The sequence below is a fragment of the Neoarius graeffei genome, chromosome 2 (genome assembly GCF_027579695.1).
Source record: "Neoarius graeffei isolate fNeoGra1 chromosome 2, fNeoGra1.pri, whole genome shotgun sequence".
Taxonomy (NCBI): Eukaryota; Metazoa; Chordata; class Actinopteri; order Siluriformes; family Ariidae; genus Neoarius; species Neoarius graeffei.
In genome coordinates this window covers 39,142,395-39,207,561 of record NC_083570.1, presented here as the reverse complement: position 1 = coordinate 39,207,561, position 65,167 = coordinate 39,142,395, and the positions used below count along the sequence as shown (strand labels likewise).

At 39.7% G+C, this 65,167-nt stretch overlaps 1 protein-coding gene across 5 annotated transcripts; it reads left to right on the top strand.

The window, feature by feature from the left end:
- Positions 1–4,556: 4,556 nt before the first annotated feature.
- Positions 4,557–59,010, top strand: itpkb (inositol-trisphosphate 3-kinase B). Of its 5 annotated transcripts, none has more exons than XM_060914190.1 (9): positions 4,557–4,856; positions 6,287–6,340; positions 6,594–7,803; positions 24,148–24,247; positions 29,433–29,646; positions 39,784–39,988; positions 51,723–51,824; positions 52,830–52,901; positions 53,480–59,010. In XM_060914190.1, the coding sequence occupies exons 3-9, from the start codon at positions 6,784–6,786 to the stop codon at positions 53,687–53,689; spliced, it is 1,923 nt and encodes a 640-aa protein (XP_060770173.1). In that variant the 5' UTR covers positions 4,557–4,856; positions 6,287–6,340; positions 6,594–6,783; the 3' UTR covers positions 53,690–59,010. The 5 variants fall into 5 exon arrangements, with proteins under 5 accessions (XP_060770173.1, XP_060770171.1, XP_060770174.1 ...); XM_060914188.1 differs by having other exon boundaries at positions 6,591–7,803; XM_060914192.1 differs by lacking the exon at positions 4,557–4,856 and adding an exon at positions 4,862–4,943.
- The last annotated feature ends 6,157 nt before the right edge of the window (positions 59,011–65,167 follow it).

Sequence of the window (65,167 nt, the reverse complement as noted above, 5' to 3'; positions counted from 1 at the left end):
ATCATGTAAAACTGAAAAAATTAAGTTAAGTTATCTGAGACCAAAAGTATAAGTTGGCACAACTTTCTTCAAAACTTAAAAATCTTAGTCATCACATAAACTCAAAAATCCTGTGCAGTAAGTTGGTTTGAATTTTTAAGTTGGCGTAACTTTTTTTATGCCTCCGCCACCGTAAGGTGCAGGAGGCATTATGTTTTCGGGTTGTCCGTCTGTCCGTGCGTGCGTCCGTCCCGAAACCTTGTGAATGCGATATCTCAAAGGCTAATGAAAGGAATTTCACCAAACTTTCACCATTTGTGCGCTTTGGGACAAACATGAACTGATTAGATTTTGAGATCAAAAGGTCTAAGGTCAAGGTCACTGTGAGGTCAAATGTCTGTCTGAAAACCTTGTGAACACAATATCTCCAAGGCTAATACAAGTAATTTCACCAGGTCAAGATTACTGTGAGGTCAAATGTCTATCCCCAAATCACAACTTAATAAGGCGTGTAGTCTACCAGGCAGAGGCATCCCCATCGACGCCGTTGGCTTCGAGTCCTATCTAGTTTTTAAAGTGTTGGTTTGAGCTTCCAGGAATGATATAGTAACTCATAGTAACTCTTTACAACCGTGGTGAGCAGAAAAGCATTTTATGTAAACAATGACAGTAAGATTTGGACCACACTGATGAGATGTTGTTGTTATTATTAGTTTGATCACTGTGCTGTAATGAACAAAAGGTATGGATCCTGTGCATAAAAAGGGCCCCAGGAACATACAGTATGTACAGTAAGATTACATTTTGAGCCTCCTCCTATTTATTTTACAATCAGGGTACAAAGTTTGTGTCACAGGGGTCCAAAATTCAAATTGATTCAAACTGGTTCTTGTACCAGTTTTTAAGTGAAGGACAAGTTAAACAACAGATTTCAGGTAATTTTTTGACATAATGTGTATGGTAGCTTTGTGTAATCTGCTATAAGATGGGAGAAACAAATGAAGTGATTCTCGGAGAGGACTTTTTTTTTTTGACAATTCAGAATCCACTACTTTTATAGTGCTTTAAAATATAAGGCTGTAAGATTTGTGTTAGTTGTCTCTAATATTTATGTTCCAATAGCTTGACCACATTTTAGGATGAAAATAATCATTTTAGATATGTTATTTTATATTGAAGGGCGGCACGGTGGTGTAGTGGTTAGCGCTGTCGCCTCACAGCAAGAAGGTCTGGGTTCGAGCCCCGTGGCTGGCGAGGGCCTTTCTGTGTGGAGTTTGCATGTTCTCCCCATGTCCGCGTGGGTTTCCTCCGGGTGCTCCGGTTTCCCCCACAGTCCAAAGACATGCAGGTTAGGTTAACTGGTGACTCTAAATTGACCGTAGGTGTGAATGTGAGTGTGAATGGTTGTCTGTGTCTATGTGTCAGCCCTGTGATGACCTGGCGACTTGTCCAGGGTGTACCCCGCCTTTCGCCCGTAGTCAGCTGGGATAGGCTCCAGCTTGCCTGCGACCCTGTATAACAGGATAAAGCGGCTAGAGATAATGAGATGAATGAGATGAGATTTTATATTGAAAAATGGGGCGGCACGGTGGTATAGTGGTTAGCGCTGTCGCCTCACAGCAAGAAGGTCCGGGTTTGAGCCCCGTGGCCGGTGAGGGCCTTTCTGTGCAGTGTTTGCATGTTCTCTCCGTGTCCGTGTGGGTTTCCCCCAGGTGCTCCGGTTTCCCCCACAGTCCAAAGACTAACTGGTGACTCTAAATTGACTGTAGGTGTGAATGTGAGTGTGAGTGGTTGTCTGTGTCTATGTGTCAGCCCTGTGATGACCTGGCGACTTGTCCAGGGTGTACCCTGCCTTTCGCCCGTAGTCAGCTGGGATAGGCTCCAGCTTGCCTGCGACCCTGTAGAACAGGATAAAGCAGCTAGAGATAATGAGATGAGATATTGAAAAATTAGCTGTCTCGGAGAGGACATTTTTTTGACACAGTTACATACTAATTTGATCAAAATAGTCTGAAAACTTACTGGCATTCAACATTAAAACTTAACTATGTTTCCAATGATATGGAACCAAATATTTGTTTTATGGTATAAAGAATGATTTAAGTGCATCCCTTTTGGAGCTACCTGCGGTCAAAAAAGCACTTTTTCTAAATGACACGAGTAATTTTGCTAAATACACTACCGTTCAAAAGTTTGGGGTCACTTTGAAATGTCCTTATTTTTGAAAGAAAAGCACTGTTCTTTTCAATGAAGATCACTTTAAACTAATCAGAAATCCACTCTATACATTGCTAATGTGGTAAATGACTATTCTAGCTGCAAATGTGTGGTTTTTGGTGCAATATCTCCATAGGTGTATAGAGGCCCATTTCCAGCAACTCTCACTCCAGTGTTCTAATGGTACAATGTGTTTGCTCATTGCCTCAGAAGGCTAATGGATGATTAGAAAACCCTTGTACAATCATGTTAGCACAGCTGAAAACAGTTGAGCTCTTTAGAGAAGCTATAAAACTGACCTTCCTTTGAGCAGATTGAGTTTCTGGAGCATCACATTTGTGGGGTCGATTAAATGCTCAAAATGGCCAGAAAAACGTCTTGACTATATTTTCTATTCATTTTACAACTTATGGTGGTAAATAAAAGTGTGACTTTTCATGGAAAACACAAAATTGTCTGTGTGACCCCAAACTTTTGAATGGTAGTGTAAGGGTTGTTTTACAATCAGGGTACGCAAGCTAAAAATCACATTTAACACTTATTATCTTCAATATCAAAAGGCTTGACTAAATAAACTTGGTTGTTTATTGTAGCCCTGTGATAGCTCTGTTTACCATGCAAAAAAAAAATTTGGTGATAACGTTATTTTTGGTGAATGTCTGGCAATATATGTCATATTTAGCAAAATTACTCGTGTCATTTAGAAAAAGTGCTTTTTTGGCCACAGGTAGCTCCAAAAGGGATGCACTTAAATCATTCTTTATACCATAAAACACATATTTGGTTCCATATCATTGGAAACATAGTTAAGTTTTAATGTTGAATGCCAGTAAGTTTTCAGACTATTTTGATCAAATTAGTATGGAATTGTGTAAAAAAAAAAAAAATGTCCTCTCCGAGACAGCTACCACATTAGCAATGTATAGAGTGTATTTCTGATTAGTTTAAAGTGATCTTCATTGATAAGAACAGTGCTTTTGTTTCAAAAATAAGGAAATTTCAAAGTGACCCCAAACTTTTGAACGGTAGTGTATTTAGCAAAATTACTCATGTAATTTAGAAAAAGTGCTTTTTTGACCACAGGTAGCTCCAAAAGGGATGCACTTAAATCATTCTTTATACCATAAAACAAATATTTGGTTCCATATCATTGGAAACATAGTTAAGTTTTAATGTTGAATGCCAGTAAGTTTTCAGACTATTTTGATCAAGTGTATCCCTTTAATTGTGTCAAAAAAATGTCCTCTCCGAGACAGCTAATTTTTCAATATCTCATCTCATTATCTCTAGCCGCTTTATCCTGTTCTCCAGGGTCGCAGGCAAGCTGGAGCCTATCCCAGCTGACTACGGGCGAAAGGCGGGGTACACCCTGGACAAGTCGCCAGGTCATCACAGGGCTGACACATAGACACAGACAACCATTCACACTCACATTCACACCTACGGTCAATTTAGAGTCACCAGTTAACCTAACCTGCATGTCTTTGGACTGTGGGGGAAACCGGAGCACCCGGAGGAAACCCACACGAACACGGGGAGAACATGCAAACTCCACGCAAAAAGGCCCTCGCCGGCCACGGGGCTCGAACCCGGACCTTCTTGCTGTGAGGCGACAGCGCTAACCACTACACCACCGTGCCGCCCCGTTTTTCAATATAAAATACCATATCTAAAATGATTATTTTCATCCTAAAATGTGGTCAAGCTATTGGAACATAAATATTAGCGACAACTAAGACAAAGCTTACAGCCTTATATTTAAAAGCACTATGGAATGTCCTCTCCGAGAATCACTTCATTTGTTTCTCCCATCTTATAGCAGATTACACAAAACTACCATACACATATGTCAAAAAATGACCTGAAATCTGTTCTTTAACTTGTCCTTCACTTAAAAACTGGTACAAGAACCAGTTTGAATGAATCAATTTGAATTTTGTGACACAAACTTTGTACCCTGATTGTAAAATAAATAGGAGGAGGCTCAAAATGTAATCTTACTGTACATACAAAGATAAAGTAATTTTGCTAAATATGACATATATTGCCATACATTCACCAAAAATAACGTTATCACCTTTTTTTTTGCATGGTAAATAGAGCTATGACAGGGCTACAATAAACAACCAAGTTTATTTAGTCAAGCCTTTTGATATTGAAGATAATAAGTGTTAAAATGTTTCTTTAAAGTGTGTCTGAAAGCCTCACAGTGTGTGTGTGTGTGTGAGAGAGAGAGACTTTGGGATGGTAGGTTAGTGTAGGCTCTTCCCATAATGCCCAGTGAAGTTCCGTTCAGTTCAACGCTGCTGTCAGTTTGAACTTCCTTCCTGTCTTTTGTACATTAAACACACCGAGGCGAGTTACTCGACTACTCGAGGCGAAGCACAGCAGCACAACAACTCGATTTACAACTCACACTGCACTCACACACTCTGCATTACAACCCTCTTTTCTTTTCTTTTGTTTCGTCCAGCTGTGGTGTTTAACCCTATATCCAGCTGCTGCCTCGGAGAGAACAGAAGCTGATTATTTATTTTGAACTTTGCCGACGGTTTTTGATTGGACAGAGACCGGCGAGAGAAAGAGAGAGAGAGAGAGAGAGAGAGAGAGAGACTGCGACTAACAACAAAACGAGCTCCACTTTTACCAACTCGACCGAGGTAAGCATATTGGACTTGTGCTCATCTTTCCACAAACAGCACTTTCCTCCAGAAGAGTCAGAAAAGGGGCTGATTGGTTGCTGAAGGGTGCGTTTATTTTTTCTCATGTCATGGTCTAGCTATCATCAAGAGTTTGGAGTTATTCTATAAAGCAACTTTATGACCCTGTAACACTCTAATCATTACACTGTAGCCTATATTAATGCAATTGGTTATTTATTTACTTTTTTTTTTTTAAATTCCAGAACATCTGTAATAACCACATCAGGATTTACTAGGGCATTTATACACATACATGTACAGTAGCCTACGGTATAAATCCTCTCATATAGGAGACATTCTTGAATAGTCCTGCTGGAGATTTAACTACACTAATCATCTGAATCATTTTAAGTCTAAAAAAAAAAAAGATGATGATGATGTAAAGGTTTAAAGGACAGCCACTTTGCAGTTCATTCATGAGGATGTTTTCACTCATCTGATAGTCACCACGTGTTTATCGACTCTCTTCAGATTATCCGATAGACTCGACTGGATACCATCAGGAGACTAAACCAAACCTGATCTGTATTTATTCGAACAGAATGCTGGTAGACACTTATATATTTTCCCCCAGCAGCGTTTATACGGTAATGACCGAGTGACAAGAGCCAAGAGTAAATAAACTACAAACAAACTAAACAAACTGCACACTTTTTTATGGCTGTTTCGAGAGACAGAACAGAACTGGCGGTTAGGGGTTGTGAAAATAAAGGGGTAATAAGGTGATGAATTAATGCATGGATGGTCCAGCAGGAGAGCACTTTGTCCCCTGACTTAGACTATCTATCTATCTATCTATCTATCTATCTATCTATCTATCTATCTATCTATCTATCTATCTATCTATCTATCTAACCAATAAAGTTTTATGTTTATTTGCAGTAAAATGTTCTGTAGAAGAAGGATATTTTCATGACCGATGGCTCATGCCGCCTTTTATTGGAAAGTGAGGAATGGATTGGAGGAAAACATTTGTAGAGACGCCATAATACAAGCAGCTGACAGTTCATCATTTTCTGCTTAAGTGTGTTGGACTGCCACATGCTTGGAACGACAGTAATGCCGTAAATGGTCATCGCTAATGGGTTATGGTCAGGCCATTTCTTTTTAACGCAAATCTTCCAATGTTTAGCATCAGTGAAGCCCAAGCCTCACATTTTCCTTTAGTGGTTTAGGACATTTCCACTGATGTGGTTATAAGGATAGGGAGTGTAATATATTATCCTCAAACAAGACTATAGCCAAATTTGTACCTTTTAGTTTCATAAAGTAAGCTTGGTAATGTGTTTGGGAGGTTATTTGAAATGCTTCACCTCCCTGCAACGTCAAATTTCTACTCTTTAGCTGATTTTATACTCACCGTTTAAGAGATTTGTTTTGCTTCCAAGGTGTTTCGAGGTGGATCTACCAAAGTGTTACACGGTTCTTGAGTTGATCCACAGGTATGTTGTATGTTGTTTTATTCAAGCCTTGAAAAGTTAGCAACTGTAATAACTCTGTCGTTTGCCAGAATAAAATGTAAACATAATAATAACATCCTGTTGTTGTTTCCCCAATGTTTTATTGTGTTTACTGTGTAAGGAAAAGGAAACACTTGGTTAGCTTCCTGTCCACGGGCCATATGGTCTCTGCTGCCAATTTCTGGTGTTACATTATACTGCAAATCTATAACAGCTTTGTTTTTCTTTTCAGAAGCGTGCACAAATACATGTATCAACAGTGTGTAGAAAAAGTGAATGAAGCACGAGGGCAGGGATTATCTCGTGTTGCACAACGAGTCTGCCTTCTTTAACCTTGACTGCATGATGGTTGGCTCCAGAGGCCAGTGGGGTATCGATGACTAGGCCTAAATGGGAGGGCTTTTGGACAAAGCCAGCCTTCTATTATGGCTGCTTATGCCCTAAACTGCCTACTCATGATGAACCCTAATAACCTGACTGATAAGAGCAGCCCTCGGACTGCAAGGCCTGTGCTTCCAGTGCCGGACCGATCCACCTACAGCCCACTGCTGGGAAGGAATAGTGGTTCATACAGCCCGGGTAGCTTGAGTCCTAGCTCTTCTAGCACAGCTTTTGTCTTTGCCTCTGGCGTGACCAGTACCAACAACTCCAAGACACGCTCACCATGTCGCTCACCAGACCTGCTGGGGGTGAACGTGGGCACCCGAGTGCGCAGGCTGAGTGAGACCGACCCAGAGGAGGAGCAGGAGGAGGAAGAGCGGCGTGCTGCACAGCAGCTCCAGCGCAGCAAGGAGCTCCAGAATGTAGAGGTGAACAAGAAGGTGGACCTGTTCGAGGCACATATTTTTGCTCAGGCTCAGAACAGGGAGCTTCAGCGCAGCCCTCGGCTTTCCAGGAGACAGGGCCCCAATTCTGCCCCTGTACCTCAGACAGACAAGCCAAACTCCGTCTCTGAATTAAACTTTACAGGTGTCTCGATCATCCTCCAGGAGCTGCAGAATGGGAAGAACTCCCGAGGGCTGGAGAGACGCGGAGAAAAAAACAATACCGTTAATACAAATAAGGAAGAGGGGAGCCTGCTGGGAAACAAATCCGTTGACAAGGTGATAAACACTGTCTCCACATCACAAGAGGTTGGCAATGACTTGACTGCCAACAAGCAATCAGAGACAACTGAGGACAGAGCTCAGCCTACAGAAGCTCAGGTTCAGGTGAACGCCGAGGAAAGGGGTTCCATCCCTGCCGTCATAGTGACAGACCATGGAATAGAGGCTGGTGGAGAGGGCCAGGAACCACAGGCCAGCCCACAGCCCTCTCAAACACTCCGAAAGCTCTCCTCCTCGTCTGCCTCTTCCACTGGCTTCTCCTCCTGGGAAGAATCAGAAGAAGACCTCTCCAGTGACCCAGAACGCACACCAGCCTTCCTCCAGACGCAGCAGAAAGCAGTGAGTCCAAATTCTGCACCTTGTCCTTTCTCAACCTGTTTCTTTCTTCTTCTTTTTTTCTTCAGGGTCTTTGTTTAATTTAATATCTATTGGTCTACTGTATGCCACATAAAATAACATTATTGCGACTTTGTCAGCAGTTTAAAAAGAAACTTGATCTATTGCAGCCAGTAGGGCTCGGTCTGTAAAACGCTGTTATCATTCGCCAAATACTGCACAGGTTAGCAGTTTCATAATCGTTATTGTGTCCGTCAACCCCATGAAATGTGATTTATTCAAGAGAAGTCGAAGTGTAAGCTCACACGCTCTGGTGCATGTCTTGGCTTGGTTACTGAGAGAATCAGGGGCTCACACATTGCTGCTGTTTTATAGAGCTTTTTATTGTTTGGCAATCAACAGTGTGCAGTTTCGCAGGCAATCCGGCAGCAGAACTATCTTTCAGAGTCTTGTTTGATTCTTGTTAACAGTGAAACCAGACAGATAAAAAGTATGATTTAAAACACAAGAAAGGGTCATCGTGGGGCAAAATCGATAGCGTTGAAATGTAAACGCGTATGCTGTTTACGTTCCCCATATTCAAGCGATTTACAGTCATCATTTCACTTTGGATAGAAATATTCCATCCTACTCGAAACGCACAGAACCATGTTATTTCAATGTTTATACCTTTACATAGGACTACCTGTGTGCTCACCGTGCCCTGAGTAATCATTTTAGTCACTGTAAGTATTTTTTTTATCAATGGTTGTGAAATGCAAGAGTAGAAAGCTTTTTTTTTTTGAAGAAAAAAAATGAATTGTCACATTTCCACAGACACAATTTTCAATAACAACACTATTAAAACGAGTTTCCGTAATAAGAGGTTCCGAACTAGCGATTTTTCTCATGTGGATTGCGCTTCTGCTGAAAATGATAGTAATTTTGCAAAATAGCACTTGTGTTCATTTTTCTCTAGTTATATGACCAGTAGCGGTGAGGTTTTGTCGCTTCTGTGGGGCTTTGGAAACTTAACCGATGTTATCAGCAGTTTTGGTCGAATAAGTTCACCCCAAAAAAAAAAAAAAATTCCATTGGGTTTGGCTTGACATTAGTAAGTAGGGTTATGTTCTGGATTGCCTACATGTAGTACATCCTCGGACTGACACTTGTTAAGTAAGTTTTCGTGGTTTTTTTTTTCTTTGTAGAGCCTTTTATCAGTCAAAATAATGCCTTAGATAAGAAAAAAATGTTCAAAGTCTGCTCTGCTCATCTTATCCTTTCCTATCTACAGCGTACACAGTGAAGCAGATCGAGTTAATATTAAGTTCTTGAACCCCCAGGGGCCAATGCTGGATATAGACTTACATCACTCCCAAAACCGCATACCTAGAAGTCGTACTTTCACTGTATGTAGTGACTTATTGATAGTAGTTACTGGATAAAACGCTTTTACGGATGAATAAATGAAAACCCGGAACTTAAACTGGAACTCGAAGGGCTTGTCCATTAAACGTTCAAAACATTGTGCAATAATTTTGAATTATTTTGATCAGACGTTGGATAATCTGTAGAAGAATTTGGCTTAAGCGCCATAGAAAGCGTAATGAGTCAGCCTGTGCCTTCAGGGAGGAGTTGTGTGATTTAAATGCACCCTTTACTTCCTCTTTTGAAGCTGGTCATATCGTAGGTATTCTGTGTATGGAATGTGATATACATTTCCTCATCACTGTGACAATTAGAGACAGTGCGAGAGTGTGTGTGTGTGTGTGTGTGTGTGTGTGCGTGTGTGTGCCAGAGAGTGAGAGAGACTCCTGTTGACATTGCAATTCCTCTAAAGATATTTGGTTTGCTTTTCTTTTGATGGAATCCACAGAGACAGGTTTTCTCAAACAGCTACCCAATAGGGTGCATCAGTTGCCCTCACTTTCATAAAATCTGATGCATTTTTGTTTGGGTGTTCCTTTTCACCAATAAAGACATCCTGTAAAATTTTTTGACCATATTCAAAAGTCTAATGGTGGCACCATGAGGTTCATTTTTTGCCAAAAAACGCTTATTTTATGTTTTGAATCACAATGTTGGACTCCATTTATTGATTTCTTGTGAGCCAGAGATCATGTTAAGAACCTTTGCAAGGGATTGAGAAGCATTAATGTGATTCATAATACATTTGTATTGTTTAAAAGTAGTTGAACAATGATTCAATGAACAGCTAAAACTCAAACTGTGCTTGATAATATATTTAGAATATGTGTATCTAAGATATTTGGTATACTCTATAAGGTGCCATAATGTTTCATGAAAAGTGATCGAAATTTTGTCATAAAAGTCATAAAATAGCAGCTTTTTCCATAACTTTGAGCTCCTGGTGCCACCATTAAACTTTAGAATTTTGTCAAATTATTTCACCCAGTGTGTTTTCTTACCAAAAGGAACATAAAAACAAAAATGCATCATGATCGGAGGAACTTTTCATTTTTAGGGGGCAACTGATGCACCCTACTACCCAATTTCCATCTTACATGAAATCCGAACATGGAAAAAAAAAATAAACGGGGCAGAGAGGATTCATGAGAGCAGGTATTTTCTGGATTCATTCCAGACATCATTCTGGATAGGTGACTCTGCTTGCTGTCGGTGTTTTTCTCTGAAGGATGAACTTTCCGCAGCCTGCGCATTGAACCAAGACAGAGCGCCGCTCCAGGGTTTAACCCAGATGCATCGACTAATTGTGTCTGCTTGTCCTGTGGCAAAGCGATGAGAAAAGTGATGTCTCTGTTACCGTAGAAGTAGTAGTGCGGAGAATTTGTGACTACTTGTTATAATCAGGCTCAACTGTAACCCAAGTAAATATACCGAGGGCCACTCAGTCAGCACATCCGTCTTTTTTTTTTTTTTAACTTGCTTGTATGTTCTGAGACTTCATATCATCTTATAAAGGCTGTCCGATTCTTACTGTATCAGACATGCTATAGTGCATATTGTACAATCCTAAATATTACATGAGCGTTATAATGAAAAACAATGAAACGTGCTTCATTAAATACTGTCTGTTGGTCTTATGCATGAGTTGGAGCAATTTTTGGTTGAAGGTCTTATCATTGTTTTTATCTAAACATGAGTAGATGCAGTGACTAAGCTTTAAAGCTGTACTGGTTGTTTTCTGTGTTTTTTGGTTTTGTTTGGTTTTTTTTTTTCATAGTGCAAGTCTCTTTCCTGTCCTAGTCTCTGTGCAAGTTTGCACACTGTAAGCGCATGCCTAGGCCTGTCTGCTTCAGTGAGATGGAGCCCACGATGAGTGGGAGGTTACAGGCGTTGTGTGTACTCTGAATATTTCCTCGCTGTGAGTGCATAGATTGAGTGTGCACGCTGCCAGTGAGAAAAGCAGATAAATAAGCCTACTATGTGCACACACACACAAAAAAAAGACCAACCCCGAATGAGGATGACCGATTGTTTTCTCCTCCCAGCTAGACAAGGTCCAAGCTCAAGAATAGTATAGGGCTTTAACATGTTTTGCAAAGGTTGTTGTAAGTCCAACATATATTTTTTTTTTCTCCAACATTGTGCGTTTTACTAAGCACTGCTGATTTGTGCAGGTTGGATCCGTCAGCTCCTTTTGCTGAGACATTTCTAATCGCTTGAACTTTTGTTCATGAGTTTCTGAAAAGTTCAGGAAAAGTAAGAGTGCTTATCAAGTCAGTATCGTCACTCACGCCGCACAAATGGCTACGGCTTGTTTTTGTTGGAGGATCTGAAAACTATGAGCAATGGAAAATGTAACACCCCTGTGGTTGACGGTTGCCTGGCGACCAGCTGACGTCAAGGCATGCCTGCTTCAAACAGCTGGCCTTCTTTGCTACAGCAGCTCTGCTGGAGTGAGCTGTTTCATATGCAACAGACAGGAAGTTCATCTGCCGTTTTTTTTTCTCAAGCTCTTTTTTTTTTTTTTTTAGTGAGCGGTGCACCCCATTGCACTACAGAGGATATCCACAGAGGGAAATTACCCATACACTGCTAATGAGGCGTTGTTTACTCACGAGAAGACGACGCCATGTGCATTGCTCAGACCATTGGGGATTTTCTTCTCACTAGGAAGCCACATGCGGTGCATATATTTATACCCTTTTCTTTGTTTGCGTCTAGGACATTTGGGTTTCCCTCAGTCCTTAAAAAAGCCTTTCACTTAAAAAGGTTTCTGTTGTAGCTATGCAATGCACAACCATGATCGAAACACGACTATTACTAGCTAGAGTAAGAGTAAACACAATGATCTCGGGAAGATTATCTGGGACAGAAGAAGTTGGTTTGGTCTGAGAAATGGGTCGCGAGATGCTGCTTTTGATGACCCTGAGCTTTACATCACAGCTTTTATTGAAGTGGTATATTTCATATCCAGACTGTAATGCTCAGCCTGCCATTCCCCCAGCCACAAAGCTTTCCTGTACCACTCAACATCTCAGAACAGCTCATACACGAACAGGTTGTGTGGCACAAGGAGGTAGAGTGGTGCTTGAAATTTTGTGAACCCTTTAGAATTTTCCATATTAATGCATAAATATGACCTAAAACATCATCAGATTTTCGCACAAGTCCTAAAAGTAGATAAAGAGAACCCAGTTAAACAAATGAGACGAAAATATTATACTTGGTCATTTATTTATTTGATCCAAGATTACATATCTGTAAGTGGCAAAAGTATGTAAGCCTCTGCTTTCAGTATCTGGTGTGACCCCCTTGTGCAGCAATAACTGCAACTAAACGTTTCCGGTAACTGTTGATCAGTCCTGCACACCGGCTTGGAGGAATTTTAGCCCGTTCCTCCGTACAGAACAGCTTCAACTCTGGGATGTTGGTGGATTTCCTCACATGAACTGCTCGCTTCAGGTCCTTCCACAACATTTCGATTGGATTAAGGTCAGGACTTTGACTTGGCCATTCCAAAACATTAACTTTATTCTTCTTTAACCATTCTTTGGTCGGACAACTTGTGTGCTTAGGGTCGTTGTCTTGCTGCATGACCCACCTTCTCTTGAGATTCAGCTCATGGACAGATGTCCTGACATTTTCCTTTAGAATTTGCTGCTATAATTCAGAATTCATTGTTCCATCAATGATGGCAAGCCGTCCTGGCCCAGATGCAGCAAAACAGGCCCAAACCATGATACTACCAACACCATGTTTCACAGATGGGATAAGGTTCTTATGCTGGAATGCAGTGTTTTCCTTTCTCCAAACATAATGCCTCTCATTTAAACCAAAAAGTTCTATTTTGGTCTCATGCGTCCACAAAACATTTTTCCAATAGCCTTCTGGCTTGTCCACGTGATCTTTAGCAAACTGCAAACAAGCAGCAATGTTCTTTTTGGAGAGCAGTGGCTTTCTGCTTGCAGCCCTGCCATGCACATCATTGTTGTTCAGTGTTCTCCTGATGGTGGACTCATGAACATTAACATTAGCCAATGTGAGAGAGGCCTTCAGTTGCTTAGAAGTTACCCTGGGGTCCTTTGTGACCTTGCTGACTATTACACGCCTTGTTCTTGGAGTGATCTTTGTTGGTCGACCACTCCTGGGGAGGGTAACATCTCATCTCATCTCATTATCTCTAGCCGCTTTATCCTTCTACAGGGTCGCAGGCAAGCTGGAGCCTATCCCAGCTGACTACGGGCGAAAGGCGGGGTACACCCTGGACAAGTCGCCAGGTCATCACAGGGCTGACACATAGACACAGACAACCATTCACACTCACATTCACACCTACGGTCAATTTAGAGTCACCAGTTAACCTAACCTGCATGTCTTTGGACTGTGGGGGAAACCGGAGCACCCGGAGGAAACCCACGCAGACACAGGGAGAACATACAAACTCCACACAGAAAGACCCTCGCCAGCCCCAGGGCTCGAACCCAGGACCTTCTTGCTGTGAGGCGACAGCGCTAACCACTACACCACCGTGCCGCCCGGGAGGGTAACAATGGTCTTGAATTTCCTCCATTTGTTCACAATCTGTCTGACTGTGGATTGGTGGAGTCCAAACTCTTTAGAGATGGTTTTGTAACCTTTTCCAGCCTGATGAGCATCAACAACGCTTTTTCTGAGGTCCTCAGAAATCTCCTTTGTTCGTGCCATGATGCACTTCCACAAACATGTGCTGTGAAGATCAGACTTTGATAGATCCCTGTTCTTTAAATAAAACAGGGTGCCCACTCACACCTGATTGTCATCCCATTGATTGAAAACACCTGACTCTAATTTCACCTTCAAATTAACTGCTAATCCTAGAGGTTCACATACTTTTGCCACTCACAGATATGTAATATTGGATCATTTTCCTCAATAAATAAATGACCAAGTATAATATTTTTGTCTCATTTGTTTAACTGGTATCTCTTTATCTACTTTTAGGACTTGTGTGAAAATCTGATGCTTTAGGTCCTATTTATGCAGAAATATAGAAAATTCTAAACGGTTCACAAACTTTCAAGCACCACTGTAATACTTAACCTCTTTGTGTAACATTACTTGTGATCAGACTCAGAGCTTACGCTTGTAAAAAGCATATCATGATAGATTCTTCTTCTTCTACTTCCTAAAAAAACAGTAAAGGGTAATAATAGCGAGTTATTATTTTAATCTGACCTCTCTGACTGATTCTGACTTTTCCAGACTGTTACAAACTCAAAAACGAAAGTAAATCTGATCTATGATTATGAGGTGATTACTGTCTCTTGATCTGGGAAAGACGTCACTGCTTTGAAACAGTTCCTTTGCTTACTCAGTCACATTAGAAAAACGATAGAAAGCTTGCCAGAAAGTTCCACAGGACATCTGGTTCAGGAGGTGAATAAAGTTATGTTCTGCAAATTGCTATTTGTTATTATATAATTTGTGGATGAAAAATGACTTCCCAGACGCACAGTTCTTTCGGTGGATTCCGGGGAATAGTGGTAGAGTTCACGGAGCGAAAATAAAAAGCCCTTCTCGGCTACTTCTGGTTAAATCCTGAATATGAAAAGAGATATGAATATTTTGAGCAGATACAGACAGTGGCATTGTGGAACACTCTCTCATCTCATCTCATTATCTCTGTTCCAGATATTAAAGTGGCGACAAGATTTTCTACCTAGATGATGATGATGAGGATGAAGTAGATATCATGTAGTTGTTCTATTAAAATGTGGTTAATTTAATGTAATACATATTTTGTGGCCTTGTATTATATATATATGGGGTGGCACGGTGGTGTAGTGGTTAGCGCTGTCACCTCACAGCAAGAAGGTTCTGGGTTTGAGCCCCGTGGTCGGCGAGGGCCTTTCTGTGCGGAGTTTGCATGTTCTCCCCGTGTCCGCGTGGGTTTCCTCCGGGTGCTCCGGTTTCCCCCACAGTCCAAAGACATGCAGGTTAGGTTAACTGGTGACTCTAAATTGACCGTGAGTGTGAATGGTTGTCTGTGTCTATGGCTAGATCCACACGACAACGAGATTTTTTTTTAAAATATCGTGTCCACATGGGCAACGGATCAGTAAAATATCAGGTACATATGGCAACGCAACGCTTGCTGAAAATGATGCAATACACATGCCACACCTCCACGTGCGCTGTAAGACGGTCCCATCGGAACACCAGAACAATAGAAGTAGATGCATGTGCATAAACCCCTTCTTCTGTAGCATCAGCCACATAAAGTTTTGATTATTAATCAGTAGCGTAAAACGAAAGACGCGGAAAGAGGAATGAATGGGGGTAGATGGAAGCCGGTACGCCAACATTCTGATATCCTCCAGAATTCTTTAATGGTCCGGAATAAATTGAATGCTACACGTTGATGGATTACTTTGTTCTTCTACGCCCTTTTTGAGGAATGTATTGTCGGATTTAAACCAACATCTGAAGAGGTCAGATCGCTCCTTTTTTTTCCTATTTTTGCTGGCGGGATTGTTTTTGTTTTTGGAAAGCGCACGGGCGGTGCGCGGTTTGGTACTGCTTCTGCAGTGTTTGGACTAAAGACTCTGCCCTAAGGGCTATTCTCTCTCTCTCTCTCTCTCTCTCTCTCTCTCTCTCTCACTTTGCACCATTACACAATAAATATTCACAGTGAAAATATTTTGTAAGCGCGTTTCATGAACCAAGTTATAGGATTTGTTGACAACTCGCATCGAGTTCGTTACACTTCTACCTGGCGTGAAGCACTGACAGTCATGTGGTTGTGACGTCATCGTAAACAAATCCGTTCTACTCATCCAGATGACTTCGCAATGGCACCGTTGCCAGATTTTTCCACTCTGGAACCCGTTCTCAAAAGATTTCGTTTTGGGGCACCCAAAACTCTGGTGCCGTGTGGATGCCAGGCCGAAATGATAAACAATTTTATCAGATTCACCTGAATCCGTTGCCGTGTGGACAGGGCCTATGTGTCAGCCCTGTGATGACCTGGCGACTTGTCCAGGGTGTACCCCGCCTCTCGCCCATAGTCAGCTTGGATAGGCTCCAGCTTGCCTGCAACCCTGTAGAACAGGATAAGGCGGCTAGAGATAATGAGATGAGATGAGATGAGAACAGTCAGTTCTTGAAGTTGATGTGTTGGAAGCAGGAAAAATGGGCAAGTGTAAGGATCTGAGTGACTTTGACAAGGGCCAAATTGTGATGGCTGGATGACTGGGTCTGAGCATCTCCAAAATGGCACATCTTGTGGGGTGTTCCTGATATGCAGTGGTTAGTACCTACCAAAAGTGGTCCAAGAAAGGACAACCGGTAAGCCAGCGACAGGGTCATGAGTGTCAAAGGCTCACTGATTCACGAAGGCAAGCTCATATGGTCCAATCTCAAAGAAGAGCTACTGTAGCACAAACTGCTGAAAAGGTTAATGCTGACACCTTTCTGTTGTAGCGAGCATTAACTTTTTCAGCAGCTTGTGCTACAGTAGCTCTTCTGTGTGATCGGACCATATGAGCTTGCCTTCATGCCCCATGCAAATCAATGAGCCTTCGACACCCATGGCCCTGTTGCCGGTTCAAGAACTGACTTCAAGAACTGATTGTTCTCTTGCTGCCTAATATATCCCACTCCTTGACAGATGCCATTGCAATGAGATATTCAATGTTATTCACACCTCTCAATGGTTTTAATGTTATGGCTGTTCAGTGTGTGTGTGTGTGTATATTAGGGTGCATCAGTTGCCCCCTAAAAATGAAAAGTTCCTCCGATCATGATGCATTTTTGTTTTTATGTTCCTTTTGGTAAGAAAACACACTGGGTGAAATATTTTGACAAAATTCAAAAATTTAATGGTGGCACCAGGAGCTCAAAGTTCTGGAAAAAGCTGCTGTTTTATGACTTTTATGACAAAATTTCGATCACTTTTCATGAAACATTATGGCACCTTATAGAGTATACCAAATATCTTAGATCCACATATTCTAAATATATTATCAAGCACAGTTTGAGTTTTAGCTGTTCATTGAATCATTGTTCAACTACTTTTAAACAATACAAATGTATTATGAATCACATTAATGCTTCTCAATCCCTTGCAAAGGTTCTTAACATGATCTCTGGCTCACAAGAAATCAATAAATGGAGTCCAACATTGTGATTCAAACCTTACGCGAAAACATAAAATAAGCGTTTTTTGGCAAAAAATGAACCTCATGGTGCCACCATTAGACTTTTGAATATGGTCAAAAAATTTTACAGGATGTCTTTATTGGTGAAAAGGAACACCCAAACAAAAATGCATCAGATTTTATGAAAGTGAGGGCAACTGATGCACCCTAATATATATATATATATATTTCACACATGCATCTTCTGGTCATTGGAGTCAATGCTTATGCATTAAATCACAGTTAAAGGCTAAACATGACCGTTTTTTGTTGAAGACATTGCTTTCACTCAGACTCAAGAACAGCTCACTAATTGCTTGTGTTGAGTTTTGTTATTTGAACAAGGACGCCTGCGTTTTTCTACACATTTGGTCGCAGATGTGGAAAGTATTGTCACCAAGTGTTGGTGCTTTCCTGTCTTGACTTGAGAGGTTCCTCTTGAGGGGTTAAAAGCCACTTCCTTCTTCAGCAGCACTCAGTGGAAACTTCACAATGCCAGAGAAGTTGAGGGGATGCTGCAAAAAAGCATCATCCATTTCCTTATGCTCAATATAGCTCGCCTGTCTTTTATCAGAACAATGGCATGACCAAGGGTTACCAAGTGCTTTCTTTACGATACGGCAATACCACTTCCGCTCTCTAGTTTTACGGACCTGAAGGCTATTGATAGCAAGAGCATAGGGCTGAAGTCAAAGCAAGTCGCGTAGACCATCACGTAGCCTGCAGATGGAATGTTTTGCTTTCCTGCTATTCCTGAAAATCAGACAGCTCAAAGGCATGGACTTTTATAACAGCTGAGTTCACGCTGCATTTCGGAGAGCTGACTGGATGAAGTATGGAATCAGCAGTAAAAGAGATTTGAGCAGAGTTTTCTATGATACTAAGCAAAATGAAAAGGCTTATTGGTGCTGCATGCAAATATCTACACTATTCTTATGCCAGTGTTTCCCCCGCACGCACAGGCTTCAGAAAAGTTATCAGTTTCTAGATTATGCTTGATTATATTGGATGAACAGAACGATGAAACACTCACCTCCTGACCCGATACTCACTGCTTATAAATGCTCTTCAATTTTCTTTCTCTTTGTTCTTTGACATTTTATTAATCGTCAACATGAACAGCAATCGCCCTGAATGCAAAGTTCTTTTTCACGTTTATTTATTTATTTAATTTATTTTAAGCTCTAATTCATCATGCACTGTGATAATCACGAAAGATTTGTTTTGATAATGAAATAGATATAACAACAGGTGTGTATTGTTCCTGGTTCTAGGCACTACAGCCATGCAAATATAGTCCTGCATGCAAATAGAGGAATCTTTAATTGTAAACTAGTTTGAATGCAAGCTCTTCTGTTCAGTCCAAACATCAGCATGAATAAATCGATATTTTTGCACAAGACTGCAGAAAATAATAACTTTAATACTTACTGAGCGGGGCGGCACGGTGGTGTAGTGGTTAGCGCTGTCACCTCACAGCAAGAAGGTCCGGGTTCGAGCCCCGTGGCCAGCGAGGGCCTTTCTGTGCGGAGTTTGCATGTTCTCCCCGTGTCCGCGTGGGTTTCCTCCGGGTGCTCCGGTTTCCCCCACAGTCCAAAGACATGCAGGTTAGGTTAACTGGTGACTCTAAATTGACCGTAGGTGTGAATGTGAGTGTGAATGGTTGTCTGTGTCTATGTGTCAGCCCTGTGATGACCTGGCGACTTGTCCAGGGTGTACCCCGCCTTTCGCCCGTAGTCAGCTGGGATAGGCTCCAGCTTGCCTGCGACCCTGTAGAACAGGATAAAGCGGCTACAAATAATGAGATGAGATGAGACTTACTGAGTGCAAAATTCATACAAACATGATCTAATGTGCTGTACACGTTAACACATTCTGTTGTAATGTGTTAACGTGTTCATATGTGTAAATATATATATATATATATATATATATATATATATACAGGGTTAGTCAAAATTATGTTAACACTTAAATGGTAGAAACCATTTATCCACAAAACATCCATCATATGTGCAAGATGATTTACAGGACGGTCTCAACCTGTTCGCAGTCGTGTTCAACACACAAAAACCAGCAAGCAACAGTACCATTTAAAGCCCGGTCACACATTTTGCAGGGAATCGATGTTACCACAGTCCTTATTCTGTCCTTGAGGTCATTGATATCACAAACTTTCCTGCTATACACGCGCTCCTTCACCATACCCCATAACCAGAAATAACAGGGCGTCAAATCAGGGGAGTGTGGCGGCCACAGCAATGGTCCACCGTGACCTATCTATCAACCTGGAAATGTGTGGTCGAGATATGGCCCATGGCGTACGTCTATCCACAGGAGAAAAATAATTCATTAGTGTTAACATAATTTTGACTAACCCTGTATATATCCATCCATTATGTGTAGCCGCTTATCCTGTTCTACAGGGTCGCAGGCAAGCTGGAGCCTATCCCAGCTGACTACGGGCGAGAGGCGGGGTACACCCTGGACAAGTCGCCAGGTCATCACAGGGCTGACACAGAGGCAAACAACCATTCACACCTACGGTCAATTTAGAGCCACCAATTACCCTAACCTGCATGTCTTTGGACTGTGGGGGAAACCGAAGCACCCGGAGGAAACCCACGCTGACACGGGGAGAACATGCAAACTCCGCACAGAAAGGCCCCCATCTGGGGTCTCGAACCCAGAACCTTCTTGCTGTGAGGCGACAGTGTGAACCACTACACCACCGTGCTGCCCTGTGTAATATATATAAAACTTATTACAACCCCGATTCCAAAAAAGTTGGGACAAAGTATAAATTGTAAATAAAAACAGAATGCAATAATTTACAAATCTCAAAAACTGATATTGTATTCACAATAGAACACAGACAACATATCAAATGTCGAAAGTGAGACATTTTGAAATTTCATGCCAAATATTGGCTCATTTGAAATTTCATGACAGCAACACATCTCAAAAAAGTTGGGACAGGGGCAATAAGAGGCTGGAAAAGTTAAAGGTACAAAAAAGGAACAGCTGGAGGACCAAATTGCAACTCATTAGGTCAATTGGCAATAGGTCATTAACATGACTGGGTATAAAAAGAACATCTTGGAGTGGCAGCAGCTCTCGGAAGTAAAGATGGGAAGAGGATCACCAATCCACCTAATTCTGCGCCAACAAATAGTGGAGCAATATCAGAAAGGAGTTCGACAGTGTAAAATTGCAAAGAGTTTGAACATATCATCATCTACAGTGCATAATATCATCAAAAGATTCAGAGAATCTGGAAGAATCTCTGTGCGTAAGGGTCAAGGCCGGAAAACCATACTGGGTGCCCATGATCTTCGGGCCCTTAGATGGCACTGCATCACATACAGGCTTGCTTCTGTATTGGAAATCACAAAATGGGCTCAGGAATATTTCCAGAGAACATTATCTGTGAACACAATTCACCGTGCCATCTGCCGTTGCCAGCTAAAACTCTATAGTTCAACGAAGAAGCCATATCTAAACATGATCCAGAAGTGCAGACGTCTTCTCTGGGCCAAGGCTCATTTAAAATGGACTGTGGCAAAGTGGAAAACTGTTCTGTGGTCAGACGAATCAAAATTTGAAGTTCTTTATGGAAATCAGGGACGCCGTGTCATTCAGACTAAAGAGGAGAAGGACGACCCAAGTTGTTATCAGCGCTCAGTTCAGAAGCCTGCATCTCTGATGGTATGGGGTTGCATTAGTGCATGTGGCATGGGCAGCTTACACATCTGGAAAGACACCATCAATGCTGAAAGGTATATCCAGGTTCTAGAGCAACATATGCTCCCATCCAGACGACGTCTCTTTCAGGGAAGACCTTGCATTTTCCAGCATGACAATATCAAACCACATACTGCATCAATTACAGCATCATGGCTGCGTAGAAGAAGGGTCCGGGTACTGAACTGGCCAGCCTGCAGTCCAGATCTTTCACCCATAGAAAACATTTGGCGCATCATAAAACGGAAGATACGACAAAAAAGACCTAAGACAGCTGAGCAACTACAATCCTACATTAGACAAGAATGGGTTAACATTCCAATCCCTAAACTTGAGCAACTTGTCTCCTCAGTCCCCAGACGTTTACAGACTGTTGTAAAGAGAAAAGGGGATGTCTCACAGTGGTAAACATGGCCTTGTCCCAACTTTTTTGAGATGTGTTGTTGTCATGAAATTTAAAAATCACCTAATTTTTCTCTTTAAATGATACATTTTCTCAGTTTAAACATTTGATATGTCATCTATGTTCTATTCTGAATAAAATATGGAATTTTGAAACTTCCACAGCATTGCATTCCGTTTTTATTTACAATTTTTACTTTGTCCCAACTTTTTTGGAATCAGGGTTGTATATATAAGCAATAATAATAAATTAGCCTACTCTTTTATCTGTTATTTCCATTCATTCTGATTTGTTCATCAACTCCAAAAGTGAATAATAAATTTACCCTTAAATTTACCTTTCTCTACCAAATTGTGCTTTGGAGACATATACCTAAAGGCTCCTAAAAGTGTTTAAATTGTGTTTGAAAACCTTTTAAACATCGTGTTGGTTATTCAAAGTGGATCTCGTGTGTCCCCTGCAATTTTAGGCAAAAACAACATGTCACTCTGACACAGAAAAGAAGAACAGGCTCTTTTAGAAATTAGCTCAGGGACCTCAGATCCACCTGAAAATAACAGTTCAGACCGTCTGATTTAAAGTGCAAGCCTCAAGTCCAGTTGGATGAGAGAAATCATTTTGCTCTCGTTTATCAAAATAAAGTGGCGTGAACTTTGTGATTTCCTGTTTGTTCGTAGATGAGGCATTTGTTTGCATGGCGACGGTGCGGGGGCACAAATATAACCTATGAGGAGGTACTGATTATTAGGCCTGATTTTTTTTTCTCTTTTGCTAATTTGGTGACCTCGTGTGAAGTTTGAAGGACACTAAGATTTGCCTAGTTTAGCCCTTTGGCCAGAGTCTAAAGCCTTTCCATATGGCCCTGGCACTAGTGCATACCACATTGACACATTTGCATGGCCTGAATGTTTTTTTAATGCCGTTGTGAAAAGAAACAAATGAGAGGCCCTTTTCGCCCTGCCTTCCTTGCCCTCAAGTTCTGCAAGATAGTGCTCTTGTATGCAGCACATTAGACTGGCACCATCCTGTTGGCACCATGTCGTTTGCCTCACACATCTGGAGTCTCCTTCTTCCTGCGTTAAATTTTCTTGTCACATCTGTCATTCTCATCACCAGAGAGATTCAGGTAATAACCAACTAACCATTTGTTTTACCGTCTGTGGAGTTAGCCTACCTTTTGTTTGCCGTGTGGTCATCTAAACTGTTATCGCTATCAAAAATAATAATAATCATCTTCATCATCAACATCAGTATGTGACTAGTGAGTTTGGATGTTTGGTGCCCTGCGCATTTGCAAGCAAATGTCCTGCAGATGAATCAGAAACTTAATTGTTGATTAACCAGGTATGTTTTTACGTACAAGGAAATTGCTCTAGCAAGTGCACTCAAGACTGTAGTTTCATGACATAATTTACTTGAGGATTTCTTTCTGAACAGTCGTGGTGTCTCATACATAAATCCCAATTAAAACATCCTATAGCATCACCAATACAAAATGTTAAATCATTATCCAGACATCATCTAACGTGTAAGTCTGTGTTTGCTCTTATTTCACGCAGTTGATATGTACCACTTGTTGCGTTTGTCTCTCCACGTATTTAGCTTAAACATGAGCATAAGATGGACTGGTGTGCAGATTCACTCACGAACCCTATCCGTCATGACTCATTTCTAGAACTCAAATGATGAACTAACTCAAATGCTGACACCATCTTTTTAAGGAGCGCTCCATCAAGGACTGGAATAATATGGGATAATCTAGCAGCTGAACATCCCAGCTTTGCTCTTGAATCGTTTCAGTGTGCTTGCTGGTTTTCTGGGGTTGACACAGAAAAGAAACCAGTTGTATACTCTATATAACATCCTATAATTAGAGCTACTAACATGGGCATGGGTGACTTATCAACATACAGTATGTTACCTTGTGTGTACGCTGCCCTGTTGCACTAAATCCCAATCCCAGGGAGGAATTGTGTGGGTATAACCATTCCTGGTGACTGAAATGGATTCTTAAAAAAAAAAAAAAATATATATATATATATATATATATATATATATATATATATATATATATATATATATATATATATATATATATATATATGCCTGATCATTTGTTTTCTTGTTCTGCTGACTTGTGCTATATAGAGGTGTTTCTAGATGACTTGCAGGTACTCCAGTGCTCAGGATGCAGATGACCAGTGGCAAAAGTTAAACAATCTCATTAAAAGTGTATTCTTTCTAGATCTGTAGTTCTTTATATGGGTTCTTCTATAAAATGGAAAGTGTTAAGACTATTCCACTAACATTACACTGGCTTTGCACATTTATTTCAGAAGGCATCTGGCAAGCTAATCAAGAATAGTCAAAGTGATGAACAAATACATGCAAAACATCTCTCTGGTATTTTTACCTAAAGGTGGTCTGGGTAACCTCTGGTTTTTGTGTATTCTAATGTAAGAAAATGACCCCATCCTACCAAAATTCCCAAGAAACCACCCTCAAACTTATTCGTAATCATTTACCTTAACACTCATCAATGGTTATTCAGATATGCTCTGGACAATTTATTTTTTTAACCACAATGTTTAAATCTGTCACTTTGTCATTGAACAGCATAAATCATGGAAGAAGATCAAGAACATGGTGCAGTGGTCACCTTTTTTAATGTCCTTCAAAAAGAAGTATCCTTGGATTCAGTTGGCTGGCCATGCAGGTATGTCTTCGTGAAGGCATAATTTTACTAAAGTCAGCCTGTTTGCTTTATGTTTACAGTCAGATCCGGAATTATTAGCACATTTATAGTATTTACAAAATACATTTATTTTAAGGGGAAAAAAAACCCTCACATGTCACAATTACTGGCACTGCATTTAGTACTTCATTGAACGTCCATTTGCCAATGTAGCAGCACTGAGATTTTCTCCTGTAATGCTTGAAGAGTTTGTAGAATCTGAGGCAACTCTTCAATACAGAATCTCTCCAGATCCTCCAAGGTCCTAGGTCATCTGTTGTGGACTCTCTTCTTCCTCTTCTTCTTATGCTTAGGGGATTGGGATGACAGCATCAAACGCTTGATTTTGGTGTGGGTTTTGGAGGCGTGTTTTGGATCAGTGGCCTGCTGGATGATCCAAGCACAGTTGCAGGCTCTCGCCAGATTTTCATTGAAAATCTGCTGGTACTTCATGGAAAATCTCCTGGTCCTTCAAGGTTCCCAGGGTATTTGGAGGAAAAACAGACCCATAGCATAACAGCTCTTCCACAACACAACAATAGAGATCATATTTTTCCATCTCACCATCCTTCTTTTTAATTCAAAACACAACTTAAGCACTTTTCGTCCAAAAGCTGTATATTTGTCTCTTCTGACCACAGTTTCAGTTAAAGTTCCAGCAGTGTCATGACCATCACTCGGCATTTATATTTGTGGTTATATGAAAGACCAGGCTTTCTGGCAGTCCTCCTAAATAGTTTGCTGGCATGGGAAAAAACAAGTTGAAAGTCCTTCCCCCACCATATGGTGGCACCGATCAACACTTCTGTAGCCCTCAGCCTCTCACTTATTACATAGCTAGGGTTACAGTGGGGTGGCTAGTCCTCTAGTAACCACAAGAGTTTGACTCCCCACTCGCATATGTATTGCAGCACACTTTGCTAGACAGCATTAGGTACTATTTTTATGATGGTTTTTGGTATGACCCAACCATGAGTAGAACTCATGATCTCCCAACCAAGAGGCAGACACACAAACCACTAGGCCAACTCGCGGTTTTGTTGGTAATGTTTAATTCTTTGTTTGTAAGTTACCAACTATGCTCCACGGGCAGAGTTTTTTTACCTCCATCCTGACTGTGTGTGGGTGCAAAATACTCTTCCAATAAGGCTGTTTTCCATCCATCCATTATCTGTAGCCGCTTATCCTGTCCTACAGGGTCGCAGGCAAACTGGAGCCTATCCCAGCTGACTACGGGCGAAAGGCGGGGTACACCCTGGACAAGTCGCCAGGTCATCGCAGGGCAAACACATAGACACACAACCATTCACGCTCACATTCACACCTACAGTCAATTTAGAGTCACCAGTTAACCTAACCTGCATGTCTTTGGACTGTGGGGGAAACCGGAGCACCCGGAGGAAACCCACTCGGACACGGGGAGAACATGCAAACTCCACACAGGAAGGCTTCCATTGGCCACTGGGCTGGAACCCAGAAGCTTCTTGCTGTGAGGCGACAGTGCTAACCACTACACCACCGTGCCGCCCTAAGGCTGTTTTAAACTTCCTAATTATCGCCCCAGTGTATATGGGCATTTTAAGGCATGTACATAGCTACTGCCTGATTTATGAAAAGTCAACACACTTTTTGTCTCATTTCATTGATGTATTTTCAAATTTTCCCCATCTTGATGAGTGACTAAAGGAATTTCAATTAAATTAAACTAAATTTTATTTGTATATTGCTGTTAAAAATGGACATTGTCCCAAGGTAGCTTTACAGAAATGCATAAATTCCAGATATAAATTTAACATAGATGATTTCATAAATGGCGGCACGGTGGTGTAGTGGTTAGCGCTGTCGCCTCACAGCAAGAAGGTTCTGGGTTCGAGCCCCGGGGCCAGCGAGGGCCTTTCTGTGTGGAGTTTGCATGTTCTCCCTGTGTCCGCGTGGGTTTCCTCCGGGTGCTCCGGTTTCCCCCACAGTCCAAAGACATGCAGGTTAGGTTAACTGGTGACTCTAAATTGACTGTAGGTGTGAATGGTTGTCTGTGTCTATATGTCAGCCCTGTGATGACCTGGCGACTTGTCCAGGGTGTACCCTGCCTTTCGCCCGTAGTCAGCTGGGATAGGCTCCAGCTTGCCTGCGACCCTGTAGAAGGATAAGTGGCTAGAGATAATGAGATGAGATGAGATTTCATAAATTCATCCCTAATGAGAAAATCAGAAAAGGAACATCGTCCAATTACATTTCTACTTAAAAATAAATAAATAATTCTTGGGGTGCCAATAATTGTGACATGGTTTTGTTAAACTATTTATACTTTTAATTTTCTAAAAATAAATTTCTCTCGTATTTTCAGTGCAAGCTGTATCTAGTTAACCACAAAGAATTTTTTTTTCGTAATTTTTGTACCAGTAATTCTGGAGTTTATTGTAACTGGATGTTTTTGAATTTGTTACATGTGTTTATTACACAGCTCATGTGAATACTCGATTCTGACTGGTCAATTATGGCATTCAGCAGTCTGCTATTTCTTTATAACAGACTGGTGCTATGGACCATGTTCATTAGTGGAAGCAGTAAAAAATATTTTTCAGATAAGCATTTTGTGTCAAATTATTGATTTCTTTACTAAGCAGGCATGTATTAAACTGGATAATGTATAGCAAGCCAGTCGTTATCGTGAAATAAACCCCTATCAGGGTAATTTAAGATCCTTCTGCTTCAAGCCAGACGGCCTTTCAATTTAATAAAATTGGTGAAGTTTAGTTCCCTCTGAAAATTGGTCACTGTGATATATGTTTATGTTTATTTCTCTAATATCTCAAAAATATCAGGCCATTCTGTGACTGGGAAGTTATTTAATTTGAGGAGATTCCTGAGCAAATAATGTGCATGAAATCACTCGTCAAGCAGACAGAGAAAGTCCGTGTGCGCATGCGCAGGTTTACCTTCTTCTTCTTCTTTTGGGTTTTACAGCAGCCGGCATCCACAGTGTTGCATTACTGCCATCTACAGGTTTACCTTGACCGTGCACTGACAGTTCCATCATTCTGTCGCTAAACCAACAGCTGAACACACCGAGGTGCTCGCTGAGCGCCGATATTTATTAGTTTGATCCTGCGTTTCCTTTCCTTCACAACATAACATCTTTTCTTCTCACTTTCTGTTACTGGTCAGTCTTTCACGTTTCATTTGCACACTCACATGCTCTGTTTTTCTCTCCTGTTTCAAATTTGTATCCCACAATGCCTTGCTTGAATGAAGAAAGCCCACCACGTGATGCATGACGTAGTATCTTGTATTGTATCATGGTGAAGCAGGAAAAAATAGCAGAGAATTTTGGGCCATGTGGCCCAGAATTCATTAATTGTTCTATTTTAAAAAAGCCTAATAAAATTGGAAGTCTGATTCGAATTCACTAGCTTTCGGTCCACTAAACAGAAATAATTGGGTGTCAGGAAAATTCTTTTTATGACCTACACTTGAACAGGTGTTGCCAGGCAAAACAAACCTCACCCGATAGCACTTATTTTATACCTATATGTTGATAATGGTAATATTTCTCAATCATCAGCTGTCAGGTTATAGTCCTATGAAAGTCCATGACCTTGAGTTTGACATTTCAAAGTCATTCAAGGTCAAAGGTCATGGCAGCAACTAAAAGCCCATATGGGACTTCTTATATGTTGATAATGGTAAACATCTTGCTGTCATGAACCATTTTAAAGTTATAGCCCTTTGAAAACCCATGACCTTCAGTTTGACCTTTCAGGGTCACTCAAGGTCAAAGATCATGGTGCCAAATGAAAGCCCATATGGCACTTCCTATAAGTTGATAATGGTAAATACACTACCGTTCAAAAGTTTGGGGTCACTTTGAAATGTCCTTATTTTTGAAAGAAAAGCACTGTTCTTTTCAATGAAGATCACTTTAAACTAATCAGAAATCCATTCTATGCATTGCTAATGTGGTAAATAACTATTCTAGCTGCAAATGTGTGGTTTTTGGTGCAATATCTCCATAGGTGTATAGAGGCCCATTTCCAGCAACTCTCACTCCAGTGTTCTAATGGTACAATGTGTTTGCTCATTGCCTCAGAAGGCTAATGGATGATTAGAAAACCCTTGTACAATCATGTTAGCACAGCTGAAAACAGTTGAGCTCTTTAGAGAAGCTATAAAACTGACCTTCCTTTCAGCAGATTGAGTTTCTGGAGCATCACATTTGTGGGGTCGATTAAATGCTCAAAATGGCCAGAAAAATGTCTTGACTATATTTTCTATTCATTTTACAACTTATTGTGGTAAATAAAAGTGTGACTTTTCATGGAAAACACAAAATTGTCTGGGTGACCCCAAACTTTTGAACGGTAGTGTATCTGTCTACCATCAACCGTTTTCAAGTTAAAGCCCTCTGAATATCCATGACCTTGAGTTTGACCTTTCAGGGTCACTCAAGGTCAAAGATCATGGTGCCAAATGAAAGGCCGTATGGGAGTTCCTATATGCTCATAATCGTAAACATCTGTCTATTGGCAACCGTTTTTGAGTTATAATGGAAAATATGTTATTTTGACCGAAAGGTTGACCTTTCCCTTGACCTTGACCCGATTATCCCCAAAATTTAATGAGGTAATCTACGGACCATTGCCCACCTACCCTGAAAATTTGAAGTCAACTGGTGTGACCGTCTAGACGCTAGATTGTTAACAGACAGACACACAAACAAACAAGTGTTGCTAGGCAAAACAAATTTCGCCTGGCCCTTCCAGTGACCTTCACCTTGACCCGATTATCCCCAAAATTTAATCAGATAATCTACAGACCATTGTCCACCTACCCTGAAAATGTAAAGTCAATTGGTGCACCCGTCTAGACACTAGATTGTTAACAGGCAGACACACAAACAAACTGCACTGATTACAATACCTCACCCTGCTTATGACCGTCGCGGGCGAGGTAATAATCTGAAAGGCAGTCTACCTTTCATGCTGGGGTCCTGTCATGGTTTATTTCGCAATAATGACTGGCTCACTGTACATTATCCCATAATTTGTATAATAAAGTCTCATTGTGCTAGGATACTCTTTGAAAGGCATCTGTACCATTGCTGTGTTTTATTTTTGGGGGAGTTCTTGTATATTCTGAACATTGTTGTGCCTCTCTGTGAATCTCTCAGGCAATTTCAAGGCGGGTGCATATGGTTGCATCCTGAAGAAACACTGTGAATGTGAGCAGCGCTGTCTGACCCGGTTGATGAACGACATGCTAAAGCCGTATGTCCCAGCCTACCACGGGGATGTGGAGAAGGACGGTGAGAAGTACAATCAGATGGAAGATCTGCTGGCTGAGTTTGAGACGCCCTGCGTCATGGATTGCAAGATGGGTGTCAGGTTGGTCTTAAGGATATGCACTAAAGACTATTTATTTGCACTGCCCATTGTTGATCTGCTGTCCTTTGGCGTAACTAAAACTCAGTGTCAAAAAAACTTTGAAGGTGTACAAAAGCGGAATGGGATAGTTAATGATATTACACGGTCGCCCAAAGATATGAAGTTTATCTTCGAGTGGTGAATATATTCACGAGTGAGTGAAGTGAGTGATATATTTTTCAACACGAGAAGATAAATTTCATGTCTCTGCACCACTGCATAATGTTGATATTATATGGACACATCCACAAAAAAAATACGCAGGTTAATCAGAAGAATTTTAATTTTGAACCGGTTCACCATTTTGACAACGCACGTCTAGTCAGCGGGAAAACACTGGGAGGGACATCATCAGAGTGAAATATCAGGAATTATTATACATACAGGACACATTTTCGATGGAATAAAAACGTGTTCTATTCCGTTCTAGCGGGTTTCATTCATTTGGTTTGACAGCATGCAATATTGTTAGCATATCGCTTATCCTACATGTATTATGTCACTCTACCCAATGGAGAATGAGCATTGAATATGGTTTACAATATTGCATGGTTGTCAAGACAATGTGACGTCACACATCAGAGCTGATGTGAATATCTAAAGAGAGTTTTCTGCTGCGCATGCGCAGAAGCGTTTCTTTGTTCACCAGGAAAGAGAAAGATGCGTTGAATACCTGAAAGGCTACCAAAACTTCATTAGATATTCTTCATGCATATTTACAAGAGAAAAACATACCAACGGACATCGAAAAACAGGAAAAAAGACACATCGGAGATGTAAAACTTATACGTTAGCGAGCAGCTGTGACAATTTGTAAACAAACATAGCCACTAGTTTTGCTGCATTAAAAATGGAAGCTTTTGAGAGAATTTTGGCTGCCAGGTCACTCCGTTGTGTGGAGTTGTCAATGTTGATTTTAAAAGTAACTAAGTAAATTACAGAGGGAAACGAATACTTAAGTATGAGTGAAAAATACTGCAGCGAGCGTATGTGGAAGAAGAGTCTCGAGACAGAAATCTTAGTTTCTCGGTCGTTAGCCTGTGCTACATGCTCTCAATAGCACTGGCTTGACCGCTTTATTAGCATTCACTAACACTACTGATGAACGCTACACCAGCTGGAAGGTGACTTCACTGCTGTGCTGACGGCAGTGATTTGCGGTTAAGCTCGCATTGGCCTTCAAGTAGGTGTAGGGTGATAAATTTTTCGTCCCTCCCACTATAAATCAAAATCTGATTGGTTAATTCATCTGTCATTTCCTCCATAAACATGCACTGCCATGGCCTTCTGTCCCGGCAATGAAGTCCTAACCCATGAGTGAGCCAGCTCTAGATTCTTCTTAGCCTAGAGACAACAAACAAAAAAAATCTCACTGGATAACTCGATTTTAATGTTTTCAGGACAGTAACGCTTTCATTTCTGAAGCAAATTTGATAGAAAATGAGGCCGAATTAGAATTAGAAGAGAATAATTATAATGAAATTATGAAAAAAATTAAAGAATGAAAGAAATTAAAGATAGCACTTGAAATGCTGATATGTTTGGGCCTTCACTGAATGCCTAGAAGGCCCTGTTGGTTCCCATCTGTTTACAAGAGAAAAACATGTCAGTGGACATTGAAAAACTGGAAAAGAGAGTCTTCTTCTTCTTCTTCTTCTTCTTCTACTTCTTCTTTTTCGTTTAACGTCCTTTTGTTCCTATATTTCATGGGGTTGGACGAGCTACAGTATGAGCGTTCTCCATCTCAGTCTGTTATAAACCATCTTTTCTTCGAGATTAAGTTCCCTCAGATCTTCTTCTATACACTTCTTCCATGTTTTCAGGGGCCTTTCTCGGGGGCGTCTTCCGTCAGTTACAGCTTCTGCTGCTCTCCGTACCACACTACTCTCTTCTTTTCTTTTGATTTGCCCAAACCATCTCAAATGTTGTCTTCTCATTAAATTCCGTATGCTTTCCACTTGGCATCTCTCTATCACTTCCTCACTTGATATTCCCTCTTCCCAATGTATATTTGCCATATATCGGAGCACCGGCAATCACATCTCTTCACCATGTTTTCAAGGTTCCTAGTCATTGGCCATGTTTCTGCTCCATGTATAAGTACGGGCCTAATGCATGCACAGTACGTTTGTACTCTACATTTTAGGGGAATTCCTTGATTCGTCAAAAGACTAGATATCTGTCTCCATTTTGACCAAGCAGCTGATATTCTGGTTCGAACTGCTCTCTCTGCACCTTGACCGCAGTCAGTAATGTCATCTAGGTAACAGAAGCTTTCAACTTCTTCGATAGTACCATCATCAACTCTTATTCTGTCATGTCTCCTTATCTCAGCACCTTGTTCTCTTCTTTCTTTTCTTTTTGTACAGGCAGAGCAGACAAAGTTTTCGCCTGCTTGATTTACTCTCCTTAGTCCAGAACATCTCATGTGGCACCACTTCCTGCATTCTGTACATACAGTGAAACCTCATGTTACGACCACTTCAAAATTACGACCACCTCAAAATTACGAACAGTTTTTCATGGTCCCGATTGCTTGCTTATATATTTAATTGGTTGCAGCCTTCAATAATGCGACCACCTCAATATTGCGTATTACAACCATTCATTTCGGTCCCACCCGTCGAAAATCAATGTAATTAAACCTCGAAAATACAGGCGCCCCCCGTCGTGTCAAAACACGGAGCACAAGCGCTTTCACGACATCCGGTTTACGTCATGCCGCAAAATCTTTTACGTCATGCCGCAAAATTAAGATCGACTTGTACAACAATGAGTAGAAAACGTAATGAGTTGTCTTTGAAAGAAAAAATAGATCTGATTAACGAAAGTGCAGGTACAACCCCGATTCCAAAAAAGTTGGGACAAAGTACAAATTGTAAATAAAAATGGAATGCAATGATGTGGAAGTTTCAAAATTCCATATTTTATTCAGAATAGAACATAGATGACATATCAAATGTTTAAACTGAGAAAATGTATCATTCAAAGAGAAAACTTAGGTGATTTTAAATTTCATGACAACAACACATCTCAAAAAAGTTGGGACAAGGCCATGTTTACCACTGTGAGACATCCCCTTTTCTCTTTACAACAGTCTGTAAACGTCTGGGGACTGAGGAGACAAGTTGCTCAAGTTTAGGGATAGGAATGTTAACCCATTCTTGTCTAATGTAGGATTCTAGTTGCTCAACTGTCTTAGGTCTTTTTTGTCGTATCTTCTGTTTTATGATGCGCCAAATGTTTTCTATGGGTGAAAGATCTGGACTGCAGCCTGGCCAGTTCAGTACCCGGACCCTTCTTCTACGCAGCCATGATGCTGTAATTGATGCAGTATGTGGTTTGGCATTGTCATGTTGGAAAATGCAAGGTCTTCCCTGAAAGAGACGTCGTCTGGATGGGAGCATATGTTGCTCTAGAACCTGGATATACCTTTCAGCATTGATGGTGTCTTTCAAGATGTGTAAGCTGCCCATGCCACATGCACTAATGCAACCCCATACCATCAGAGATGCAGGCTTCTGAACTGAGCGCTGATAACAACTTGGGTCGTCCTTCTCCTCTTTAGTCCGAATGACACGGCATCCCTGATTTCCATAAAGAACTTCAAATTTTGATTCGTCTGACCACAGAACAGTTTTCCACTTTGCCACAGTCCATTTTAAATGAGCCTTGGCCCAGAGAAGACGTCTGCGCTTCTGGCTCGTGTTTAGATACGGCTTCTTCTTTGAACTATAGAGTTTTAGCTGGCAATGGCGGATGGCACGGTGAATTGTGTTCACAGATAATGTTCTCTGGAAATATTCCTGAGCCCATTTTGTGATTTCCAATACAGAAGCATGCCTGTATGTGATGCAGTGCCATCTAAGGGCCTGAAGATCATGGGCACCCAGTATGGTTTTCCGGCCTTGACCCTTACGCACAGAGATTCTTCCAGATTCTCTGAATCTTTTGATGATACTATGCACTGTAGATGATGATATGTTCAAACTCTTTGCAATTTTACACTGTCGAACTCCTTTCTGATATTGCTCCACTATTTGTCGGCGCAGAATTAGGGGGATTGGTGATCCTCTTCCCATCTTTACTTCTGAGAGCCGCTGCCACTCCAAGATGCTCTTTTTGTACCCAGTCATGTTAATGACCTATTGCCAATTGACCTAATGAGTTGCAATTTGGTCTTCCAGCTGTTCCTTTTTTGTACCTTTAACTTTTCCAGCCTCTTATTGCCCCTGTCCCAACTTTTTTGAGATGTGTTGCTGTCATGAAATTTCAAATGAGCCAATATTTGGCATGAAATTTCAAAATGTCTCACTTTCGACATTTGATATGTTGTCTATGTTCTATTGTGAATACAATATCAGTTTTTGAGATTTGTAAATTATTGCATTCCGTTTTTATTTACAATTTGTACTTTGTCCCAACTTTTTTGGAATCTGGGCTGTAAAAGTCAGCGTCAGCTAGCAGAAAAGTTTGGAATTGGCAAAACGCAGGTAATCTATGCAACGAGGTGTGAAGTGAGCTTTAGTAGATCGATTTAAATAGAAAAAGTTCAAGTTGTTAAAAGTGTCATAAGGCCACACCAATTTAATTAGTTGGTTCTCGGATTTTTTCAGGAAAAATATGAAGCGAGCGGGCGAAATAAAAATAAAATTTAAAAAATGCTCTGATGGTAAAATTAGCGGTGGAAATAGACCAAACAATACAGGCAAACCAGTAAACAGAATTTCAACACACCTGTCAAAGATTTTACGCTTCTGTTCGCTGAATATCCTAACAATCACAAACACAGGCTTTGTAGGATTCCCCTCCACAGGCATGTTTCTTCCACAAGTCTTTATCTAAAGTGAAAAGGGCAATTTGATTGGTTTTCGGTGTCACGTGACCTTTTCTGTTGGCGGGAGTTTGATTTCTATTTTTTTTTTCATTTTGCATTTTTTTCAAGCGGCGATTCCGAGAACCAACTAATTAAATTGGTGTGGCCTAATTATCAAAGAGTATTCAGAACAATATTTCAATTTCTTGTTTCAATGACTTGTGTAAGTTTGCTGTATGGTTTACATTTAAAAATGGTATGGTTTTAATTATGATTAATTCTATTACAAGTTTAAATGAAAACTTAAAGTTATATTGTTTTTACATGTTGTACTACGTGTACATTTGTACTTGCTAGACACACAAACCACACACATGCTATACTTTTGTTTAAATTTAGCTTGTTGATTTAATCATTTATCAATGAAATACAATAAACTAGTTCATAAATTTATTACATGTAATACAACAGTATTAAGAACATCATGCATGCACGTTGCTATGCAACCACTCAGCAACTGTCAGTATATCTTGCCAACTCAATATTAAGACCTCCTCAATATTAAGACCACTTCGACCTGGTCCCAATGGTGGTCTTAATATCGAGGTTTCACTGTAGTATAGAGTTGGCGCCTACTCCCATTCCACAAACACTGCATGGATATCTACCTTGATCCCTGATCTCAACCTCCTCCTTTCCCGATATCATCATCTTTATCTTTTCTAAGTTTACCTTCATACCTTGCCTTTCCATCTTTCTTCTCCATCCATTAAACATTCTTATTACTTCTTCTTCTGTCTCTGCTGTTAACACCACATCATCAGCATACAAGAGTTCCCAGAATTCATCACTGTGTCTTTCCTTTGTTACTTCCTCCATGACGACTATGAAGAGAAGTGGGGAGAGAGGTGAGCCTTGGTGGACTCCCACTCTGATATCAAACTCCTCAGAGATTCCAGCCTTAGACTTGAGTTTTGACCCTAGAGTTTGTATAGAGTGCCATTATTGCCTGTATCATATGTTCAAGTACAAGTTGCCTTCTTAAAGCCCAGACAATTGCATCCCTAGGCACCTGGTCAAAGGCCTTTTCAAAGTCTACGAAGATGTGATAAAGTTTTCTTTTTCTTTCTTGATACTTTTCCTTTAACTGTCTAATGATAAATATTGCATCGGTTGTTGATCTCCCAGCCTGGAACCCAAATTGGCAATCACTGATCTTTGAAACTTTCCTCAATCTGTTTTCGAGAACCTTCTCCCAAACCTTCATCGGATGTTCTAGAAGGCGAACTCCTCTGTAGTTATTACAGCTAAGAGCATCCCCTTTACCCTTATAAATCGGTATGGTAAAGCTGCTGCACCATTCCTCTGGTGCTTCCTCGACTTGTAAAAGCTTTTGGAAGAGCTTTGTGAGCTCCTGTACTCCCATCACTCCTGCAGCCTTTATAAGGTCGCAAGTGAGTCCTGTTGGTCCTGCTGCTCTTCCATTTTTCATGCTCCTGAGGGCTTTAGATACCTCTGCTGGCATTATCTCATGAATTGGTCCCTATCTGCTTCCTCAATCTCATATTGATTTTCTTCATTCAGAAGTCCTTCATAGAACCTCCTCCATACTCCCATTATTTCTTTCTTGTTAACTACATTACCATTCTCGTCCTTCAGATATATAGCTCCATTGACGTCCTTACAGTCCCTTTTCATCTCTTTTGCTATTTTGAACATCTTCATCCTTCCTTCTGCAGATTCTATGTCCTCTGACCATTCTTGCCATGCCTTGATCTTTGCTCTTCTAATTGCTCATTTAACAATTCGCTTTTTCTCCTTATACAGTCTCTTACTATCTTCTGTACTTTGTCTCTTCCATATTCTAAAAGCTCGTTTCTTTTCTACTATTGCCTCTTGAACCTCTTCACACCACCATCATGTTTCTCTTTCTTTCTGTCTCCTTCCTAATGTCTCCCTGCAAACTTGTCTGGCCGCTTCTATGCAGGCGTCACTAAAAGTTTCCCGCCTTCTTTCTTCTTGGTTATTAAATAGTTCCTCTAGTTTTCTCTGGTGCTCTTGTTTCACTTCTGGATTCTTTAATTTCCAGCTTTTTATTTTCCTCTCTCTTCTCTCTGCCTTTGGCCTTCTCATATCTTTTAACACAACATCTGGACAAAGAATTCTATGTTGTGTTACACATTCTTCCCCAGGTATTACTTTGCAGTCCTTTTCTCTTATTTCACTATCTCTCCTCAGTAAAATAAAATCTATTTGAGTACAGTTTTTGCCACTTTTGTATGTTATTAGGTGCTCCTCTTTCTTCTTGAACCATGTATTTACTATTTGAAGGTTTAGTTGTTGGCAGAATTCCAACATATCGTCCCCTTCTTGGTTTCATTCGCCACATCCAAAATTGCCTATAACTTCCTCGTAGCCACCCCTCTCTCTTCCAACATGACAATTGAGATCTCCGGCGACAATAACTAAATAATTTGCCGGGATCTCTGTTATCCTTCCAAGAAGTTTTTCTCTAAATTCCTCTTCCTCCTCATCAGGTCTGCCCTGTTGAGGGGCATACACCGAGAAAAAGTGGAGGATCTTCTTCCCACATGGAAGGATGATTTTCATAATTCTATCATCTGCCCTTACTACTTCAATAACAGAGAGTGTGTATGTATAATAATAATATTGGCTGGCTTTTTTCGTGGTATATCAGATATATTCCATTCAGCTACTCGTCTTCGACTCATTCAAGATCATACTAGCTGAATGGAATATACAGTGGGGCAAAAAAGTATTTAGTCAGCCACCAGTTGTGCAAGTTCTCCCACTTAAAAAGATGAGAGAGGCCTGTAATTTTCATCATAGGTACACTTCAACTATGAGACAGAATGGGGGGAAAGAATCCAGGAAATCACATTGTAGGATTTTTAATGAATTAATTGGTAAATTCCTCGGTAAAATAAGTATTTGGTCACCTACAAACAAGCAAGATTTCTGGCTCTCACAGACCTGTAACTTCTTCTTTAAGAGGCTCCTCTGTCCTCCACTCGTCACCTGTATTAATGGCACCTGTTTGAACTCGTAATCAGTATAAAAGACACCTGTCCACAACTTCAAACAGTCACACTCCAAACTCCACTATGGCCAAGACCAAAGAGCTGTCAAAGGACACCAGAAACAAAATTGTAGACCTGCACCAGGCTGGGAAGACTGAATCTGCAATAGGTAAGCAGCTTGGTGTGAAGAAATCAACTGTGGGAGCAATTATTAGAAAATGGAAGACATACAAGACCACTGATAATCTCCCTCGATCTGGGGTTCCACGCAAGATCTCACCCCGTGGGGTCAAAATAATCACGAGAACGGTGAGCAAAAATCCCAGAACCACACGGGTGGAACCTAGTGAATGACCTGCAGAGAGCTGGGACCAAAGTAACAAAGGCTACCATCAGTAACACACTACGCCGCCAGGGACTCAAATTCTGCAGTGCCAGACGTGTCCCCCTGCTTAAGCCAGTACATGTCCAGGCCCGTCTGAAGTTTGCTAGAGAGCATTCGGATGATCCAGAAGAGGATTGGGAGAGTGTCATATGGTCAGATGAAACCAAAATAGAACTTTTTGGTAAAAACTCAACTTGTCGTGTTTGGAGGAGAAAGAATGCTGAGTTGCATCCAAAGAACACCATGCCTACTGTGAAGCATGGGGGTGGAAACATCATGCTTTGGGGCTGTTTTTCTGCAAAGGGACCAGGACAACTGATCCGTGTAAAGGAAAGAATGAATGGGGCCATGTATTGTGAGATTTTGAGTGAAAACCTCCTTCCATCAGCAAGGGCATTGAAGATGAAACGTGGCTGGGTCTTTCAGCATGACAATGATCCCAAACACACCGCCCGGGCAACGAAGGAGTGGCTTCGTAAGAAGCATTTCAAGGTCCTGGAGTGGCCTAGCCAGTCTCCAGATCTCAACCCCATAGAAAATCTTTGGAGGGAGTTGAAAGTCCATGTTGCCCAGCGACAGCCCCAAAACATCACTGCTCTAGAGGAGATCTGCATGGAGGAATGGGCCAAAATACCAGCAACAGTGTGTGAAAACCTTGTGAAGACTTACAGAAAACGTTTGACCTCTGTCATTGCCAACAAAGGGTATATAACAAAGTATTGAGATGAACTTTTGTTATTGACCAAATACTTATTTTCCACCATAATTTGCAAATAAATTCTTTAAAAATCAGACAATGTGATTTTCTGGATTTTTTTTTCTCATTTTGTCTCTCATAGTTGAGGTATACCTATGATGAAAATTACAGGCCTCTCTCATCTTTTTAAGTGGGAGAACTTGCACAATTGGTGACTGACTAAATACTTTTTTGCCCCACTGTACATGATATACCACTCAAGGCCAGCCAATATTATTTAAATATGCCACTCAGAGCCGCGATGTATTTCGTATGAAAAATGCGAGTTTTTCAACTCGAGAAGATACATTTCATATCTTCAGGCCAACATGAGATGTTCTTTTTATTATATAGACATTCACAAACAAAAAGTACCCAAATTTATCAAAACAGCTCATTGATTTCCTCACGCATGACATATTGAAAATTATATCCTTCATCAAAAAATTCCCATGCAGGGATTGGTTCATGTGACATCAAATATTTCCACCATTGATTAAGCAATGTATCTCGTGACATCAAAAATTAAAAAAATGGGTATGGTGTGAGTTAGTCATGGTATATCCTGGATATACCATGAACTTACATCACAATTTCAAGCTAGACAGCTGATTCGAGTCACATCTGTGGCTCCGCGAGCATTTCTGTGTGTGTATATTTACGTATCATGATCATGCCTAGCAAGGCAGGCGATAGCATGGTACATTGCACATGCACAGGTTGAAGGTCGTGCCAACGAAAACAGCAAACATGGCTGTCTCCAGTGAGCTTATGCCGAGATTCAATCTCATGGATGATGAGGATTTGGAGGATTTTTGGAATTTTTTAATGAGGTATATAAATACCATGCACTGAGAGGCTCTGGTTGAAATTATGGATTCTTTGTGCCCCTCAGAAAATAGTACTTTGCCAGTCACCAAAGAGAATCCATTATTTCAACCGGAGCCTTTCAGTGCATGGTATATTTGATTAATATGTCATGATTGTAGTTCTCAATGTCCCGGAGGTAGTTCGTATGAAAAATACAAGTGGTGTATCTTTCAGTAAATGTCTCTGTGATTTTATATATATGATGTTAAATCTGTATTTGCTGAGAAATAGGAAAATTTGTGTTACATAGGACATATCTGGAAGAAGAGTTAACGAAAGCCAGGAAGAAGCCCACTATGAGGGCCGATATGTACCAGAAGATGATTGAAGTTGATGCAGATGCCCCCACACCAGAGGAACATGAGCAGAAAGCAGTTACCAAACCACGCTACATGCAATGGAGAGAGACCATCAGCTCTACAGCCACATTGGGCTTCCGCATTGAAGGCATCAAGGTGAGATAAATGAGAATACTTCATCCACAAATGCCAGGCAAGAGAGCTACTCTGAGTAACTTTAATTTATTAGAAGCCACGCTAGCAATGCACACTATACCAAATACAAAATAGTTAGTTTTATAAAATATACCAGACAAGATCAAATAGAAGGATTTGATTTGAAAAATGCAAAGAATCAAAAATGGTTATAACTATACAGTGGTGCTTGAAAGTTTCTGAACCCTTTAGAATTTTCTAGATTTCTGCATAAATATGACTTAAATATGATCAGATTTTCACACAAGTCCTAAAAGTAGATCAAGAGAACACAGTTAAACAAATGAGACAAAAATATTATACTTGGTCATTTATTTATTGAGGAAAATGATCCAATATTACATATCTGTGAGTGGCAAAAGTATGTGAACCTCTAGGATTAGCAGTTAATTTGAAGGTGAAATTACAGTCAGTTGTTTTCAATCAATGGGATGACAATCAGGTGTGAGTGGGCACCCTGTTTTATTTAAAGAACAGGGATCTATCAAAGTCTGATCTTCACAACACATGTTTGTGGAACTGTATCATGGCATGAACAAAGAGGATTTCTGAGGACCTCAGAAAAAGCATTGTTGATGCTCATCAGGCTGGAAAAGATTACAAAACCATCTCTAAAGAGTTTGGACTCCACCAATCCACAGTCAGACAGATTGTGTACAAATGGAGGAAATTCAAGGCCATTGTTACCCTCCCCAGGAGTGGTCGACCAACAAAGATCACTCCAAGAGCAAGGCGTGTAATAGTCTTCGAGGTCACAAAGGAACCCAGGGTAACTTCTAAGCAACTGAAGGCCTCTCTCACATTGGCTAATGTTAATGTTCATGAGTCCACCATCAGGAAAACACTGATCAACAAAGGTGTGCATGGTAGGGTTGCAAGGAGAAAGCCACTGCTTTCCAAAATGAACATTGCGACTCGACTGCAGTTTGCTAAAGATCATGTGGACAAGCCAGAAGCCTATTGGAAAAATGTTTTGTGGATGGATGAGACCAAAATAGAACTTTTTGGTTTAAAGGTTTGGGCCTGTTTTGCTGCATCTGGGCCAGGACGGCTTGCCATCATTGATGGAACAATGAATTCTGAATTATACCAGCGAATTCTAAAGGAAAATGTCAAGACATCTCTCCGTGAACTGAATCTCAAAAGAAGGTGGGTCATGCAGCAAGACAACGACCCTAAGTACACAAGTCGTTCTACCAAAGAATGGTTAAAGAAGAATAAAGTTAATGTTTTGGAATGGCCAAGTCAAAGTCCTGACCTTAATCCAATGGAAATGTTGTGGAAGGACCTGAAGTGAGCAGTTCATATGAGGAAACCCACCAACATCCCAGAATTGAAGCTGTTCTGTATGGAGGAATGGGCTAAAATTCCTCCAAGCTGGTGTGCAGGACTGATCAACAGTTACCGCAAACGTTTAGTTGCAGTTATTGCTGCACAAGGGGGTCACACCACATACTGAAAGAAAAGGTTCACAAACTTTTGCCACTCAAAATATGTAATATAGGATAATTTTCCTCAATAAATAAATGACCAAGTATAATGTTTTTGTCTCATTTGTTTAACTGTGTTCTCTTTATTTACTTTTAGGACTTGTGTAAAAATCTGATGATGTTTTAGGTCATATTTATGCAGAAATATAGAAAATTCTAAAGGGTTCACAAACTTTCAACCACCACTGTATATATATATATATATATATATATATATATATATATATATATATATATATATATATACAACCCCGATTCCAAAAAAGTTGGGACAAAGTACAAATTGTAAATAAAAAAAGAATGCAATAATTTACAAATCTCAAAAACTGATATTGAATTCACAATAGAACATAGACAACATATCAAATGTCGAAAGTGAGACATTTTGAAATTTCATGCCAAATATTGGCTCATTTGAAATTTCATGACAGCAACACATCTCAAAAAAATTGGGACAGGGGCAATAAGAGGCTGGAAAAGTTAAAGGTACAAAAAAGGAACAGCTGGAGGACCAAATTGCAACTCATTAGGTCAATTGGCAATAGGTCATTAACATGACTGGGTATAAAAAGAGCGTCTTGGAGTGGCAGCGGCTCTCAGAAGTAAAGATGGGAAGAGGATCACTAATCCCCCTAATTCTGCGCTGACAAATAGTGGAGCAATATCAGAAAGGAGTTCGACAGTGTAAAACTGCAAAGAGTTTGAACATATCATCAAAAGATTCAGAGAATCTGGAAGAATCTCTGTGCGTAAGGGTCAAGGCCGGAAAACCATACTGGGTGCCCGTGATCTTCGGGCCCTTAGATGGCACTGCGTCACATACAGGCATGATTCTGTATTGGAAATCACAAAATGGGCTCAGGAATATTTCCAGAGAACATTATCTGTGAACACAATTCACCGTGCCATCTGCTGTTGCCAGCTAAAACTCTATAGTTCAAAGGAGAAGCCGTATCTAAACATGATCCAGAAGCGCAGACATCTTCTCTGGGCCAAGGCTCATTTAAAATGGACTGTGGCAAAGTGGAAAACTGTTCTGTGGTCAGACGAATCAAAATTTGAAGTTCTTTATGGAAATCAGGGATGCTGTGTCATTCGGACTAAAGAGGAGAAGGACGACCCAAGTTGTTATCAGCGCTCAGTTCAGAAGCCTGCATCTCTGATGGTATGGGGTTGCATTAGTGCATGTGGCATGGGCAGCTTACACATCTGGAAAGACACCATCAATGCTGAAAGGTATATTCAGGTTCTAGAGCAACATATGCTCCCATCCAGACGACATCTCTTTCAGGGAAGACTTTGCATTTTCCAACATGACAATGCCAAACCACATACTGCATCAATTACAGCATCATGGCTGCATAGAAGAAGGGTCCGGGTACTGAACTGGCCAGCCTACAGTCCAGATCTTTCACCCATAGAAAACATTTGGCGCATCATAAAACGGAAGATACAACAAAAAAGACCTAAGACAGTTGAGCAACTAGAATCCTACATTAGACAAGAATGGGTTAACATTCCTATCCCTAAACTTGAGCAACTTGTCTCCTCAGTCCCCAGACGTTTACAGACTGTTGTAAAGAGAAAAGGGGATGTCTCACAGTGGTAAACATGGCCTTGTCCCAACTTTTTTGAGATGTGTTGTTGTCATAAAATTTAAAATCACCTAAGTTTTCTCTTTAAATGATACATTTTCTCAGTTTAAACATTTGATATGTCATTTATGTTCTATTCTGAATAAAATATTGAATTTTGAAACTTCCACATTATTGCATTCCATTTTTATTTACAATTTGTACTTTGTCCCAACTTTTTTGGACTCGGGGTTGTATATATATATACAGGGTGTTTCAAAAAAATTTGTATTATTTGAGATGTAAGTATCCCAGAAACTACATTGTCTTGGCAAATGAAACTGAACAGGCTTAATGTTGAGCAATATAAGATTTATTCCTCAGAATTTGAATGAGAAATTCAAAGGTATGTGGATTCTGTGAACGATTTCTCAAATGCGAACATTATGCTTGTTGATTTTGCTATTCGTATGAAATGTGGCCTCATCACTGAAACAAAACGTTCATCGAACTCATCTCTTTCAAATTTCTCTTGCATATCAACGCAGAATTGTTTGCGCTTTTGCTTGTCATCTGCCTTTAAGGCCTGAACGAGCTGCAACTTGTAGGGTTTCATTCGCAAACATTTCCTCTGGACACGCCAAACTGTCGTTGGAGGAATCTGGGTTTCCAGGCTTGCTCTTCTTATGGACTTTGCAAGAGTTTTTCGCAAACCCACTCAACCGTCTCTTCCGATGCTGGTGGTCGTCCAGATCCTTTTTGCCCTGCACAGACAGCCTTCCTCTTTGAACTTTTTGTGCCGTGTCCAAATCTGCATTGCAGTTGGTGCATTTTTAGAGAATTCTCTCACAAATGCACGCTGCAGTCTTGTTCGACTGTGTTCGAGCATACTCTAACACACAAAACGCCTTTTCTTTTCCAGTGAATGGCATTTCTATACCTAAAACGATAAAAACAAAAAAACATTAAACATAAAATTTTGACCTGTTTTCACACATGCTGTTAAAATTTGAGGTCAATTGAACAAGAATTGGCAAAGTTATTAGATTGCGAAACGATATCAAATTTTTTTAAACACCCTGTATTTTTAAATTAACTTGTGCATTAAACAGGTTTTCTGTAGAGTCTAATGAGAAACATGTCCAATATGTCAGCCGACTCAAACGTTCAGTAGAGTGTGATGTGAAATCTTGACTGATACTCCCATCACTATACTGATATTCCCATCACTATAATGATTACTATACTGATATTCCCATCAGTATACCGATATGCCCATGACTATACTGATATTCCCAACAAAATGCTTATCACTATACTGATATTCCTACGACTGTACCAATATTCTCATGACTATACTGATATTCCCAATACAATACTTATCATTATACTGATATTCCCATCACTATGCTGATATTCCAGTCACTATACTGATATTGCCTTCACTATACTTATCACTATACTGATATTCCCATCACTACACTGTTATTCCAGTCGCTATACTGATATTCCCATCACCATACTGATATTCCCGTCACCATACTGATATTCCTGTCAGTATACTGATTTCCCATCACTAATATTCCTATCACTATGCTGATATTCCCCTGACTATACTAATATTCCCAATATAATACTTATCATTATACTGATATTCCCATGACTACACCAATATTCCCATGATTATATGGGTATTCCCATTAGTATATTGATAGTCTCACCACTATACTGATATTTCAGTCACTATATTGACATTCCCATGACTATACTGATCACTATACTGATATTCCCATGACTATACTTATCACTACACTGATATTCCCATAATTATACTGATCACAACACTGATATTCCCATGAATATACTGATTACTACACTGATATTCCTATGACTATACTGATCACTATACTGATATTCCCATCACTATACTGATCACTACACTGATATTCCCATGAATATACTGATCACTACACTGATATTCCTATCACTATGCTGATATTCCCACAACTATACTGACCACTATATTGATATTCCCATCACTATGCTGATATTCCCATCACTATACTTATCACTATACTGATATTCCCATCACTACACTGTTATTCCAGTCACTATACTGATATTCCCATCACCATACCGATATTCCGGTCAGTATACTGATATTCCCATCACTATACCGATCACAATTCTGATATTTCCATTGCTATGTTGATATTCCTGTCACTATACTGATCACTCTATTAATCACCATACTGACATTCCCACTGTTATACTGATTGTTATACCATTGCTTTGATGATATTCCCATCACTACACTAATATTCCTATCACTATGCTCATATTCCCATCGCCATGCTGATATTCCTCTGACTATACTAATATTCCTAATATAATACTTATCATTATACTGATATTCCCATGTCTATACCAATATTCCCATGATTATATGGATATTCCCATTAATATAGTGATAGTCTCATCACTATACTGATATTCCAGTCACTAGATTGATATTCCCAAGACTATACTGATCACTACACTGATATTCCCATGACTATACTGATCACCACACTGATATTCCCATGACTATACTGATCACCACACTGAAATTCCCATGACTATACTGATCACTACACCGATATTCCCATGACTATGCCGATCACTACACTGATATTCCCATAATTATACTGATCACTATACTAATATTCCCATGACTATACTGATCACTACACCAATATTCCCATGACTATGCTTATCACTACACTGATATTCCCATAATTATACTGATCACTATACTAATATTCCCATGACTATACTGATCACTACACTGATATTCCCATGATTATACCGATCACTATACTGATATTCCCGTCACTATACTGATCACTACACTGATATTCCCATGACTATACTGATCACTACACTGATATTCCCATGATTATACCGATCACTATACTGATATTCCCATGACTATACTGATCACTACACTGATATTCCCATGATTATACCGATCACTATACTGATATTCCCGTGATTATACTGATCACTACACTGATATTCCTGTGACTCTACTGATCACTACACTGATATTCCCGTGACTATACTGATCACTACTCTGATATTCCAATGATTATACCGATCACTATACTGATATTCCCGTGATTATACTGATCACTACACTGATATTCCCATGGCTATACTGATCACTACACTGATATTCCCATGGCTATACTGATCACTACACTGATATTCCCGTGACTATACTGATCACTACACTGATATTCCCGTGACTATACTGATCACTACACTGATATTCCCATGACTATACTGATCACTACACTGATATTCCTGTGACTATACTGATCACTACACTGATATTCCCGTGACTATACTGATCACTACACTGATATTCCTGTGACTATACTGATCACTACACTGATATTCCCATGACTACATTGATATTCCCATGACTATACTGATCACTACACTGATATTCCCATGACTACATTGATATTCCCATGACTATACTGATCACTACGCTGATATTCCTGTGACTATACTGATCACTACACTGATATTCCCGTGACTATACTGATCACTACACTGATATTCCCATGACTATACTGATCACTACACTGATATTCCTGTGACTATACTTATCACTACACTGATATTCCCATGGCTATACTGATCACTACACTGATATTCCCGTGACTATACTGATCACTACACTGATATTCCCGTGACTATACTGATCACAACACTGATATTCCCATGACTATACTGATCACTACACTGATATTCCCGTGACTATACTGATCACTACACTGATATTCCCATGACTATACTGATCACTACACTGGTATTCCTGTGACTATACTGATCACTACACTGATATTCCCGTGACTATACTGATCACTACACTGATATTCCCATGACTATACTGATCACTACACTGGTATTCCTGTGACTATACTGATCACTACACTGATATTCCCATGGCTATACTGATCGCTACACTGATATTCCCGTGACTATACTGATCACTACACTGATATTCCCGTGACTATACTGATCACTACACTGATATTCCCGTGACTATACTGATCACTACACTGATATTCCTGTGACTATACTGATCACTACACTGATATTCCCATGACTATACTGATCACTACACTGATGTTCCCATGACTATGCTGATCACTACACTGATATTCCCATGACTATAACTGATCACTACACTGATATTCCCATGATTATACCGATCACTCTACTGATATTCCTGTGATTATACTGATCACTACACTGATATTCCTGTGACTCTTCTGATCACTACACTGATATTCCCGTGACTATACTGATCACTACTCTGATATTCCAATGATTATACCGATCACTATACTGATATTCCCGTGATTATACTGATCACTACTCTGATATTCCTGTGACTATAATGATCACTATACTGATATTCCCGTGATTATACTGATCACTACACTGATATTCCTGTGACTATACTGATCACTACACTGATATTCCCATGGCTATACTGATCACTACACTGATATTCCCGTGACTATACTGATCACTACACTGATATTCCCGTGACTATACTGATCACTACACTGGTATTCCCATGGCTATACTGATCACTACACTGATATTCCCGTGACTATACTGATCACTACACTGATATTCCCGTGACTATACTGATCACTACACTGATATTCCCGTGACTATACTTATCACTACACTGATATTCCCGTGGCTATACTGATCACTACACTGATATTCCCGTGACTATACTGATCACTACACTGGTATTCCTGTGACTATACTTATCACTACCCTGATATTCCCATGGCTATACTGATCACTACACTGATATTCCCGTGACTATACTGATCACTACACTGATATTCCCGTGACTATACTGATCACTACACTGATATTCCCGTGACTATACTTATCACTACACTGATATTCCCATGGCTATACTTATCACTACACTGATATTCCCATGGCTATACTGATCACTACACTGATATTCCCGTGACTATACTGATCACTACACTGATATTCCCGTGACTATACTGATCACTACACTGATATTCCCATGACTATACTGATCACTACACTGGTATTCCTGTGACTATACTGATCACTATACTGATATTCCCATGACTATACTGATCACTACACTGATATTCCCGTGACTATACTGATCACTACACTGATATTTCTATGCCTATATTGTCACTGAACTTAGATACATCATTAATCATCATTATCTCTTGTAAATGAGAGTCAAGTAATGGCTGCTGGTGTTTTTTTTTTTTAATAGGTGAAGCACAGCTGTCTGTTGTTGAAGTGTCTGTGCATTTTGTTAACTCTCTTTCGTGTAAATCAGATTGTTTCCTTGGATGTCATGCCAAAAAGCATTGCATTCAGCAGACACTGTTATCCAGAGCAACAAGCAGCCTGGAGAGCTGTTGAGGGGTTAGGTGCCTTGCTCAAGGGCACTTCAGCCATTCCTGCTGGTTCAGGAAATCAAACTGGCAACCTTTTGGGTCCAAAGCTGCTTCTCTAGCCATTAGGCTATGGCTTCCCAGCTAAGCTAGCTAAATTTAACTGATGAAGGTAGTAATATCTAGCCACAAAGCCATATAAATAAATAACAAATATCTGAAACGTATGCAAATAATAAATTAATTACCATATTTACAAATTGTAAAGATAAGCTATACTAGTTGTATAAAACTGGATTAGGCTGCTGACCGCTATTGCAACTATTCCAAGTGAGTCTGGCACAGATACAGTATATTTAAATTTGAAACGCTGTCAGTCAGCTTCATTACTGTTTCAATGATGGGCACTTGGTTATGGGGTTCAAACCCCTTCGAGAGATCTCCCAATCACCATAAAGAGAGGCCATGAATCCGAACAAGCCAAAAATGCATTTATGAAGAGCACAATGTCCAATAAATTTAGGATTTTTTCCCTCCTCAAACATCATCTGTGATAAACTAATTGCCGCCGTTATAACACCTACAGCCGTGCTACAGTGGAGTTCTATCAGTGGTGCATCATACAGCTTCTGTGGACATTTTCACGCAGGCTTTGTAGTTCATCAGAAACAATTTGCGTGAAATGAACGAACTGTGCGATACTACAGCAGAGAAGCATTTGATATTTTGATTATAAAATTCTAAATTTAAGTTTAAATTATAGGTTTAAAGGATTTCCCTGACTGTGGCGATGGGGAATGGTAAACTAAATCCAACGTGAGGTCGTGCCTTCATAAATTCATAAGTTCAAACGCAGTGCTGGCCTTGTACATACACTATATAGCCAAAAGTATGGGCTAGGGTGCATCAGTTGCCCTCACTTTCATAAAATCTGATGCATTTTTGTCTGGGTGTTCCTTTTCACCAATAAAGACATCCTGTAAAATTTTTTGACCATATTCAAAAGTCTAATGGTGGCACCATGAGGTTCATTTTTTGCCAAAAAACGCTTATTTTCTGTTTTCGCGTAAGGTTTGAATCACAATGTTGGACTCCATTTATTGATTTCTTGTGACCCAGAGATCATGTTAAGAACCTTTGCAAGGGATTGAGAAGCATTAATGTGATTCATAATACATTTGTATTGTTTAAAAGTAGTTGAACAATGATTCAATGAACAGCTAAAACTCAAACTGTGCTTGATAATATATTTAGAGTATGTACTAAAAATGTGTATCTAAGATATTTGGTATACTCTATAAGGTGCCATAATGTTTCATGAAAAGTGATCGAAATTTTGTCATAAAAGTCATAAAATAGCAGCTTTTTCCATAACTTTGAGCTCCTGGTGCCACCATTAAACTTTAGAATTTTGTCAAAATATTTCCCAGTGTGTTTTCTTACCAAAAGGAACATAAAAACAAAAATGCATCATGATCGGAGGAACTTTTTATTTTTAGGGGGCAACTGATGCACCCTAGTATGGGCACCCCTGATCATCACATCTATATGTGGTTCTTCCCCAAGCTTTTACCACAAAGTTGGAAGCACACAATTGACAAATGATTATCTGTCAGGTGCCGATATACTTTTGGCCATACAGCGTATGTTACATAATGACCAGGGATAACCCATGGAGCAGGACAGAACTGTCATTTCTGAAGGTTGGCTGAGTGTTGGATGAATGTTTCTGTCATCCATAAAGGCTGGTGGTGGCACCTCCATTTGAACACAACATCAGGTAGTGACAGGCAACAGAAGATTTTGTTTCTCCAAATCTGGCCTTTGCTCACACACAGTGTCAGTTGCTATGCAAACCCAAATACGTGCTCGTAGGAAAACGTCAAAAGAACAAAATACTGGTCAGAATGCCTTGGCTAATTGAATTAAACTCGGCTGCCGTGTCAGATGAAGAGAGGATTAGAGAGACCATATTTGGTCTGCAGCTTTACAAATGTCTTCATTAAGGAGTTCTGTCAGTGTGGTGTGCGATGAGAAAAAGACTAGAGCGTTCTTTTTAGACTTTCCTCTTGTGTAAGGCCATAAAAGGCTGGGGCTTACTTCTCCCTCTTTCTCTTGCTCTGTCTTACTCTCTCGCCATGTCTGTTGTCATAGTTCAAGGATTCCCTGTGATTGTGAGCTTGAAGAACAGGTTGCTGTTGTAATGTTTCAGGAATGGAACTCCTTATGTCTGTCATTCAGCGTCAGTGAAATTCAGGTTTGGTCAGCCTATGGATACACTGACTTTGAGATTTAAGACATATCATATGTCAAGCAGGACAGCATGGTGGTGGAGTGGTTAGCACTGTCGCCTCATAGCAAGAAGGTCCTGGGTTCGAGCCCAGCAGCCGACGGGGGCCTTTCTGTGTGGAGTTTGCATGTTCTCCCCGTTTCTGCTGGGTGCTCTGGTTTCCCCCAAAGACATGTAGGTTTGGCTAATTGGTGGCTCTAAATTGACTGTAGGTGTGAATGATTGTTTGTCTCTATGCGTCAGCCCTGTGATGACTTGTCCAGGGTGTTACCTGCCTCTCGCCCATAGTCAGCTGGGATAGGCCCTGACTTACAGATAATGGATGGATGTTGAGCACTAACTCAAATTAAAATTTTATTTTAGAATAATAATAGGATTTTGAACCCTTTTTTACATTACATTATAGGATTTTTTTTCCTGCCAGTATTATAGGCATTTAGCAGACGCTGTTATCCAGAGCGACGTACAACAAGGACACACACATACCCAGCACCTGGGGAGTAGTTGGGGGTTAGGTACCTTGCTCAAGGGCACTTAAGCCATGGATTTTTTTTTCTGCCAGTCCAAGGAATTGAACCAGCAACCCTTCGGGGTCCCAGGCTTCTTCTCTAACCTTTAGGCTAGAGAAGGCTAGGTTTAGGCTGCCCCTGGCTGCTACTTTTATTGTAGAAGAAATAATGAAAGGCAGTTTTCAGTTTTATATTTCATGTATTTTACTGCAATGTGAATATTAGATTCTGTGATTAACGTAATGCTTACTGACATTATTATTATTATTATTATTATTATTATTATTATTATTATCCATGCTTATGCGAAGGTCTTTTAATAAATCTTCTAATATCTGACATTTGACTTTTCTACTCGCAGAAGGAAGATGGGACTGTAAACAGAGATTTTAAAAAGACCAAGACTCGGGAACAAGTGGCTGAGGCTTTCCAAGATTTTTTCAAAGGAAACAGGAATATCCTGGTGAGAGTGTGTCTGTGTGTTTGTGTTAGGGCTTTATGCCAATGTGAAATTCCTGTGGGCTCAGAACCAAGTAGCTAGAACACCTCAAAACACCCCTTAAACTTCCCAGGGAGGTTTGTTCAGCTTCAGGGTTTCCTCTGTACCTTACCTGAAGTTTAAATAGAGATCACAAAGCAAAACACGAAAGAAAACCTGTTTGGGGAAAACACTCAGAGTTCTTCAAATGAGACAGATAGGGTTTTTTTTAATTATTATTATTATTATTCATATGTTACATTCCCCATTCGATTGCTTGATTTTTTAAAAATTTTCCTTTAGTGTACATTTCACCATGTTAAGTGCTATGATTTATAATAAATGTATTCATTCCTGTGAGAATTTGCTGTATATGGTTGTACGGCATAGTATCTGTCCTGCATGTATATTGTTTTTTATTCTATTCACATTCACTGGAGATGAGCAATCATGTGCTCTGATTGGCTACTCTACTAGTAGGCTATCAGCTCATATACCATGAGTAGAGAAAAACAAAATGGTGGAGCGTGTTGCTGAACCAACCGAGGACAAAATAAAAACCCTACTTGAAAAAAAACAACAACAACCCAAAATACAAAGAAAGTAAGAAAATATGGAATAAAAGTATTTGATGGTAAGAACGGGGTTTTTTTTCAAGAATTATTATTATTATTATTATAGCATTTTTCACAAATTGCGACTGTCATTTCGCCAGTTTGTTTACATTCTCAGCGGAAATGATTTTGTCAGATGTTTTGTTTAAAGCTTTATTTATCGAATTTGCAAAAAATAAAAATGCTCTGTTTCTTAAAATCCAGTGAATGTGGATAGAATAAAACAGTTATTCCACTCAATCTCGTCGTGCATGGCTTATAGCCGCTATCAGCTCATGTACAACTCGATTTTGTGGAAGAACTATTAAATAGATGTCTATATGTCCAGCATTCCTGTATTTTTATATCAAATTGAGTGTTTTTTATTCTTGCGCAGGCTAAATATCTCACCCGGCTACAGGAAATCAAGGAAGCACTGGAAATGTCACCGTTTTTCCAGACACATGAGGTAAACAGCACTGCAGTTGCCTCTCTCAATGGCTGGTTACTTTGTCAGCTTGCTGTGATTCAGCAATCTAGAGATGTAGCTCATTCTGGACTCAATAAAATTGAAGTTAGGCTCATGACTCCATCTCGGGATTGTGCTAGTTATTAGCAGTTTTCTTAACAGCAGTTAAAAAAAAATCCCAAGTAGACTTTGCTTATTAGGACTGCTGGAATATTTTAGCATCGGGATTGGAGGTGAAGTCAAAACAGGCAGTGGAAATCATACTTTATACAGAAAACCCAAGGCTTAAAATGTTTCTACTCTTGTCCAGTCAAAGCATTCATCATCTTTGTGTGCACATTTGGAAATAGGAAATGTAAGCAATGGTCTGATCTGTGAGAGTGTTTTGGCAAAGGATGACTTTTGAAATGATTTAAAACCATGTAGAATTCACACTGTAATATTAATGCAAGTCCCATTCTGCTTGATTTATGACTGTAGAATGCTTTTTATCAGTTAGAAAAGTAAGGCATAGGCTTATACTTGGAGGGTATGATTGTTTCCGACTCTTATCCTTTTCCTACTTCGTTCATGTTTAGGTGATTGGCAGCTCTCTCCTTTTTGTCCATGACAAGCATGAAAGGGCAAAAGTGTGGATGATAGACTTTGGCAAAACTACACCGCTGCCTGAAGGCCAGGTCCTCAACCACCGTACCCCATGGGTGGAAGGCAACCGTGAGGACGGCTACCTTTATGGCCTTGACCACCTCATAGACATTCTGAACAACATGGCCATGACAAAGTCGTAAAGAAAAGGAGCTCGCTGTGTCCCAATACTGTTTTTAATGTGCCTTTGTTGACTTCCCTTCGCTCATTTGCTTTGTTGGAATTCCCACTGATATACTTAATCAATACACGAAGGGCCAAGGGATTGAACAACTTGTCCTATTATGGTTGTGCATAGTCCAACGGAATCTGATTTACACCGATTTCACATTACAACTACATTGTCCTTGCAGCCACGAGAAAATGTTTTACACTGCTGTACCTCCTTTCTCTTGCACTGCAAATGGACACTTGTATCACTGTATACTTCTAAGACTCGAGGAGAAGTCAATGAGCATGTTAAAAACAGATTCGGAACACAGGGCACGTCCTCCTCTTCCTGGAGTTCTCTTTATTCTGCCCTGGGTAGATCACTCGCACTACAATACAGGACCTGCCTGGGTTACCACAGAAAGCTACCCCCCATCAACCCCCACCACACACACAAACACATAATATATATATTTTTTTTACAAAATAGAAGGGCCACATGTGCTGTGTGTATTTGTATGTATGTAAAGATACAGAGGCTGTACATATAGTATATATAGTATATATATATATATATATATATAGTATATATAGTGTAGAAATTGTACAGTATAATGTTTCAGTAGTGGAGGCCACTCGGAAAATTTTCTGCAGCTTAATACTTTGTCAGTTTGTATCTGAATGTAAAATTCCACTATTTCTAACTGTACAATGCTAACGTTATCATATCAATCACGTGTGCCTTCGTCTCACTGATGATACTTTCAGCAGCATGGGCATCAACTTACCTTTGTTTCAGAAAAGAAGAAACTGATCATGTTTTCACGTTAGATTATTTCTAAATTTTGTATGCAGCTGTTTTCGCTTCTCCTAGAACAGGCTACCAGACGTTTATTTGAACTCACTTATACAAATCTAAACTTGTAGGTTTACAATTATATTTGTATTTAAATGGGTATAGCTGGGTTTTTTTAATTATTATTATTATTATTTGGGACATTTAGTGATGTGAAGTTGTATGATATTTATTATGTCGTGCCTAACTGTAATAACTGACAATTGTTGTAGGGTTACATTGTGCCTGTAGTAAATTATTCTACATGCCTTTTAAAAAAAATAGATTGTAATAGACCCAAAATCTCGCTAATAGCATTCCTGGAATCAGATGGTGCAGTGTATGATGAGATAATTAATTAACTCAGTTAATTCTAGAAAACAAACTATCAACAAAAGCTCACATAATGCTAATCTGGCAAAGCCTCTTACTTGTAGCTCATAAGCAAGTAAGTAACAACACTGGAAGGGGGAATCCTACTAGTTTTTCTTAAAAACAAACAAACAAACAAAAAAAAAGGATCTCATTGAGAAGTTTACTAAGTCATTCAAGAATGGCCCGTTCTAGAGATATGTATTGACTTATTTATTTACAGTGCTTGTGACACATCTACAAAATCAAAGCAGCTGTTTTGCTTGTTTTGAAAACTACCAATGAAATCACGTTTATACCCCATTGCAATACTTCGTCTGTATATTCTGATGTTAAATGATACAGCTTGAGATACAATGACATCTTAGTTCTCTTAGTACTACATCGTAGCCTTTTTCTTATAAGAAACACAAACTATACATCAGGGCTTCTCAAACGTTTTGAGCAAACGACCCCAAATAGACATCGATTTACCATGGTCTCTGATCTAGAAAATCCAGAAGATCGGTACATAAAACAGATCTTTTGATAGGTTTGAAGGTGACATGTAATAGGAAAAATGGTTAGTGTTAGTACTCAATAGCAGTCTAGAATAGCACATAGTACATGTAGGCATGTAACAATATATCATGCAACAATAAATCGCAGTACAAATTTATGGCAATTCAAATCAGTGAAATTAAAAATGAATCATAATTATTACTAGGCTGCATAATCTTAGTTTTTCCTTGCTGTAATTGTGTTGTTTAAACAGCAGAGGGCACAATAATGTACAATAGGAATACAGGAATACATATGGCTTCACCTTAGGCGGAAGTAATACAGCTCTAATGCCAAAAAAAGAAAAAAAAAGAGCTTGAGAGAGAGAGAGAAATCTAAAATGGGAAAGAGCTGTTGTGTGATTAACTGTACAAATAGCTTTAACAAGAAATCGGAGCTCTCTTTTCACAAACTGATGTAAGCTAAAGAAAAGAGAAGCAAATGGAGGCAGTACAAAAGTCCATAAAAGTTTATTTAAAAAAGCTCATTTATTATTAACTTTTTTTTTTAAATAAAAGGAATGTTGTAGTTAATAGGCTATTATATTTACTCCAACTTTTACAAATGTGGGTAAATAATGATTGTTGGTTATGAAGAAAATAAAACTTTTTTTTTTGTTTGTTTGTTTTTTACAAAAGGAATATTTAAGTTGATAAAGAATAAGAAAATAAATGTCGATTTTTTTTTTTTTTTGGTAATAACATTTTTTTAATTTTATTTTTTCCCAAAAAATATCGAGGGAAAATAAAATCATGAACCCAATATCATGAATTGAATTGAATCGTAAATTGGGTGAATCGTTACATGCCTGTATGTAAGTATGCAATTTGAGGCGCAATGCTAGTTAGTTTAGTGGCGGTAGATGGATGGATTAATTTGTTAATTTCTGCTGCTGAATTCCTTCTCTGGTGCAGCATGTCAGGATAGAAAAACAGACTAAAATGGTATGAACTAATCTGAATGTGACTTAAAATAACAATTTATTTTGTTGTTATATTAGCACACAAAATTCATGTTGGATATTATCTGATATTAAAAATAAATTAATGAAACAAAAGAGGAGCTTCAAGTTTCTCTTATAAATCAAGCGAGCTCGTGTAGGGTCGTGGCCCCGAGTTTGGGAAGCCCTGCTGTTAATAAAAGAGGAGGCTACTGCTTGCAGTAGAAGTCAGATGACTCTAGCTATAAGCTGCATTAATACAAAAATGGACATATTATGGGGGTCAGGATTTTGTAGTGAAAATGGCTTATCGCTGGACACTGGATTTCTGAACAAATCTGAACTTTGTTTACTTCTCAACCTACAAATTATGCATTAGTATTGGAAAATTGGTAGGATTCCAGATTAATCCAATCTGAATACAGTGCCTTTTTATGTTCTCCTGTAACTGTTCACCTGTTCACTAATTCATCCACACAGTATACTTTTACAGTTTTTGTCTATTCACCAAGCTATTTGTCTTAAAACGCAGCGTAACTGACCAAAAGTGTAACTTGTAACTTTGATTCTTTTGCATCCCCTCTTTGACACAGACCTCGGTGATTTTTTTATTAAAAGGGTCGTTCGGACATTCCTTCCAAAAGCAGCTCAGATTAACAAAATATCACTTCATGACGCGATTCGTGAAATGCATCCGGTTCAAACTGAGGTGATTGCTGTTTGCATGGTATTTGCTATGCAAATTTGTCAGTCTGTGCTCAAGCCAAACATTTGGCTGTGGTCCAATGAAAACAAAGTCTGTGATAAAAGCTCATTTGTGTATGAGTGCCTGCTGATAGACATGTGTGAGTTCCTCAAGCTGGTTTATTGTGGTTAATTAAACGTGGGTAAGGAACAGCTGGAACTTTTTATAGCCAGCACCATAGTGCATATTTATCCCCTCTGAAGTTAAACCGTGCCAGACTAACTTCATCATGTGTGTTCCCCAGTTTATCATCGATTAAGCTATGCACTTGTCTTTGTAAATTGTAACTCCTAAAGAGGCTTAAAAAAAAGCAGTATGGAAATATGTCTTGCCATTAAATTGCAGATCATTGGAAGAATTAAAATGAAGTCACAGATCCTCATGCTTTAAGATGTCTTTTTATGTATGTTTTGGATTGTAATATGTGATCCCTTGAAATGTGCACTTTTTTTTTAACTGTGATGTTCTATTCACTTGTTCATCTAGCAGCAAAGACCTCACTGACCCTAGCCAACTGTTGTGATTTTATAGTAATATTATTGTAAAATGTATTTAAAATACCCAGTACGTCTTCATCTCGGGTATTAACAGCATGAAAATGGTTTATGGAAATAAAGCACAAAATTACCTGCAATTTATTACCTGCAGATAATGTCTGTAGAGTTTTAATAGCGATATTAGTTTTAAAATACTGTTTGTAGAGAAACATGAGAAGCCAAGCCCATTAAGCTCCATTTTTGAATAAATACACTACCGTTCAAAAGTTTGGGGTCACCCAGACAATTTTGTGTTTTCCATGAAAAGTCACACTTTTATTTACCACCATAAGTTGTAAAATGAATAGAAAATATATTCGAGACATTTTTCTGGCCGTTTTGAGCATTTAATCGACCCCACAAATGTGATGCTCCAGAAACTCAATCTGCTCAAAGGAAGGTCAGTTTTATAGCTTCTCTAAAGAGCTCAACTGTTTTCAGCTGCGCTAACATGATTGTACAAGGGTTTTCTAATCATCCATTAGCCTTCTGAGGCAATGAGCAAACACATTGTACCATTAGAACACTGGAGTGAGAGTTGCTGGAAATGGGCCTCTATACACCTATGGAGATATTGCACCAAAAACCAGACATTTGCAGCTAGAATAGTCATTTACCACATTAGCAATGTATAGAGTGGATTTCTGATTAGTTTAAAGTGATCTTCATTGAAAAGAACAGTGCTTTTCTTTCAAAAATAAGGACATTTCAAAGTGACCCCAAACTTTTGAACGGTAGTGTAAATAAATAAATAACAATCCAAATGATGAGTTGAAAAGTAGCATAGCTCATAGTGATGTGCTAGTTGGCCTGCTGTAGCTGAGCTCTGGGAGGAGGGCGCCCCCTGCTGTAATGGTGCTATAGTTTAGGTGCTATGTAATGGTAGACTATCGAACAAAGCCTAACGTAGGCTACTTTCTGACAGGTCTTAATAACTTTGGATTTTTAGTGCATTTGTGTGTGTGTTTCAAGGGTGTCATAAACATACTCATTAAATGCACAAGGCATGTTGCACAAGAACACTAACTATATCTGCATCTTCTCTTGGTCATCTATTGACTTGGTTATATTCATTTTGCTTCAGTATCTTGCTTGGTGAGAAGTTGCATTTTGGTTTTAATGAGAATTATCTGTCCTGTAATGTCTTGCTTTAGTCACACCTTGGTTTTCTTCTGCAGATGACCTCCAAAGTCTAGTCAGCATTGTAATATTGTAATATTTCATATTAAACAGCACGTTATGAAACTGCCTGTCCCAAGAGCCTGTTTACTCTTTTAGAACTTGCTCTTGTGCTATAACCTACTGTACATTTTACTATACAGATACTGCGACAAAATTATGCTTGGCTGTACAATTTTACTGAAGTAAATGAACAATTAGTTGAACATTGCTGTGTGTTTCCTTCTCCTTCTTTAGCACTAGCACAGAAAGTAGCCACAGAAGCTCTGCCACAGTTTACAGCCAGTTCTATGTAATAAATTCTAGTTTGATGTTGGTTAATGTAAATTTACCATTATGCTAATTAGAACTTTATGGTTCCTTGCTAGTATTTCTGGCCTTGTATTTCCTCTGATTAAATAGGGGTAATTTGTGTGCCCAGTTATGGCCACTAGTTAGCTAGACAAGTCTACTAGACTCGTTATCTCCAAAATCACTGACAAGGGTGCACGTCGAGTAAATTATTGGGATATACAGTATGTCATGTATTAATTACCAAGACCTGTGAAACAGTCTCATGTAATTGTACTCAACAATATACAACAGCAGGAAGAGTAACCAGGGTTTAAACTGGGATTTAGAAGGTAGGTAAGTCCTACTTACTTCATGGGTGACATGATAATTATAGAAAAGAGGAGATACAAAACTTTATTTGTACATCCTGAGTGAAGAATGTATATGGTCTACGTCTTGTCTGAGGGACCAGAGGGCTGGATTCTGTCTATACCCAACCCAATATATCTGCCTAGTCAGAGGATTAAAGGTCTAACAGGTACAGTCCTGACTAGTAACAGAACATAAATAAATTATAAGAATATGATTTAAGTAAGAAACAAAAGAACACAAAGAAAGACGATACAGTCAATACAAGCATGGTCCAGTTCCACAAAAGAAAAAAAAAGCAAAACAGCAAGAACAAGTGTTGCTAGGCAAAACAAACCTCGCCCGATAGCACTTATGATGAATATGCAGGAAGATATCGCGAAAAAAATGATTTTGACCTTTTTGGTGACCTTGACCTTGATTTTGACCTTGTGTGTGAACATACTTGGCCAATAAACATGGTTCTGATTCTGATTCTCTGCTACTCTCAGCCAATCAGAACACACTGTACTGCTTACTGCTCTCAGCCAATCAGAACACACTGTACTGCACGATTGTTACATTCTTACAGCATGATGACATAGTGGCTATTGCCTCTATATGAAGCAGTAGCCACAAAAACCTTGACCTTGACCTGATGACCCCCAAAATGTTGGAGGTTCTATTTGAGACCAATACCCATCTATCCTGAAAGTTTCATGAAGATTGGTCCAGCCGTTTTCCCATAATATTGTTATCAAAACAAACAAACCCCACCGAAAACAATACCTCGCCCCCTGGTGGACCCCATCCCGGGCGAGGTAACTAGAAGGGCACTCGGATACATACCTCCACCAAGCCACATACAATCCACATCAAAATCAAATCACTTGAATTAAAGTGTAATACTAAAGCTAAATAATACTAAAGCTGTACACCAAAATTCGTTCACTACTTTTTGAGTGACATTGGGAACAGACAAAAAAAAATTCTGGATCCACATACACATTTGGATTTTCATCAAAATCTAATCAATTGTTCCTTGGCCCATGGCCCACTTTTCCACAAAATGTCATCAAAATCCGTTCACTACTTTTTGAGTTATGTTGGGAACAGTCAAACAAACAAACAGAGGAGAAAACACAACCTCATCCAACACAGTTGGCAGAGATAATGAGTGTCGAGGGAATGTTGAAGTTCCCTCTTTAGTTAAAGTCAGAAAAATAAAGGAAAAAAAATAAAATCATATCGTTCAGGTGGCATAGCAAACGCTTAATCAAATATAGGGTAAAATGGAGTCTTCTACATTATGTCACGATATATGGAGTTCCTACATTATGTCATGGAAATGTAATTAAAACAAGTGTTTGATAATCTGTCCCTGGTGTAAAGCCTTAATTTAACTAATTCCTACACTCTTAGAAATAGGGGTATAGTAGGAGTCCATTTCTGTCCCCCAAGGTACAATCTACACTAATGTGCCCCTTAGCACTCATTATTGGACCTCAAGGTAACTACATGTACCTTTTAAGGGCCAAAAAGTTACATATACCGTATGTTCCTAAGTGGTACAGTATATGTAAAGTCCTTTCCACACCATATGGTGCATAGGGCGGCACCAATCTCCGTTTCTGTAGCCCTCGGCCTCTCACCTACCAGGGTTACAGTGGGGGGTAGTCCTCTGGTAACCGCAAGAGTTTGACTCCCCACTCACATCTGCATTGCAGCGTGCCTTGCCAGATGGCAGTAGGTACCTTTTTTTTATGATGATGGTCTTTGGTACGACCTGACCGCGAGTAGAACTCACAAGCTTCTGATCGGGAGGCAGACACGCTAACCACTAGGCCAACTCATAGTATGTCATGGTAAGTGGTATATAAAGGGTACAAATAAGTATCTTAGTGGGTACTGCCCCAGTGGCAAGCCGTTGTACCCCTAAAGGTACAATAATATACTTTATTTAAATTGCCCCAGGGGACAAATAAAGTGTTTCGAATTGAATAACTCTCATCCAAAGATGGAGGTTGTAGAGCCTTGACTTTTTTAATTTTTATTTTGCTACCAATTGCTGTGCAATGTAGTCATCAAGAAAGTAGATGTGCTAGTGCATGTTGTAGTGAAGAATTATCTCCAAGAAAATTATGAAAACTAAAATGTTACATATAAAAAAATATATACGACTGAATCATTTATTTATTCCCAAAAATAATTCCCACACTTTAACCCAAACTAGTATAGGCCTATGCAAGGCAGCTTATTCTTTTATCAAGTAACTCTACAACATGTGAAATATAGCAGAGAGCTAATAGGAGTTTCATTGAGAGCATTGTAGCTTCATGGTGGTTCGACAGCACCCCTTGGTGGCACTTCCCATCTCAGTAATGACAAACATCAACCTAGTTCTAGCATCACAAGCTATCCACAAACATGAATGAGCCAAATTGGGGGGACAATAAGACTTTTTTCAAGTGGTTTCAAGTGGACTGTCTCTAGCTTTCAGTCTTGTCTGACCATGGCCTAATAGTTACAGAAGCAATTTTGGGACCAGAAGGTTGCTGGTTTGAGTCCCTTGGCCAGCTGAAATGGCCTTGAGCAAGGTACCTAACTCCCTGGGCTGCTCTGGGTATATTGTACATTGCTCTGGATAAGAGTGTCTGCTAAATGTCATTAATGTAATGCCTGGATCTGTAGTGATCATTTGGACTGAGCAGAAAGAGAGAAAAAACAATATGAGGTGAATTAACAATCTTTATTATGTACCTGTGTTTCTCATAGAAGCCATTTTCAACACTAAACTGTCATCGTGATAAGCATGTTCGTTTTCTTTTTAGTCTTGCACATTAGTTCAATGCCACTGTGTGTCCTTGTTCCCTTGAAAAAGCTGAGCTTCCTTATTTAGTCATGCTTAATCAGGATGGGGACTCTTGGAGCGAGGCCAGTACACGAGAGAGGAAAAACAATCACACGCACACACACACACACACACACACACACACACACACAGAGAGATCACAGTTGCAGTCTTCCTCAATGAAATATGTATAACTCTAGCTAAATATAGTTATCCCTGGACCTAAACCTAACCTCGACTTTAACCCTGTTTCAAGGCAAATCTTGTATACATGGGTCACGTGACCTTCCAACCACAGAAATGTTTATGCTTATATAACAATTCAGTCTGACTACCCTGGCCAATTTATTAATAAACTAATGCTACTGTACATATGATTACACCAAGACAGATGTTTTAAAAAAGGGAGAAATTAGAAGAAAAAAATGCTTCTAGATCAGTAGGCTCTGTTTGGCACAAACACTTCTTTGACTCACTTTGTCATCTTGCTTATTAGCAATCACTGCTCCCAAAGCAATCTATCTATCTTTAAGCATCTTTATTTTATTGCTCCCAAACTGATGCAAAAAGAGATCTCATTATTGTTATGTTCATCGCTCTTGAATTCTCTCACCAGTGGGAAAAAGAAGTTGTTCTCTTTTCTAATGGCACAAACAAGCTTGACAGAATGATCATCCAGGCTTCTCTTGGTTTTTAGTGATTACATCTATTACAGGAGAGACAGTAAACAACTCCTGCAGTGAAGTGTGAGGTGTGGGGAATGATAAAAACTGCTCTTTTTAGGGCCTTTTTATTCTTTTTTAATACATTTGTACCTTGACCATCTTAAACAGTTGCATGTAGAAGTATTTTGGTTGGTATTCTTAGACTGATCATTTAATTCCCTCCTTTTATGGATGAAAAGTGGGATGATTCCAAAAGTGTTACTGATATACCTGAAGAACAGCACAAGTACATATCCTGTGAATTCATCTCATTCATCTCATCTCATTATCTCGAGCCGCTTTATCCTGTTCTACAGGGTCGCAGGCAAGCTGGAGCCTATCCCAGCTGACTACGGCCGAAAGGCGGGGTACACCCTGGACAAGTCGCCAGGTCATCACAGGGCTGACACATAGACACAGACAACCATTCACACTCACATTCACACCTACGGTCAATTTAGAGTCACCAGTTAACCTAACCTGCATGTCTTTGGACTGTGGGGGAAACCGGAGCACCCGGAGAAAACCCACGCGGACACGGGGAGAACATGCAAACTCCACACAGAAAGGCCCTCTCCGGCCACGGGGCTCAAACCCAGACCTTCTTGCTGTGAGGCGATAGCGCTAACCACTACACCAAGATTTTAATTTAAAATTGGGGTGGCATGGTGGTTAGCACTGTTGCTTCACAGCAAGAAGGTTCTGGGTTTGAGCCCAGTGGCTGACAGGGGCCTTTCTGTGTGAGTTTGCATATTCTCCCAGTGTCTGCGTGGGTTTCCTCCAGGTGCTCCGGTTTCCCCCACAGTCCAAAGATATGCAGGTTAGGTTAACTGGTGACTCTAAATTGACCATAGGTGTGAATGTGAGTGTGAGAGAGAGGCCTTCAGTTGCTTAGAAGTTACCCTGGGGTCCTTTGTGACCTTGCCGACGATTACACGCCTTGCTCTTGGAGTGATCTTTGTTGGTCGACCACTCCTGGGGAGGGTAACAATGGTCTTGAATTTCCTCCATTTGTACACAGTCTGTCTGTCTGTGGATTGGTGGAGTCCAAACTCTTTAGAGATGGTTTTGTAACCTTTTCCAGCCTGATAAGCATCAACAACACTTTTTCTGAGGTCCTCAGAAATCTCCTTTGCTCGTGCCATGATACACTTCCACAAACATGTGTTGTGAAGATCAGACTTTGATAGATCCCTGTTCTTTAAATAAAACAGGGTGCCCACTCACACCTGATTGTCATCCCATTGATTGAAAACACCTGACTCTAATTTCACCTTCAAATTAACTGCTAATCCTAGAGGTTCACATACTTTTGCCACTCACAGATATGTAATATTGGATCATTTTCCTCAATAAATAAATGACCAAGTATAATATTTTTGTCTCATTTGTTTAACTGGGTTCTCTTTATCTACTTTTAGGACTTGTGTGAAAATCTGATGATGTTTTAGGTCATATTTATGCAGAAATATAGACAATTCTAAAGGGTTCACAAACTTTCAAGCACCACTGTAGACAAATACAGAGATGTCCTTGAGTCATACTTGCACCAGATTGCACACAACCTTGGACTTGTGTGGTTTATCTTTCAGTATGACAAGTACTTGAAGTGTACAGCCAAGACAATGCTAGAGTGGATTCAGGGCAAATTTCTGAATTTCCTTGAGTGACCCTGACAAAGCCTAGGAAAGAGCTGAAGATGGCAGCTCACAGATACTCCACATCCAATCAGATTGAGCTTGAGAGGATCTGCCATGAAGAATGATAAAAACTGACCAAAACAAGTCTCCGAAGAGACTTATCCAAGAAGAAGGTGTAATTTGCTGCCAAATATAAAAAAGAAAGTGTTTTTGCTTTGTTGTTATGGATTACTGTGTACTGTGTGTAGATTAATGGCAGAAAAAGTAAAATTAAATCTATAATGCAATAAAATGTGCAAAAACTGGAGCTATCAAGCTATCCTTCCAAATGCTATATATATATATATATATATATATATATATATATATATATATATATATATATATATATATATATATATCAGGGGCGATTTCTCAGAGACAACAAGGGAAGCCGAGCTTCCCCTAAAATTCTCTCCCCAAACTGCGGCGTCTATGACGTTGAATTCTCATTAAAACAATAACTTGC

Bases quoted from the DNA above. Each gene is read 5' to 3' on its own strand.
- itpkb (XM_060914191.1), top strand. From the start codon at position 6,784: ATGGCTGCTTATGCCCTAAACTGCCTACTCATGATGAACCCTAATAAC. The intron at 29,647-39,783 runs GTTGGTCTTAAG...TGTGTTACATAG, and splicing joins GATTGCAAGATGGGTGTCAG to GACATATCTGGAAGAAGAGT. The intron at 51,825-52,829 runs GTGAGAGTGTGT...ATTCTTGCGCAG, and splicing joins AAGGAAACAGGAATATCCTG to GCTAAATATCTCACCCGGCT.